A 72,089-nucleotide genomic window follows, 5' to 3' on the forward strand; every position below is an offset into this window, starting at 1 on the left:
TGCAATCTTCGCTCTCGACAAGCTTCCACGTGTCCTTGAATAACTGTCTGATCTTATCCATTTGTCTCGTTCAACTGCATGGAGTAACATCATGTATAAAAATTGGAATTTCACTAAGTCCAAAAACTTACTTATCCCTGACCTTTTAAAACTGATTACATGATAAATTCGATCAAGGTTAGTATAAATATTTCTACAATACAAGTTCGTTGAAATACAAGTTCTAATTCCATGGTCGTAGCTGACCACTTCGACCTAGATCATAAACTCAAATAAACAACATCAAAACTTATCAAAATCTACAATCAAGGCATGTGTCGAAGATTTGAGGTCAAAATGTGTTATTAAACGGTGGGTGGCCTATGGTCTGATCGCTAGACTCTGATATCATATTAAAGTTTGGCATAATTCATCCTTACAAAATCGACTTGTAAGATGTGAGATGTCACTCTATATAAACTATTTCAATGCTCTATCTCCCCGACTAATGTGAAATTTGAGATTTTCTTAATTACTTCTTATGTCTCATTCAAATTTTGAACATTTATTTAAATAATATTAATTGTGTTAATTTTATTGATAAAAAAATTCCATTCACCAGAATATCTATATTAAAAATAATTATTAAAATAGTAAGATGTGTGGAAATAAATAAAAACTACTCCCGAAATAAATTAAAAAATATTGTAAAAAGTTCAGTTATAGCATCCTATGTTTCTGTCTTATAGCTATCATCTTTGTCTAGTTTTATGTTTCGGGTAAGTTTCTTAATTTCCTAAAAGATTAATTAACAAAATCCACTCAGCATGCACATTATAAGTGATTTAAATACATAGAGCAAGTGCTATATATTAACATGGGTATCTAAATCTAAACGCACATGGTCACATATATACCTTACTTTCATGCTAGCAATTTTTGTTTTTAGCTGTTATTTAAGTCATTGCCAGAGAATTTTCTGGTGTGAAAAATTCCAAACACTGCTTCAAAAAATTTGCTTTATCCCATATGTCCTTTAGTTCTTGTAACATGTCTAGGAATCCTCCTCAAAAATCTCATGCACAACCAATATTATAATTAGGGTTCCTTAACTTTTGCTGTTCTCCTTTTGTGCTTCCCTCAGATTCTTCTCATTCTTCTCTTTCAGCTGAACAAATTCACACATATTTATGAATTTAATTTAATAATTGTGTTGTGAAAGATGATAAAGTTGAATAAACGAGGTGGGAAAAAGTTAGTCAGCTTTTTAATATAAGATTCCATTTTACTAGTACGACTGAAACAGAAAAAAATTAGTTAGCCAATGAAGAGATGTATGATAAAAAAAAACATGGTCGTTGGAGCTTTCTGCTTTTTCAGAGATTATGTATGACCAAAATTTTGGAAAGATAACTGAGTTCAATTTTAAACTGATAGATTCTAGCAGCCTATTGATATTTTTACTACTTTTTCTTCATAGGCCCTTAAGTTGAAAATAAATTCCCACTTTATCTCATTCTGAAAAAAAATTCCAATCTGCCTCCTTTTTCTTATTGGACTCGTCCATCCATTGGACGAGGGCATGAAGGTCCATTGCGCCTAGTGTGGGCTCGGCCAATCAATGGCCGAGGGTATGAAGAACTTTTTTTTTAATATTTTAAATACTTTATTAAATAGTTTTCTAATTATTATTAAATAGTTTTTTAATTAATTCTATATTTAATTAATATAATTGATTTTTTTAAAAATAATAATAATTTTTTATAAAAATATTTAAAATAAAATGTAAATAATAATAGTTTTTTATGATAATACATTTTTTTGATATTATTATTTTTAAAATATTAATAATAAAAATGATTATTTTTTAGAATATTAATAATAAAAATAATATTTTTTTTTAATTCGTAAAAAATATTCCAAATATAGGTTAAAATCTTTTATAATTTAATACGGATAAAATATTATTTATTAATTTTTTAAAATTATTTGGGACAAAAAAAATGACATTTATTAAAAATATTTAAAAATAATACTTTACATAAATGAGTATACAAGAGACAGAAAAGAAAAGACCATCGAATTCGAATAATAAAAATATCTGATATAAAATAATACGAATATTATTGTCATTATTATAAGTAATAATTTTTTTTAGATATAATAAATAATTAAAGTATTTGATATTTAATAATGATTAGATATATCATTTATTTAATAAATTTTTTTTAAAAAATTCTTATTTATAATAATGACAATTATTTGCTATTTCTAACATTATTTATAATAATTAATATGTTATGTTTTTAATAATTTGTCATCAATGTCCTAATAATTATTTTTATCACAATTCAATAAGTAATAATATGACATTAAAAATAACATTATAAGCAAATGAATTGTTCTTATATATAATATACTTTCTCTTTCCTTAATAATAATAACAATAAATCAACTTTAAAAAAAAATTAATATCATTAATTACGTATGTTTTAAAAAAAAAAGTTAATTACATATGAAATATTCTAAATATTCCAAATGTAAAAAAAAGTTAATATCATTAATTACGTAATTAATGATATTAACTTTTTTTTAAAGTTGATTTATTGTTATTATTATTAAGGAAAGAGAAGGTATATTATATAGAAGAACAATTCATTTGCTTTTAATGCTATTTTTAATGTCATATTATTACTTATTGAATTGTGATAAAAATAATTATTAGGACATTGATAACAAATTATTAAAAACATAACATATTAATTATTATAGATAATGTTAGAAATAGTAAATAATTGTCATTATTATAAATAAAAATTTTTTTAAAAAAAATTTATTGAATAAATGATATATCTAATCATTATTAAATATCAAATACTTTAATTATTTATTATATCTAAAAAAAATTATTACTTATAATAATGACAATAATATTCGTATTATTTCATATCAGATATTTTTATTATTCGAATTCGAATGGTCTTTTCTTTTCTATCTCTTGTATACTTATTTATGTAATGTATTATTTTTAAATATTTTTAATAAATAATATTTTTTTGTCCCAAATAATTTTAAAAAATTGATAAATAATATTTTATCCGTCTTAAATTATAAAAGATTTTAACCTATATTTGGAATATTTTTTACGAATTAAAAAAATTTGGGGCATATGGAAAAAAAAAGTCTATTTTTACCCTACAGCAAATTAAAGTATGATTAAAAAATAAAGTACTATATGAGGCATATATACAAACCATGTCAAAGCAGCCTTTTGATATGCCTCTCTGATGATAAGACAAATAGTCACTCTAATCGAAAACAGAAAAGGTTGATACTATTTTTGATTGAGGAGAGTCTGTTAGTTTGGATGATTTTAGATTAGCTAAGTGTTGTCATATAAATGATTTAAAGATAACATTTTCATCTAAAGACCTCTCAAAACGTTTTGAAGATGTTATATAAGGTTTGGAAGTTTGATTCTGAGATTGCATATGAATTTTGTTTTAGGGTGATATAAAAGGATGGTCTATTTTATTGGTGCACTGATGTGATGTTTGTAAATCCAAATGTCAAAAGGGGGACCGAGTGTACAGATCTTTGCCTATTTAATCTGGTCATTCTTAGTAAATGATATAGGAGGATGATCTCAAATAATATTGAATTATGACTTAATATTCTCTCTGTAAGATGCATACTTCAAATAATATCATCCATCATTGAGGAGACGTATGAAGGTTTTAGAGAGACTTCTTCTTGGTGGAAAAGTATCTCCATTCTAGGGTTGAATCCTGATGTTTCTATAAATAGGTTCATAAATGGTATTTTGCGAAAGGTGGATAATGACCTACTTACTTATTTTTTAAATGATATGAGACTATTCTCAATTTTGGCAGAGCAGAGTCATTCAGTGGGGGGTATGGTTTATTAGGAGAACAAAGCTTGGAATTTGGAGCTTACATAGAAGACGAGCATGGTAACTTTTCTCGATGTCAACATCCATTATGGTGGTGTAGCGGTGAGGGTGGAGCTTATTCCTCCTCTTTACAAGAGTTATAACCCTTCAAATGTGATTGTCATTTCTTGGTAATTACTTAATGATATGGTTCCCAATATGAGTCACCGTTTTAGACATCAGGTGATTGTGGATCCAACAAATTTATCATGTATTATGTGTCAATGTTCTATGGAGACTACATGCCATCTTTTTGAATTATGAGGGGGCAATGAGTATTTGGTATAAGATATTGAGGTGGTTAGGATGATTGTTTTTGTTTTTTTAGAAATTTAAGTTCATTTTTTTAGATTGTTAGGTCTATTGGAGCTAAGTCTAGGACTATAATTAGTTTAACTTTAGTTTGAACCTTTGTGACTTAGAACATTTGGAAATCTCGAAATGACTTCAATTTTTAACACCCCGATTTATTTGGTCGTTTTTTATGATCATCTTATCTTCTTGGAAGTGGTATATTGGGAAGAAGTCAGACTCCTCGTGTATTTTCTATGCGTACTTGGTGGAACCTACAATGTGCAAAATTTAACATCCCGATTTATTTGGTCGTTTTTATTTATTAATTAATTAATTTAATTAATTTAATTTAATAATTATTTTATGTGATTTATGACGTGTTTGACCGGTGTCGGAAATTGTGGTGAAATATACTTAATTAATTAGTTTTGGAGGGATTTAATTAATTAATTAATAGAAAATTGAGAGAATAGTAAAGCTTGGGGTAAAAGGTGAAAATAATGGAAATTAGATGGTTAGTGAAGAGACGCTTGTGTTTAGTTGGGCCAAAATTATAATTAATAGAAATTAAATTAGTTTATTTTAAATATTTAGAGGATTAGAAGAAATAGGGGTTTTAGAGCATTTGTCAGTAACATGAAAAAGAGAAGAAAAAAGAGCAAGAGGCATTGGAGAGCCAGGGTTTTGGGAGAGGAGACCTTAGAAGTGCTTTTGCTGATTTCTCAAGGCAAGGGGAATTGTTCATTTAAGGGTGCATTAATCACAAAAGGGTAGAAAGGTTTCTCTCAACCTCTAATAGGATTTCCTTTCCCTCTCTTTTGATTGGTTATTTGATAAGTTATATGAATGTGATTCTGTTTTTATGCAATGGATTGATTAAAATTTATGCTATGTAAATGTGATTATATTGTTCATGTTAAATTGTTCATAAGCATGATGTTTGGTATGAAATTGAGGGTTTTATAACATGAATAATAATTCTGAATTTTGGTGATTAACCAATGAAATAACATGTTAAATTAATGGGAAATAACATGCTAATGTGTGCTAATCATATATGTATCAGTTCTGGGTTTTTTGGGGATATTTGGATTTGAATTCGAGGTGTTTGAAAGTTCTGCAATGGTAGAACTCGCATTTTTTCTTTTGTTAACCGGGTGTCGGGCGTCACCTGTATGATGACCTGGTCGTCATGTGCTTTGAGATTTTGACGGGCGTCAACTATGTGATGGGGATACCGTCATGGTCTTTAACCAAGAGTAAAGCCTTGTCTGTCGTTACAAAGGTGATAGTTAAGGGAAAGGGGTGATACAGACGTCACCCTGGTGATGGGCTACCCGTCATCATATGAGTGGGTGCATTTTGGCCTGCTGAGTCAGATTTTTGGTTTGGTTTTGTCTTGTGGTCAATGTTTGGCTGTTGTTGGTGATTTTTAATGAATATTAGTTGGTTAATTGAAGTGTGTAATTGATCGATCATTATTAATTAATATTATGTATAAATTAGTATTATGTGTAATTGTGGATATATGCTCAATGTGTGAATATATGTGGTGAAAATGCAAGTATTAGATTGTATGATTTATAGTACATGCTTGTTGATGAATTGAGATAAGTAGTTCGGAGTGAGAACTACTGATGATCCATATAATGCATATTTGTTTACAGTAAGTGTGGGGCTATATTCATTACTATGTTGATGTTGTTGTATGGTTGTTTATAGTCAGAGTGGGGATGTACTCATTGTTGTGTTGTTGTCATTGCATTGTTATATGCTATGCATCATATGTTGATGTTAGAGTGGGGACTAGTGACTTTTCCCAAGCTTAGAGTGAGGCCTAGAGCTTAGAGTGGGGGCTCAGGGATGAGAGATGGGACCTGGTTCGTATGAAGAACTAAATGTTGAGTCGGTACCGATTGTATGAGTTGAGTCGATGTTACATTGCATTACATAAAGGTTATGCAAGTGAGATGTTTGAGCGTTGTTGAATACTCGTGTATGAATTTGTGTGAGTTGGATTGTGATGTGGGTGAAATGTGAATACATGATATTGTGGTGCATATTTGATATGTGTATCATTTTGTAGCGAGTGGATTTACCTTAATGATTTGTTCACCTTTATTTATTTGAACATATTCTCACTCCTTTTTGTTTGATGTTGCGTATGTGCTCCTCTATACTACATGCAAGCAGGTATCTCGGTAGGAGTTTGATGTTAAGGATGGTGTTATGCCTATTTAATTTCTTGTTGATCGAGTATTATAGTTGGAGTCACTCTGATATGTAACACGAGGGGAACCAGTTATTTTTTTATTGTTTTATGTTGCATATCTTTTCATTAATTGATGTGAACCGCTTTTCAAACTAATAATGTTGTTGAGGCTCTTTATGCCAAGTATCATATAAATTCCTCTACTTATCAAATGATCTAATTTTCAATTATGTGGCTCATGTATGTTGTTTGATGCATGAGTAGAATCCTGCTTGAAGGATTTTTGTGTTTTATTTAATTATTTGTCGAGTCGGGAAGTAGGGTATTACATAGTGGTATTAGAGCAGGTTGGTCCATCCAGCCAGATTGTGCTCATGTTGTTTATTCCCTAGTATGTGACATGTGTATGAACATTGTCGATGCATGTATCTTTTAATAGTTGTTTATTGGTGTGAAGAGTAATGGATGGAAGAAATGATCGCACAATTGTTAATGCTTTGGAGACAATGGCTCAGTCACTGTAGGGTCAACAGAATCAGGCTGGCAATGAATTCCGTTGATTGGGGAAGTTTCATAGAAACAATCCACCAACCTTCAAGGGCATATATGATTCAGAGGGTGCACAGGCATGACCCAGAGATATTGAGATGATTTTTTGAGTGATGGCTTGCTTTGAAGTTTAGAAGTTGTAGTTCGGTACTCATATGTTGTTAGAGGAGGCCAAAAACTGTTGAAATAATGAGCATTAGAGACTGGAGGTTGTATGTATTGAGATTACTTGGGCGGTGTTCAGAGCTCATTTCCTAGAGAAATAGTTTCCCGAGGACGTGCGCAGTAAGAAATAGTTCGAGTTCCTCGAGCTAGAGAAAGGGAATTTGTCAGTTGTTGAGTATGCTCTGAAGTTTGAAGAGCTAGAGAAGTTTTGTCACCGCTACAATAGTGAGGTTGCTGAGGAATCTAAGTGTATCAAGTTTGAGAGCGACTTGAGACCTGATATTTAGCAGGGTATTGGGTATCAAGAGATCCGTCGATTTTATGTGTTGGTGAATAAATGCATAATATATGATGAGGATAGTAGAGCCCGATCTGCTCACTATAAGAGTCTTAGTGAGAAGAAAGGGTAGAATCAGAATCGTGGGAAATTGTATAGTGTTCCAGCTGACAAAGCGAAACAGAAGGATGATCAAAAGGATGCAAGTCGGAAAAAGCGAAGTAGGGGAGGGGCTCATACTTCTGTAAGATGTTTCAAATGTAGTGAGTTTGGACATCACGTTTTTTAGTGCAAGAGCGCAACTATGAATTGCTTTAAGTGTAGGAAGACAGGTCACTGAGTTGTTGACTGTAGGAGTAGTAATATGACTTGATTTAGTCATAGAGAGCATGTTCATATTAGTACTCAGTTGAGAAACCTAAAAAGGCTCACTCTTGAGGGAAAGTTTTTGTGTTGTCTGGAGCAGAGACTACTGCATCTGATAACTTGATTCAAGGTACCTATTTTATTAATAGTATTCCCTTAGTTACTATTATTGATACGGGTGCGACGCATTCATTTATATCTGCTGAGTGTGTGTTAAGATTGAATTTTAAAGTGTCTGCTAATGATTCAGTCACTACTTTGTTGGTGTGTTTGAATTTTCCTTTGACAATTTATGGTAGGGATTTTGGGATCGACTTGGTTTGTTTGCCTCTAAGTCAACTCGATGTTATTCCGGGAATGAATTAGTTGGAGTTCAACCATGTGCATATCAACTGTTTTGATAAATCAGTGAAGTTTCTTGAATTCGAGGAAAGTACAGAGTCGAGTTTCATGACCACGAGGCAGGTAGGGATGTCCTTGAGAGAGTGTGCTCAAGTTTTCAGAATGTTCACATCCTCGAGAGGGGGAAGCGAGAGAATTATTACGGACCTACCTGTTGTGTGTGAGTTTCCTGAGGTGTTCCCAGATGACATTAGTGATATTCTGCCAAAGTGTGAGGTGGAGTATGCTATATTCTTAGTACTTGGTACTATGTGTCGATGGTTCCATATATGATGCCTGCTTCAGAGCTGAGTGAGTTAAAGAAACAATTATAGGATCTACTTGAAAAGAAGTTTCTTCGACCGAGTGTTTCACCGTGTGGAGCACCAGTGCTGTTAGTTAAGAAGAAAGATGGTAGCACGAGGTTGTGTGTTGACTATCGACAGCTGGACAAGGTTACTATCAAGAATAAGTACCCACTTCTGAGGATCGATGATTAGATGGGTCAGTTGATTGGTTCTTGTGTGTTTAGCAAGATTAATTTGCATTCGGGTTATCATCAGATACATGTGAAATCAGACGATATTTCAAAGACTACTTTCAGAACGAGATGTGGTCACTATGAGTACTATGTGATTCTGTTTTGTGTGTCTAATGTGCATGGAGTGTTAATGGAGTACATTAATAGAATATTCGATTTTTACTTAGATCATTTTGTGGTTGTGTTCATCGGTGATATTTCGATATATTCGAAGTATGACGAAAAGCATGTAAAGCATCTGAGGGTTATGTTTTGCAAACCTTGAAAGAGAAGAAGTTATATGTGAAGTTATCTAAGTGTGAGTTATGGTTGAAGGAAGTGATTTTCCTTGGTCATATGATATCTAGTGGTCGTATCACAATGGATCCTTCAAAGATAACTGTTGTGTTGCAATGGGAAACTCCGAAGTCTATTACTGAGATCAAAAGTTTTCTTCGTTTGGCTGGCTACTACAGAAGGTTTATCGAAAATAGTTAGCATTGTCTTTAACTCAGATGATTCAAAGGGGTCAAGCTTATGGGTGGACTGTTCAGTGTGAAGAGAGTTTTAAAGAAATCAAGAAGAAGCTGACGTCAACTCCAGTTTTGATTTTGCTGAGTCCAAGAGAATCCTTTGTTGTGTATTGTGATGCTTCGAAGATGGGTCTGGGTGGTGTGTTCATGCAGAATAGCCAGTTGGAAAAGTTCATTAGAGGAATTATCCTACGCATGATCTAGAGTTGGCAATTGTGGTGTTCATATTGAAAATCTGGAGGTATTATCTGTTTGGTTCCAGATTTGAAGTGTTCAGGGATCACAAGAGTTTAAAGTATCTATTCAGGCATAAAAGGGTTGAATATAAGGCAAATGAGGTGGCTCGAATTTATGAGTAATTATTATTTTGGCTTGAGTCACCATTCTAGTAAAGCCAATGCCGTAGCTGATGCCTTAAGTAGGAAGTCATTGCACATGTCGATGCTTATGGTTCGAGAATAGGAATTGATTGAGCTAATTAGAGATCTGAGTTTGTTGTGTGAAAGGACTCCTAATAGTGTGAAGTTGGGTATGTTGAAGCTGATTAGTGGTATCCTTGAAGAAATAAGAGAAAGTAAGAAAGTCGATGACATTTAGAGACAGAGTTTGTGTACCTGATGTGCAGGAGCTTAAGAAGAGTACTCTTGAGGAAGGTTATAGGAGTGGTCTGAGTGATCATCCCAAGGCTACTAAAATGTATCAAGACTTCAAGAAAAGGTTTTGGTGGTCAGGACTGAAGAAGAACATAGTCGAGTTCGTTTATGCGTGTTTGACTTGACAAAAGTCAAAGATTGAACATTTGAAGCCATCGGGTCTGATGCAACCGTTGATTATTCCTGGTTGGAAGTGGGATAGCATTTCTATCAATTTTGTAACGAGTTTGCTGAGGACGACAAATGGATATGATTCCATCTGGGTTATTGTTGATAGACTGACTAAGTTAGCTCATTTCATTCCGATTAAGATCATTTGCCCGTTGCAGAAGTTGATTGAGTTGTATATTGAGAAGATGGTGAGCTTGCATGGTATTCCTTCGAGTATTTTGTCGGATAGGGATCCGAGATTGATATCGTGGTTTTGGCAGAGTTTGCAGGAAGCCTTAGGTACTACACTGAAGTTGAGTTTTGCTTATAATCTACAGACAGACGGTCAGACAGAGAGGACTTCAATCTTTGGAGGATTTGAAAGCTTGTGTTTTGGGACAAGGAGGTATCTGGGACAGTTACTTACCGTTGGTTGAATTCACTTGCAAAAAGAAATTCCATTCTAGTATTCGAATGACACCGTTAGAAGCTTTGTATGGTAAGAGGTGTTGGTGTAAGCCCTAGAGGCCAATACTTTTGGTACTTGTATCGAATTATTTATTAATTAATAAAATTGCTTTTTCTTTATTATGGTTGATTAATAAAGTCCCTGGAATAGATAGTCCGTTTAATATATTAAGTGTGACTTAATCATGAGAGCACATTAAACATAAGGGCACTATTCTTAAAGTATCCGTAGTCGAGCTTTAGTGTGAAGTGGGATAACATTAAAGCATTAAGACTATTATGTTTGTAGACTTATGATCACATCTCATGGATCATGGATAAAGAGTTATCAAGTCTTAAACATAGGTATGAATATTAAGAGTAATATTTATACCGGATTGACCCGCTATGAGAATACTATATAGAAAGTTATGCAAAGTGTCATAAGTTATTCTCATGGTGATAATAGTGTATACCACTCTTCGACCTGAAACCACTATGGATCCTAGATGTAGAGTCGAGTGCTTTATTGCTGATCCAACGTTGTCCGTAACTGGATAACCATAAAGACAGTTGATGGGTACTCCACGAAGCATGCTGATGGACATGAGTGACCTAGATGGAATTTTCCCATCCCGCGTAACAGGATAAATGTCTATGGGCCCAATATTGAACTGGACAAGGATGATACGGTCTATACCTTGTGTTCAATATAGACATAGGGGCAAAGGGGTAATTATACACACAATTATTATCACAGGAGGTTTTGTTAGATCACATGACATTTTCGTGACTTGGGTAGCAGTGATGTGTTTCTAGATACCACTGCGTGATTTAATATAATTGCCAACGTCGCGAAAACCTACAGGGTCACACACAAAGGACGGGTTAATGAGAAATAGAGTAACTAAGGAACACCGTAAGGTACGGTGCACTTAAGTGGAATACGAAAAATGGTAAGGTACCAAATACTTAAGTGATTTTGGCATATTATGAGATATGGGCCAAAATACACTTAAGTGGGCTTTTTGGCTTGAAGCCCACACATGTGGTTCTATAAATAGAACCCTTGGGTAGAAGCATTGTCACTCAGACTAACACTCAAGTAAAGACTTGGAATTTCGTTTCCCTCTCTCTCTCACTCAAAGCCTTCATTCATAACAGCTAGCACTGCGATTGAAGGAATCTGTTCGTGTGGACTGAGTAGAGACGTTGTCATCGTTCAACGTTCGTGATCGCTCCGTGGATTTGTATCCAAGGTTTTGATCGTTACAAGAGATCTGCACCAAAGGTTTGAATCGCCACAAGAGGTAACGATTCTATCACTGATCATGCCCATTCGTAAGGATCACTAAATGGAGAAATTTTTAAATTCCGCTGCGCCTTGGATGGCAATTCTCCTACAAGAGGTGTAGGACACCTTTGTGTTGGTATAATTCTTGTGAGAGTGTTGTGCTTGGACCTGAGATAGTTCAGCAGACTACTGAGAAGATCAAGATGATTCAAGAGAAGATAAAAGCTTCACAGAGTCTCCAAAAGAGCTATCATGACAAGAGGAGGAAAACACTTGATTTCTAAGAGGGTGATCATGTGTTATTGAGAGTTACCCCAATAACTGGTGTTGGTCGTGCGTTGAAGTCTAAAAAGCTTACATCATGTTTCATTGGTCCATTTCAGATTCTTTAGAGGGTAGGAGAGGTGGCCTACCGAGTGGCATCACCATCGTATCCTTTGAATATCCATTAGTGTTTCATGTGTCTCTGTTGCGGAAGTATATTCATGATCTTTCTCATGTAGTCTAGTTGGATGATGTGCAAGTTAGAGAGAACTTGACTGTTGAGACCTTGCCGTTGAAGATTGAAGATCGTGAAGTGAAACACTTGCGAGGTATGTTTTGACGAATATTAGTTGGTTAATTGAATTATGTGATTAAACGATTCTTGTTAATTAATATTATGCATAAATGAGTATTATGTGTAATTGTGGATATATGTTCAATGTGTGAATATATGTGGTGAAAGTACAAGTATAATATTGTGTGAATTATTGTGCATGCTTGTTGATAAATTGAGATGAGTAGTTTGGAGTGAGAACTATTGGTGATGCGTCGAATGCATATTTGTTGACAGTTAGAGTGAGGCTACATTCATTACTATGTTGCTGTTGTCGTATGATTGTCTACAGTCGGAGTGGGGATGTATTCATTGTTGTATTGTTGTCATTGGATTGTTATATGCCATGCATCATACGTTGTTGTTGTTGTTAAAGAGGCGAGTCGTGAGTTTAGAATGGGGACTAGTGACTTGTCCCAAACTCATAATGGGGGATTGGATCTCAAATTCGGGGCTCGGGGTTCAGAGAGGGAACCCGGCTTGTATGAATAACCAAATATTGAATCGGTACTGCATGCATGAGTTGACTCAATGTTGGATTGCATTACATAAAGGTAGTGCAAATGAGATATTTGAGCATTGTTGAATACTCTTGTATGAATTTGTGTGAGTTGGATTGTGATATGGGTGAAATATGAATACATGATATTGTGGTGCATATTTCATATGTATATGATTTTGTAGCGTATGAATCTACGCTGATGATTTGTGCACTATTATTTATTTGAATGTATCCTCACCCCTTTCTCTTTGATGTTGTGTATGTGCTTCTGTAGAGTACAGACGATCAGGTACCTCAATAGGAGCTTGATGTTAAGGATGGTGTTATTCCTCTTTAATTTCTTGTCGATCAGGTCTTATAGTTAGAGGTTATCTGTAGTGTACCTCTGATAATCCAGGCTTATCACTTATATCCATATAATTATACTCTCTCTCTCTCTCTCTCTCTCTCTCTCTTTGAGAAGATTGGTCATGTACTCGCTATTTTATCATATTGTTCTTGCTCGTATAGATTTGTCAACACCATTTTGTGTGCATATTAATTTTACTTAAGACTGTTTATTTTGATTTCTATTGTTCTTTGTCTCACACATCAAAAAGTCATGATTTTATTGAACCTTTTGATCATAACAGAATAATATTTTACAATAAATGGCTCCCACTATGGGGAGTAGGGTAAAGTTTCAAAGTGAGAACCATGAATTTTAAATGAGATATCAAGATGTTTATAGAGATAATGGTTTTGAGTTATGGAATGTAAAGATGCAAGTAATACTAATTCAACAATAGTTTCTAGAAGTGTTAAAATGTAAGGCATTGATGCTTGCACTCCTAACACAAGAAGAGAAGGTTGAGATGTTGGATAAGATCATAAGTTTCTTTTTCTTGTACCTTGAACATAAATTTTTAAGTGAATTTGAGATGGAGAAGACTCTAACTTTGATGTGGGAAAAACTTGAATGATTGTGTATGATAAAGTCTTTGCCTCATAGATTGTGTCTCAAACAACAACTTTACTCATTCTGAATGACTGAGAAGAAATCTATAGCAGAACAGCTGAAAGAATTTCACAAGATCATTAATGAGTTGAAGAATTTCACAAGATCTTCTTAAGCAATAACCAAGTGTTTTTTAGCACTCCAGGGATTATCGTCTTTATAGCAAGGAATGTATTATTTTTATGGATTAAACTCGGAAAGTTGTAAGATCCATTGAGTTTTACTTGATGAAAGTTTTGAAGGTATTTGATAGTGGTGAAGGCTTAAGTGTCTGAATTCGAGAGAATGAGTGTGAGGGCCTTCTAAATCAAGAGGTTTTGATAAGTCAAGGTTAAAATGATTATGTCTAAAACTTGGCCACTTCAAGAAGGATTGTCCCAAGAAAGGGGAAAAGGAAATTCAGCTCAGATTGTAGTTGCCTCATATGAGAATGGTTATGAGGGTTCTAGTGTACTATTGGTGTCAAATTCGGATACTGAAAAGAGTTGAGTGATGGTCTAAAGATGCTCTTATCGTATGTGTTCTATAAAAATATGATTTGAGACTTTAGATTTAAAAATAAATGGAGTAGTTCGACTTAGAGATGATAAGGCTTGCAAGGTTCATGATATTTGTACAATCAAAGTTAAATTGTTCAATGATCATGACTTTCTTCAACGTAACGTGATATATGTTCCCGAGCTCTAAAAATATTTGTTGTCCATAAGCATGTTTGATGATCTTGACAATTGCACTAGAGTTGAACATAAGATGTCGAGTGATCATGGCTAAAGCTCTAATTATGTAGATTATATATTTTAAATGATTCCATTATTTTTGGTCGGACACCATTAGCTAGGGAAGACTTTCATGACAGTCACAAGCTATGAGGTTAGAGATCAAGGCATGCTAGTGAAGTAAGAGTAAACAAATTCCTATAAGTTGTTTAATAGCATTTAAATGAGTTTTGCGGGAAATAAAGGATAAAAATGAATGCATGTGCTTAGATTTCAAGATTTTTTTGGATATGATCAAATTTGGAGAGAGTAGCAATGTGGTTGTTGGTTAAATTGGCTTCTTAATCAATTTTAAAGTCAAGCCGAAGAAGTTTGGGGTTTGCCTTAAAAACCTCGATTTTTTATCACAAGAAAAGAGTACTTTTGGGAAGAACACAATGTGTTTGGGAGACATAGTGTGTTCACAAGAAACTCTGCACCTGTGCCTTTTGTCAAAATGCAACACGTTCCACCTAAAACCTTTAAAATTGCACTATTCAACTATGTGAGAGAAACTTAGAGAGACAAATTGAGTGATTCTTAGGATTGAAGGCAAAGAACTTAAAGATCATTGGAGGTATGGATTGTGAAATACTTTTAAATATCTTACGTTTGTGTATCTTACGTTTGTGTGATTCATATATTGAGAGTTGGAGAGATCAATAAATACTTGAGTAAAAAATAAAATATTCTTGAGAATTTGGAAAAATATATTCTTATAACTCCTTTATCATCTTTTGTAACAATTTTTGAAGTATAATGAACTAGAAAGTTGTTCTCTTTTAGAATAGATCGGTTTCATCAAACTGATTAAATAAATTTTATATGTATTCCTAACGTGATCTTATTCTTCTTATTCATGTGTATTTGCTAATAATACTCTTCCATATATATATTAATTTTATTTGAAATCATTTATTTTAAACGTTATTATTCTTTATCTCACGTAGATGAAAAAATTGATATAGATATAAATCTTTCAATTTTACAAGTATATACTTTTTGTTTAAAATCACATACTGTAGTTCCAAAATATCATACGCATACGCAATGGATTATGAGGGGAGAGGCGAGAATTATTAGAGAATGTTGAAATAAATTAATCTACTCTATGGGGAATTGTAGTCTTGCATTGGGTAACATGCTATTAAATACAAGGATAAGATCTTGTTTTTGATATTTCATATTAAAACATATAGAAAGAATACATATATTCATGAGAGAGTAGGGACCATTGAGATGTAGAAAGAAATACTTTTTGTGGATAAAAATAGTTAAGTAGGTTTTTGACGAGGGATTCTCATAGAATTTGTTTTATCTGTTTCATCATTTGAATCTCAATGTAACGATGGAGATTAAGTTAATCAAGGTTTCCTTTGTATTATTATACACTAATTTTCCGAGATGTGTTGAGAATTGTCTTATACTCGATTACGTCGAAAAGGCTGCGTTGATTTATATTTTATTTTATATGCTACTTAATCATGCAACTTATTGTTTTGAATAATTCATTCTTGTAGTATTGATTGGTTCATTTATAGTTGAATATGTACAAAACCATGGTTTATATTATCAGCTAGAGTCCAGGGTTTGGTGAAAAGTAGAGTTGCATTTGAATTAAAAAAAGACTATATGGTAGGCAACAACGTGGACAAAATGTGTCAATATCTTACGCCTTTCGGACTCAATCCTTACACGTCCAAGATACTAGTATTTCATTTATTTTAAACAATATTTTCTCCTCAACTTTAGCATGTTCTTATAAAAATATGACTAGTGTATTGTTGTCACACAAAAAGTAGGTAGTTATAATGTATATATGAGCTCTATGTGGCTTATGACATTGCTAGTTGTTGTGGAGTTAATAAAGGTAGTTTGCAATTGGTTGAATTCTATTATGGTTAATAACAAATGAGTAGTTAATAAAAATAAAATAAAATAGAAACGCGAATCATAAATTACAGACATGGTTGTTTTTATGTAATTTGGCAAAGTGTATTTACGTCTATAATTTCAAATTATTATTTGAATGAATTAGTGTTTTTAATGTTATATATATATATATATATATATATATATATATATATATATATATATATATATATATATATATATATATATATATTACAAACTCATAGTCTCTTCGGTATCTATGAATTATATTTAACTCAAAAAATATTAGCAATATTATTTCTAACACTTATGGAACACATGTGAGTCCTATTATTTTACATGGGATCCATTTCTAAAGTGAGGAACCTACATGTCTTTCATCTAATAAAAGAATGAGTGTCAGAGAGAGTGTTAAAAAGAGAGTGTTCATAACATTTTTCTATTCAACAATCTCTATAATGACAAATGTCAAATCCCTGTATAAAAATGTTTTGCACAACATTTAGATTCTGACAACTTTCGGGAGGCATAACACCGACCAACATTGATAAACTAATGACAAATCTAAGTGCTTGAATTTGTCACTAGTGATTGTATTAGCCAACATTTGAGTTTCACTCTTTGAAGTATGAATGCCACAATATTTTTAACTCTAGACAACCGTAGAAAATGCGGCTAAAATCACTAAATTATAGTTTAAAACTTTAGAGTGTGGTTTCCTCGAAGGGAAATACGCAGTTGTTTCCTATTCTTTTGTCTTGGACACTTAAACACAACAGGGATGAGGGGTGAATTATGTTGCTCTGAAAAATAATGTTCAATTAATTTTTTTTTGTAAAGACAATTTTCTAAAGAGTAAGCATAGGAATAAGTAAATAGAATAAAATCATAATAGAAAATAAATCTGAGCTCATTGGAAATAAGAAAACAACATAAATAAAAAGAAGATAAGGAATAAGAAGATTGCACCAGAGATTTATAGAGGTTCTACCTAACCACTTGACCTACTCCATTCCTAAAGAATTTTTTCTTGAGAGTTTCCACTATATGTGTGAGCTTTTCACAAGTTATGCCCATGAACCTTCTTACAATCAAACTTGGAGTTTTACACTAGCTATCATCCAAACCAAACATGATATTTTATATCAGACTAATCTCAAACCAAATGAGAGATTTTACACTAGACTAAACTCACAAAACAAACAGAGATTTTAACGGATAATCTCACAAACTAAATGAGAGCTTTTATATCAGACGAAGATCACAAACCAAACGAATATTTTAACAGACAATTTCACAAAACAAATAAGAGCTTTTATATCAGGCGACACTCATGAACAAAACATATATTTTAATAGTCAGTCTCCTAAACCAAATTAAAGCTTTTTACTAGCTAAACTCGCATAACAAAAAGTGACTTCTCAAAAAATATATTTCACGAGAGATAAAATATCTCTTGCACAAATTTAAGTATTACCCATGCACCAGAATCTTTAGTGAAATGAGAAGAAAATGAGTATTATGTGGATCCTTGTTTTATAGATGATATACTTTTAAAGAAGGACATCAACTTTTGACGATGACAGCTAAAATATTATGATAAGTCAAGTATTAAATATTAAACGGATAAAGATAAAAAATATCTTTAGAGTTTGATAAACTTAATGATCTGATGATGGAAAACAATGAATAATCAAAAGCCCCGTCTTAAATTCACTCAAGCATGTGTCAACACAAAGAGAAATATCCGATAAAGACTTGAAGCAATATTTGGAGTTCTCCTAACTTAAGTGGTATCCTAATTTAGTAATGAATAAATGCTTGTAAGACAAAGGACTTTATTGTAAAAGTATATGCCTAAAAGCGCGCGCACACAAAAAAAAACATTTTTCAAATTGTTTTATCAAACAAAATATTTTCAAAAATATCTTGAAGTTGTGGCAAATGACTTGAGAGATATTAATAGCTAGAGAATTAGCTTATCTAATCGATTAGGTCCTTTGTCTAATCGATTATATTTGTTCAAACTTACCCCTAGCAATTCAGATAGCATCTTAATGATGTACAATGGCTAGATATATTTTCCTTCCTTTTATTGAACTTACAAACGATTATTTTTATCTTCTAATCAATTAGACATAGGTGTTAATCGATTAAATTGTTACAAAATGCGTTAATTTTCCTTTTTGTGCCAACCTTAGGCCGATAAATAAAGGCTTCATTTCTCATTTCAAAGCATCCAGAATTGTGTTTTGACACTTTCATCACTCACACTCACTCTCTCTCTCTAAACGTTTCTTTAACTTTCTCTTACTATGTTTTTAGCCTAAGTTCTTTTGTAAGAAAAATCCTTTTGTGAGTGAGATTATTTTGTAATTCTCAAATGTGTAGAATTTTAAAATTTAGCAAGAGAATATTTTGTGTATACCTTGGTTGAATAATGTGCAATTAAGGATTTGTTTGGGTTAAAGTTAAACCCGTAAAAAGATTTTGTTTGGGGTTAGGTATGTCAGCTCTAGTTTAGGTTGAAGATTAGCTTGTGATAAAATCTCCTAGATTTTTTGTCATCTCGGTGTTAAACCCAAGATAGGTTGAAGCTCAACCCGATATATAAAAGCTTTACATGTTTGATATCATCCAGATGTTAAAATCTTACAAATTTTGGGTTAACCCGATTAAAACCAAGGTATTAAGCTCAAAGGTTAGGGAACTTGAAGACTAACTTCTCTGTGGTCCGTGTTTATGGAAAGAAGAGTAACCGCTTGAATCCATCATTTAGGAAGAAAAATTGGCCCCTTCACTCTCATGCTGATTATAAAGAAAAGACCCAAACGCACAGATTCCTCATCTTGTATATTGTAATTGAAGATCAATCACCATTTCCTTGTATAAGGTGGTTCATGAGTCTTTCCTGCTAAAATCTCTCAAAGTATTATTGAAAAATATCAAGATCAAATCTTTGGGAGATGAGTCAGTCCTTTTATTTTTGGTTGAACCTCTATAAATCTTAGTGTTCCTCTTTTCCCTCAACTTCTTTTATTTCGGCAATTTATTTTCTATATTTTATTTTTTGTTGCTTAGTTTTTAAATATTTTTAAATTGATTTTATTTCACAAAGGTTTTCAAAACCATGTTTTTCGAAATCACACAATACCCCCCCCCCCCCCCCCCCCCCCCCTCTCTCTCTCTCTGTGTGTGTGAAGTCTTAAGTCCAACAAGTGGCATCAGAGCCTAACTCTTGCTTAAGGACTAATTGTCTCAGGAGGAAGATGACTTTCGATAAGAGAATTTTTAAAACACCACCACTTTTTGCAAGCTAGGTTTATAATTTCTCTTCAAAATATAAAACTATGAGTTAAGGAAGACAAAATGTCTGTTTATCCCTACTCATCATGTGAATGGTAAAGTAGTAGATAAACCCAATTTTCCTTGGAGCAAAGAGGAAAAGAGAAAATTTGAATATTTTTCAAAACCAAAAATATTTATGTTTTTAAATAACACAATTTTTCAGTATGTTCATATTTTCAAAACCGCCAAGGAAATGTGGGATGCTATTAAACAAATATATGGGTATTCTCTAAGCATGAAACAAGAGAAGATGAACACACGAGGCAAAAAAGATAATCTTGGATGTTGTTTTAAATATACAAGTATTGAAAAGTTTTATGAAAATTGTATCACTAACAAACATCTTAGAATTAAGAATTGGAATTTCAATCCAATGCTTAAATCAATAGATGGGAGCCTTCATAAATTTCAGGAAAAATCATGAATGAAGAAAATTGTTGAGAAGATGAGCGAACAAGATCAACTACTCAAATAACATACTCAGCAGTTGAACAATCTTCGAAAGATTCAACATAAAACGAGGGATCCTATTTTCATAAAACAACGAAGATGATGAATAAATTTCTTAAATACTAAACTAAATAGTAGGAGGAGAAATATAAACCTCGGGGAGAAATCTTAAATAATCATCTTCCGACAGAGATGATAAAATATGCTTTAGGGAACCCTATGAGGAAGACATTGTTCCAGGTATCAAATCTTCCTATACACGTTTAATTAAAATAAGTTGAAGAATGTGAAGAGAGTTCACCCTAGGTCTTAAGGAACCCTTAAAAATAACTTAAGAAGACCATCATATCCTTAAAAAATAAATATAGCTAAGCATAGATAATGTAAGTGATATAATAAAAGAAGTAGTTGAACTTCAAGAAACCTTAGAAAAGTTCACCCAAGATAAAAAGATGTTTCACCTAATTTTTATCTAGTCAAATATTTTCTTTAAAAAGAATTAGTATAAATGTTAAGAAGAGAAGTTAGAAAGAAGCATCACACACACACACACAATATATATATATATATATATATATATATATATATATATATATATATATATATATATATATATATATATATATATATATATATATATATACAAGAATATATTATTTAGAATCGTTCTACTTTAACTGAAAGGATCTAACGGTAACCACCTTAAATCTTTTGTGACTAACGCACCTGGCCCCAAGAAATATGGGCACCAAAGGTGAAACCTTAGTGTTTTGCAGGTAGACTTTGTTGCTTGGAATTATTGAATATTATTATTGAAAGCATGTCAAAGTAATAGTAAACCTTCGAAGTATACATTTGATAAAGTCTTTGATCTTGTAGATGAAAGATGATTGCAAATGTCTTCAGTTGTGATCAAAGCATTTCCTTCAAGAGAAATCTCAAAGTATATGAACCGCACTGACCAATATGAATAAATATGTCTGTAATTGACCTATTTATTTTGTGGCTTTACTCACTCTCATATCCAGCGATGTGTAGAGAAGGATACACCATTTGGTGTTTCCGTCATGGGAATTGTTTATCAAGATTTCTTGATAAAAGATATAAAATTATTTTAAGGTTAAAATAATATGTAAAATATGATTAAATCCTTAAAATAAAATTTCTTATATTTTACTCATTAAATCTTAAATGCGTATAACCCATAAAGATGACTCCGCTTAAGTGTTTTTATAGATAAGGAGTGCAAGCAATAATAATGGATGGTACTAAAACAAGAAAAATTAACATAAGGCCAAAGTTGCACTAAGAAGGAAAAAGTATGCAAGCCCAACCGATTAGTACAAGTTGGTAATCAATTAGAAAAGCATAAAATAATTCAATTCAAATCATATGCACACTCAACATTTGCCTCAAGCAAACATAATCTCAACATTTATGAAAATCTAACACAATACCGGGATATTAGAAAATCTAATCAATTAGAACCATAATATAATCGAGTAGATCCATAATCTAATCTATTAGGAGAGTCAAAAAGGGAGGATTAAGATTTGATTTTTGAGCACCATAATTTGTACTTAATGCTTGCTTGTACTACATACTCAAAACCTCATAAAAGCACGCTATAAAACTTATCTTATACTCACTATTTTTTCATCCCATTATTATAATTACCTTCTTGTGTAACCTTCTCTATCATAGGTTTTATCATGTCATCTTAAAACCAGAGACCTAAAATACCTTAACAAAACAGAGATGCAATCCCAACCTCATTAAGAAACAAAAACGAGGGAGATAGAAAAATGATCTAGAAAAGAGAATCTTAGAACCATGGTTCATGGAAGAAACCTTCATGAGAGGATTCAAACCCTACTCTCACATCTGTCAAGCCTCATTAAGAGAATTTTTCACGAGAATACCCGATAGAATATACCCAGATCTAGTTAGAGAATTCTACAGAAATCAACTCATTCTAGGAAAAACCATGACATCATTATTGAAGAATGTAAAGATAAGAATCCACAAATAACGATTCGGAAAAATATTTGAAATACCCTTCCTAGGAACATCTTACATATTAGAGAAACCCACTAGACTCAAAAATTTCAAACAAAGTGTAGCCCTAAACACTCTGGTAACAAATCCCATGGAAGAGAAAATTTTCCTCTCAAAGAAACTCTCCTAAAACCAAAAGTTAGAATCCTTAATTACCTCTTAACAATAATCTTGGTCCCAAGAAAGACAAACAACAACTATGTTATAAAAGATGTCATTACTCCCCTTTGGCTTCTCACACAAAACATACCAACAAACTAGGTAGAAGGAATATTTCATCACATGTCTCTCTCAAAAGAAAAATCTTTAACAGATCTACCATATGAAGTAATGATCACTACAATCATAAAAGAATATAAAGTCGACATCCTATAAGAAAAATCAATCACATCCAATAAATTGATTAATTACACAAATCTCAGAGACATGAAGATCAATATTAGGTGTGAAAAACTCATACATGATTGGATAAATGAAGAAGAAGAAACATAGGAAATATAAGGCATAGGTATAAAGCAAGTTTGGGAAATATGCCAAAACATAGCTGAAGAGGTGAATGAAATAAAATTAGAAACCTTAAGAGAATGATGATACTTACAGAAAGGGATTAGCTCACTAATGTGTATGCACTTAAATTTCTTATGTACTTTGAATTCAATTTTTTTTCTGTATTTTAAAATTATTATTTCATTTATGTATTTTGGATTCAAAATTAATAATAGAAGTGTGATGTTTTCCACTTTCTAAAAATGTCTAGTTTGGCCTTGTTTGCATATTTACCTTTAGCAATGCATTTTTACCCGTCTTTTTTATTTTTAAAAAGAGGGAGAAGTATACTCTCATGGGGAATAAAGTATATTCTATATCTAACTCAGGGGGAGTTTAATCACTCCAAATATATCTATACTATTTATTTTACCATACCCCCTGAGATATATGATGTCATCATAAAAAAGGGGGTGAATGTGGAACCTTGTTTTGCATGTGATGTGCTTTTAAAAAAAGGAAATCAACTTTTGATGATGACAACTAAAGTATTACGATAAGTCAAGCATGAACGATCAAATAGATAAATATGAAAACTTATCTTTAGTGTTTGATAAACTTGACAATCTAATGATGGAAAATAAAGAAGAATCTAAAGCCTCGTATTAAAGCCACTCAAGCATGTGTCAACACAAAGATTTGAAGCAATATTTGGAGAACTCCTAACTTAATTGATTTCGTATTTTAGTAATGAGTGAATGAATGTAAGGATAAAGGACTTTATCGTAAAATTATATGGCTAAAAGCACACACACAAAAACAGTTTTCAAACTCTTTTATCAAAGAAAATGTTCTTTAAAAATGTCTTGCAGTTGTGCCAAATGATTTAGGAGCTGTTAAAATAGCTAGAGAAAAAAATTAGATTATCTAATCGATTAGGTCATTTGTCTAATCGATTATACGAGTTCAAACTTACGCCCCTAGCAATTCAGGAAATTCCTTAATGATGTACAATGACTAGATATATTTTCCTTCCTTTAATGGAACTTACAAACGATTATTTTTATCTTTGAATCGATTAGACATATGTGTTAATCAATTAGATTGTTACAAAATCCGTTAAATGAAATATCCTTTTGAGCCAACCTCCTATACATAGAGGTTTTATTTCTCATTTCAAAGCATCTAGAATTTTGTTTTGGCGTTTTCATCTCTCTCTCTCTCTCTCTCTCTCTCTCTCTCTCTCTCTAAACATTTCTTTAAATTTCTCCCACTGTGTCTTTAGCCTAAGTGATTTTGTGAGAAAAGTTCTTTTGTGGGTGAGATTAATTTGTAATTCTGGAATGGGCAGAATTATAAAATTCAGTAAGAGAACATTTTGTGTATACCTTGGTTGAATACTGTCTAATTAGGGACTTGTTGGGTTAAAGTTAAACCTGTAAAAAGCTTTTGTTTGAGAATGCATATGTCAGTTCTAGTTTAGGTTAGAGATTAACCTGTAATAAAATCTCCAAGGTTTTTGGTCAGCCCGGTATCTAAAGCTTCATAGGTTCAAGATCAGACAGATGTTAAAATCTCACAGATTTTTTGTTAGCCCAATTAAAACCAAGGTATTGAGCTCGAATATTATGGAACTTGAAGATTAACCGCTCCAAGGTCCGTGTTAGTGTAAAGAAGACTAACTGCTTCAATCCACCGTCTGGGAAGAAAAATTGGCCCCTTCACTCTTAAGATGATTATGAAGAAAAGACCCAAATGAACACATTTGTTGTCTTGTATATTGTAATTGAAGATCAATCACCATTTTCTTGTATAAGATGGTTCCTGAGTCTTTCCATCTAAAAGTTCTCAAAGTATTATTGGAAACTCTCAAGATAAATTCTTGGGGAAAGAAGTAGGTCGTTTTGTTTTTGGTCTAACCTCTATAATTCTTGGTACTCCCCTTTTCCCTTAACTCCTTTTATTTTGGATTTTTTTTTAATTTTAATTTTTGTTTCTTAGTTTTTCAATAGTTTTAAACTCTGATTTTATTTCAAAAAGTTTTTCAAAACCATATTTTTCAAACCACACAATTAACCCACCTCTAGTGTGTGAAGTCTCAAGTCCAACAAGTGGCATCAGAGTCTAATTCTTGTTTAAAGATTAATTGTCTTAGTAGAAAGATGACTTTCGACAAGAGATTTTTTAAAGCACCACCACTTTTTGAAAAATAGAAACATTTTTTTATATTTGCAAGTTAGGTTTAGAATTTCTCTTCAAAATATAAAACTATGAGTTAAGGGAGACAAAATGTCCGTTTATCCCAACTCATCAAGTGAATGGTAAAATAGTAGATATACCCAATTTTCCTTGGACCAAAGAGGAAAAGATAAAATTTAAAATATTTTTCAAAACCAAAAATATTTATTGTTTTAAATAATATAATTTTTCACTATGTTCATATTTACAAAACCTCCAAGGAAACGTGGGATGCTCTTAAACTGATATATGGATATTATCCAAATATCAAACAAGAGAAGTTGAACACACAAGGCAAAGAAATTAATATTGGATGATTTTTTAAATATAAATGTATTGGAAAGTTTTATGGAAATTGTATCACTAATAAATATCTTAGAGTTAAGAATTGGAAGTTAAATCCAATGCTTAAATCAATAGATGAGATTCTTCATAAATTTCAGGAAAAATCATGAATGAAGAAAACTGTTGAGAAGATGAGCGAACAAGTTTAACTACTCAAAGATAAAGGAATCCAAATTGTAGAATCATTATCCTTATCCTACTCCTATAATACAACTCCTTGTAATTCTTCGAAAGAACGCACTCAGCACTTGAACAATCTTTGGAAGATTCAACATAAAATGAAGGATCCTTTTGTTCATAAAATGATAAAGAAGATGAAGAAATTTCTTCAATACTAAAACATAGAGTAGAAAGAGAAACATAAACCTTGGGGAAAAATATAAAAGAATCGTCTTCCGACGAACACGATAAAATATGCTCCAGGGTTCCTTACGAGGAAGACACTATTCTAGGTATCAAATCTTCCTATGCACGGTTGTTTAAAATAAGTTGAAGAATGTGAAGAGAGCGCATCCTAGGTCTTAAGGAACCCTTAAAAATAACTTAATAAGACCATCAACTTCTTCTAAAATAAAGATAAATAAGCATAGATAATGAAGTGATATAATAAAAGAACTAGTGGACCTTCAAGAAACCTTAAAAAAGTTTAGCCAAGGTAAAAAGATGTATCACCTAATTTTTATCTAGTAAACAATTCTCTTTAAAAATAATTAGTATAAATTTTAAGATGAGAAGCTAAAAAGAAGCATCACACACACACACACATCACACACATACGCGCGCGCGCGCGCGCGCACACACACACACACACACACACACACACACACACACACACACACATATATATATATATATATATATATATATATATATATATATATATATATAATAAGAGAATATATTATTTAGAATCCTTTCGCTTTAATTGAAAGGATCTAAAGGTAACCACTTTAGATCTTTTGTGACTAACACACCTGGTCCCAAGAAGATGTGGACACCAAAAGTGAAACCTTAGTATTTTGCATATAGACTTTGCTGCTTGGAATTATTGACTATTATTATTGAAAGAATTTCAAAGCAAAAGTACACCTTTGAAGTATAAATTTGACAAAGTCTTTGATCTTGTAGGTGAACGATAATGGAAAATGCCAACGGTTGTGATCAAAGCATTTCCTTTGATAGAAATCTCAAAGTATATGAACCGAAGTGATCAATGTGAATAAATATGTTTGTAATTGACCTATTCATTTTGTGGCTTTACCAACTCTCGCATCCAACGATGTGTAAACAAGGATACACCATTTGGTGCTTTCCCTCATGGGAATTATTTATCAAGATTTTTTGATAAAAGATGTAAAATTAGTTTAAGGTTAAAAGAATCAGAGAAATCTAATTAAAACCTTATAATAAAATTTCTTATATTTTACTCATTAAATCTTAAATGTGTATAACCCATAAAGATGACTTACCTTAAGTGTTTTTATATATAAGGGGTGCAAACAATGATAATGGGTGGTACTAAAACAAGAAAAATCAACATAATCTCAATTAGCACAAGTTTGTAACCAATTATAAAAGCGCAAAACAATTAAATTCAGATCATATCCAAACTCAACATGTGCTTCAAGCAAACCTAATCTCAACATTTATGAAGATCTCACACAATCCTGAGATGTTGCAAAATCTAATCGATTAGAGCCATAATCTAATCGATTAGGAGAGTCAAAAAGGGAGATTTCAAATTTATTTTTTTAGGACCATAATCTGTACTTAATGCTTGCTTGTGCTACATGCTCAAAACCTCATAAAAGCACACTATAAAAAGGTATCTTATTCTCACTATTGTTTCATCTCATTCTTATAATACCTCCTTGTGTAAGCTTCTTTGTCGTAGGTTTTATAATATCATCTTCAAACTAGAGACCCAAAATATCTCAACAAAAGAGAAATGCAATCCCAACCTCATTAAGAAACAAAAACGAGGGAGATAGAAAAATGATCTAGAAAAGAGAATCTTAGAACCATGGTTCATGGAAGAAACCTTCATGAGAGGATTCAAACCCTACTCTCACATCTTTCAAGCCTCATTAAGAGAATTTTCCATGAGAATACCCAAAACTAGTAATAGAATTCTATGCAAATATACTCATTCTACGTAATTACACAAATATCAAAGAATGAAGATCAATATTAGATCTGAAAAATTCATAGATGATTGGATAAATGAAGAAGAAGAAAAAACCGAGGAAATATAAGGCATAAGTATAAAGCAAGTTTGGGAAATCTGCCAAAACATATCTAAAGAGGTGAAGAAAATAAAATTAAAAACCTTAAGAGAATGATGATACTTATGGAAAGAGATTAGCTCACTAATGTGCCTGCACTTAAATTTCATGCACTTTGAAGTTTTTTTTTTGTATTTTAAAATTAGTATTTCCTTTATTTATTTCGGATTCTCAATTAATAATATAAGTGTAATATTTTCCCCTTTCTAAAAATGTCTAGTTTGGCCGTGTTTGCATATTTACCTTTAGGAATTTATTTTTACGTCTTTTTTTATTTTTACAACGGGGGAGAAGTATACTCTTAGGGAGACTAGAGTATATTCTCTATCTAACTGATGGGAAGTTTAATCACTCAAAATATATTTATATTATTTCTTTTACCACATCCTCTGAGAGATGTATTTTCATCTTAAAAAAGGGGGAGAATATGGAACCTTGTTTTACATGTGATATGCTTTTAAACAAGGACTTCAATTTTTTATGATGACAACTAAAGTATTACGACAAGTCAAGCATGAACGATTAAACAAATAAGATAAAAACCTATATTTAGGATTTGATAAACTTGACAATCTGATGATGGTAAACAAAGAATAATCTAAAGCTTCATCTTAAAGTGACTCAAACATGTGTCAATAGAAAGAGAAATAACCGATAAAGACATTAATAATATTTGAAGACCTTCTAACTTAAGTGATATCCTATATTAATAATGAGTGAATGATTGTAAGGAAAAACAACTTTATCGTAAAAGTATATAGCTAAAAGAACACACACATTAAAACATTTTACAAACTCTTTTATCAAAGAAAATATCTTCAAAAATGTCTGGAAATCATGCAAAATGAATTGGGAGCTATTAAAATAGATAAAGGGATTTGTTTTCCTATCTAATCGATTAGGTCCTTCTTCTAATCGATTGTATTAATTCAAACTTACGCCTCTAGCAATTCAGACAGCGCATTAATGATGTACAACGACTATATATATTTCTCTTCCTTTTATGGAACTTACAAACAATTATATTTATCTTATAATCTATTAGACATAAGTGTTAATCGATTAGATTATTACAAAATTTGTTAAATGAAATTTTCTTTTTGAGCCAACCTCATGCCTATGCAGAGGTTTCATTTCTCATTTCAAAGCATCTAGAATTTTGTTTTGTGTCTTTCATCTCTCACTCTATCTCTAAACATTTCTTTAACTTTCTCTCACTATGTTTTTAGCCTAAGTGCTTTTGTGAAAACAATCTTTTTATGAGTGAGATCATTTTGTAATTCTGGGATGGATAAAATTGTACAATTCACCAAGGGAACCTTTTATGTATACCTTGGTTGAATACTCTCAAATTAGGGATTTATTTGGGTTAAAGCTAAACTCGTAAAAATATTTTTGTTTGGGATTTGGTATGTTAGTCCTAGTTTAGGTTAGAGATTAACATGTGATAGAATATCCTAGGTTACTGGTCATCCCGATGTTAAAACCAAGATAGTTTTAAGCTCAACCCGATATCTAAAAGCTTCAAAAGTTTGAGATCAGCCTGGTGTTAAAATCTCACAGGTCTTTGATTAGCATGGTTAAAACCAAGGTATTGAGCTCAAAGGTTATGGAACTTGAAGAATAACCGTTCCAAGGTCCGTGTTTGTGGAAATAGGACGAACCGTTTCAATCCACCCTTTAGGAAGGAAGACTGGGCCCTTCACTCTCAAGATGATTATGAAGAAAATACGCAAACGCATGGATCCATCGTCTTATATATTGTGATTGAAGATCAATCACCTTATCCTTCTGTAAGGGGGTTCATAAGTCTTTGTTGCTAAAAGCTCTCAAAGTATTATTAGAAACTCTTAAGATCAATTATTAAGAAGAAGAGTAGGTCCTTTTTTTTTTGTTGAACCATTACAATTCTTGGTGTCCCTCTTTTCCCTTAACTCCTTTTATTTCCATAATTTACTTTTTGCATGTTATTTTTCCATGTTTAGTTTATATAGTTTTAAACTCTAATTTTATTTCACAGATTTTTTCAAAACCACATTTTTCCAAACCACTCGATTCAGCCCCCCTCTTGTGTGTGAAGTCTCAAATCCAACACATTAAACCACGTTTTTTGGTATGTTTTTATAGTGAGGAAAACCCTTTATTTATAGGAGAGAAATCTTGCTCAAAAATGAAATTAATCCATGGGATTTTTATTGTTCATAATCGATTATGCATGTCACCTAGTCGGTTATGTGCTTTAAAAAAACGACAACCCTAATTCCCAAAAAGGAAACCTACAAAGACTACTGTCCTACTCGATTGTGAGTGTTCTTAATAAATTAGGAAACATTAAACCTTGCTCTAATCAACTGGCTTAGGGCCTTAATCGATTATGTAATATATATAAGCCTTTTAAATATTTAGGAACACCCTTTATCATTTCCACAAGTACCTTGAGGGTTCTTCTAAGGGTTTTTAAGGAGTTTTTATCAAATAGAGAGGTTAAAAACACTTTTAGGTAAGTGTGTGTATTTACATAGTAGTTTAAGAACTACTCTAATAACTTTTAGAAGACTTTGACCATCTATACCATGACTAGTAAAACTCTCATACTTCCTCTCTTTCACAATCTCTAAAGCTCCAATGATTCAACACCTCAGATAGGACTTGAACTCTTCCATTTTATGATTCTTTATAGACATAATCATTAGAGAGATTGTGTGACTGAAGATCATCAGGAACTCCACTAAGCGCCGCTTTACATTAGGTGTTTTCCTTTAAGAGATTAGATTTGACATCTTGATCTCCAAAGTATAAAAACTTTATTACTTCTGATGAAGTCATTACCTCATAGTGTTGTCATCATTGTTACGCCGCAAAAAATGTTCGAGACATGCTTAAAATCAATGAAGTCGTCGCCAAAGTTTATTTGAAAAGGGAAAGCATTGATAAAACTCTTAAAGAACAAAAAGTTGGTCTTTACAACCAAATTTAGATTCAGGAGTCAATAATGCATAGGGAAAGTATTAGCTCCCTACGACATTTGTTTAAGACAACAATTACCTCTAGTTAATTTTGAAAAATAATGCTGTTAACCTTATTATATTGATTTTCTCCTAATCATTAAACAAAAAATAAATCATATTTACAAACAAAGGGAAAATATGTTTTTTTTATTAACGTGCTTTACAAGATTTGACTCTTGCTCTTACCTATCTCCCAACGTGATGCAGAATTCAAAGCCACATAATTATTTATAGAAATGTCTTGTGTGTTGCTTGTTGGTCACATTAGTGTTGATAAAATTGTTGTTTGTAGATCGTGTTAGAGCGAATAAAATATTGTTCGTTGATTGATTAGATTATTTTTTAGGAGGAAGACAAGTGTTAGACAAGTAAGATATAACACCTGTGTTCGAACAGTTGAGGATAAAAGGGCTATACACCCAATTAATAATTTTTTAACCAATTATGTTTATAAAGGAAAATATTCAATTCGAATCGAGTCACAATCTCTTAAAGGAGGAGAAAAATCAGAACAATCAAGTTATATGACTTGTGTCTGAATGCTCGGGGATAAAATGGATATACATCCAATTTGTCATTTTTAATTCGATAAAAGAATGAACTCAAAACGATCAAGTTAATAATTATGTTTTTTTGAAAGGAAGACAAGCGTTCTAACAAATAAGTGATACGACTTGTGTCTGAACACTCGAGAATAAAAGATATATACATCCGGTTAATTGTTTTTTAATCCAGTTTTTGTTTATAAAAAATGAGATTAAAACAATTGAGTTGTTATGTTACATGATTTGATCATATCTTGAATTTCATAACTTCGATTGAGGTGAGACCTACGACAAATAAAAGATGACAAAAAAAGGAAGCTAATAATAAATAATATATAAATAAAAAATCAAATTTATGTTATCTATTACCACTAACAACATACATACAAGATATATTCAACAATAACACAACTACATCATGATAAAAATTTGGTAATTTGATCATATCTTGAGTTTTTTTAAAACTGATTTAGGTGGGACATGCGGTAAATGAAAGCTAGAAAATTTATCTAGCTAAAACTGATATAAAAATGAAATAACAAAGGTATGAAATTGATTTCCACATAGTGAGTTTTAAAAGTTATGATCATTCCATTCCATTAGTTATCATCCTAAATATATAAACAATAAGCAATATATGTATAATATTATGAGCACCAAATATATCCTACACAATATATGCATAATGTTATGAGCTCTAAACATAACCTGACCATCTATTTCTATTTTAACACAATGTTGTAACTATCAAAATATTATGAGCTCTAAATATAACCTAAACAATATATGTATAATGTACATTGTGAATTTACATATTAGTAACTTACATAATATAAATCATGGTAGTTTAAATGAAATACATGAGCTCTAAATATATGAACATGCATAGTAATAACATAGACATTTGAGATATAAAAATGAGAAAATAAAAACCTGTGAAAGATAGTTGAAAACGAAGCAAAACAACGCTCATATTCACGAAAATGAAGTAATAAGATGAAGATATGACATGTTACCACTATTCGTCCCCTTCTCGCCACATATATGTGTCATTATGAAAAGATATATATATATATATATATATATATATATATATATATATATATATATATATATATATATATATATATATATATATATATATATATATATATGTTGGACTTTCCGTCTTAATTGCGGTCAACCCTTAGTCGCCTTAACTGTGGAACTTTGGCTTACCTCATTGCAACATATAACACCTTCATTGGGTTAGCTTTGAAGGGGTGAATTTAGTCCCACATTGCTTAGAGATATGACACGTGTTGTATTTATAAATTGGGGAAATCCTCACCTTACAAGCCATTTTTGTAGGCATGAGTTAGGCCCAACCAAAATTCTAAGATTGTTTCAGTGCCTTTGGTTCGAATAAAGGGACCGACTTACTTGTATCAAAATTCTCAAGAATAGGTGTCCCATTGAAATCGAAATGTGCAGGAAGAGGTGTATCGAAATGCCCAGGAAGAGGTGTCAACAGAGGTGCAAGTGTATATGGACAAAAGGAGTTTCCATTTGAGGGGGAGCATTAAGGACTCCCACTTGAGGGGGAGTGTTAAGAATAATAAGTCAAGTGTGAGTTGAAGTCCCACATTGGTTATAAATATAAAGACTTGAGAATTTATAAGTGAGAGAACTCACACACCTATAACCTTAAAATTTTGGGTGAATATGTGGTTTCTCTTTCTTGTGTGATGCTCTTAGCCCAATGTTGATTCTCCTCCTCATGACCCAACAAACAAAAACATTCATCAATTGTTTAAGGTTTTCAAATTGACATTGTTTTTTTTATTTAGTACTATGATGAATAAACAAAATATGTAGTTTTGAATGTTAGTGTTTTTTTTCTCGTTGGAGTCATTAAAATGGGTTTGACTTACGATCTTTTTTGGGTTTTTAATATTCTTGATCCGTTCTTGGAATCAATCCTGTTCTTAGTTGACATCGTTAGATAGGCAGTTGTTCTACCATTAAGATAATTTTCATCCATTGTTGGCTTTGTCTTTGAGTTGGTTTTATAGTCTATTTCACCAATCATCATCATTATGGATTTTGTACCATATTTAAATAGAGAATTTGAGAATGGGAGTCTTCCTCAAACACCTAATAACCAACCAAATGCTATGGATATTTCTCTCTCGAGATCAACTTCTAAGAGAATGGAGGATCAATATGCTTCGATTCCTATGTTTACCAGAGCTTTAAATCAGGTTAAACGATCCCAATCGAAGGATAATATGATTGAATCTGATTCCATCCATCTACAGATGGTTGGGAATAAAGGGTCGACTTGTGAGATGTCTAGGTGTGACAGAAAGTTCATGAATGATGAGTGATGTTTGGAGATACTTCCTTTTTACTGTGATTTCAAGATTTATAGGGATTATTATAAGGATACTTTAAGAGGTGAACTAATTTCTCTAGGATGTAAGGTTGCTTATGTGGAGCATGGGATGCCAGAGGCTGCTTCCGCGGTCAATCAAAAGTCATTGCCTTACGCAACTGGTGCCACTGAGGTGTCGAAGATGGATGAGAGGTTGTCAAGGATGAAGTCGAGTTTGACAAGTAGCATGACTAATGAATTTTATCATGATCAATGGTTGTTAGAGACTAAAGGGACCTATGGATATGGAAATGATATGTGGCCTGAAGATTCTGAGAATGATGCTAGTTCTAGGTCTGGTTCTGATTCAATGAGGTGGCTCTAATGTTTTCAAAGAAAAGGAATGGAGGCCTTTGACGCGAAAATTGTATATTTCTACTACAATTCTGGGTCCTTATCAGTTCATAATATTCTCATGGATGATGATTCTAGTTATGTTCCTAAAATGGAGGGTAGAAAACCTGAACAAAGATGTAATCTAGTTGTGGGGGAAGTCTTTAGTATGTGAAATCTGGTTTGCATTCTCTTGGCTTCTTGACCAGTTCCCTAAGATCTTTCCGTTAAACCAGGTTGCTGATCTCGAAGTTTTAAAAGAGAAGTTCGAAACTCCTAGTCTAAACAATCCAACCGAAAAATATGATCTTCCAGGAATGGATATATTTGTGTCAAAGACGGATCCCGAAAAAAAACTGCCCGCTGGTTACTGCAAATATTATTCTTTCTATTCTAGTTGTAGATTAATTTGTTGAGAAGCTTTCAAGTTATGTCTCTGGAGAAGGGGGTTCACTTCTTACTTTTGAGGCCATGGCAAAGGCAATAAGTTTTTCCAATATGTGGGTTCTTTTTTGTCGGAAGCACGACATTGAACCAAGGAACCCGAAATCTTATTTTAGTATGAAGAGAGATCTCTACAAGAACAAAATATATTCTGACTTTATAAGGGACCATAGGAGGGTGAATCGCGAGTATGATGAATTCAAGGTTCTTATCAATGGCCTTCCGGAATCAATCTGGAGGTGCTCTGATGCTTATAATGTTGTAGAGGATATGAAAGCAGTGAAGTTGTGGAAAGAGGTTGCAAATGATGAACTGATGGACAATTTAAAATTTTCTAGAACTACATGTACGGGAGATGGTACTCACTGGCTGGGGACATGGATAATTCATGCACCGAATCATTCTTGGGGTAATCATTCTAGTATCATACATGTAATGTTGAAACCTCCAAGTAATGAGCCACTAATTGGCACAACATCAGATTCAAAAATAATGGATTTGACCAAAGTTTATATTTGCCTTCCTGTGCTTGTCTATGCTTTTCGTGAAAAATGATCGGGTTATGATCATAACAAGAAAGTCACGGAAATTAATGCTCTTGTTCGAGCTTCAACTGTTATCTCTAATGGCGCTTTCATACTTAATCTTGGTTGTGACCATTACATATATAACTCTTAGGCATTGAGGGAAGGCCTCTAAGACTTGAGTATTTATAAGTGGGAGAACTCACACACCTATAACCTTAAGGTTTTGGGTGAATATGTGGTGTCTCTCTCACTTGTGTGTTGCTCTTAGTCCAATGTTGATGCTCCTTCTCATGACCCTAAAAATGGTATCAAAGCCTATCCTAGATCCATTGTTGGTCTTCCCGTATGGTCCACGCTTCGGGCTCATTGAAGCCCAAGCGTGAGGGTGTGTGTTGGACTTTCCGCCTTAATTATGGTGCACCCCTAGTCGCCTTAATTAGGGCACTTTAGCTTGCCTTATTGCAACCCCTAACTCCTTCATTGTGTTAGCTTTGAATGAGTGTATTTAGTCCCACATTTCTTAGAGTATGGCATATGTTGTGTTTATAAATGGGGGAAGTCCTCACCTTACAATCCGATTTTGTAGGGATGAGTTAGACCAAACCCAAATTATGAGAATATATATATATATATATATATATATATATATATATATATATATATATATATATATATATATATATATATATATATATATATATATATATATATATATAACAAAAGGGGAGAAGGAAGGCAAAACAACCAAAGTACAAGGGACCCCAAGAGGAAGGCACAAGGATTACTAAAACCTAGAATAAAACCGACAAAAACAACGATAAAAAAGAATTAAAAAACCAACATAAGACACCAAAGAAAATGGAAATAAAGAAAAACTATAGAAATATAAGTACACAAAAAACCAACAATTGTCCAAGATAGAGCTCTCCAACCTGAGGACACCTATAAGAGCACCAAAAACTAAAAAAAAACACAACAATAACACGTCAAATGGAGGTCGAAACCACTCACACCCCTATTTGTTAATGAACATGATAGGGTTCACAAGCCCGTCCGAGAAGCCACAAGAATTTTCCACAGACCTACCAAAATACCATTTTCATACCAAAAAAATACCCATATCTTCCATGTCTTTTGATGTCCCCGAAGATACAGAAAAAACTATATCATTCATAAATTTCCAAAATCGACCAAACCACGGTATGCTAAACCATCCTCATTCCTCCTCCAGTCCTAAACACCATACAGGGAGGAGAACATCTGAAAAAGGGTCAAAGTATCACTAGGCAAAACAATACACCATCCAAACCACCTAAAGACCCTATACAAAACAGAGGATGTGTAACACCCCGATTTTTAGATTAATATTTTATTTAATTATTGGAGGGTTTATGCGTGTTATTTATGCTATTTTGGTGTTTTATGAGTTTTATGGGTATTTTAAAAATTTATAATTACTGGGATTATAGAGTTTAAGAGCTGAGGAATAAAATATGATTTATTTAAATTATTAAAGATACTTAGATAATTTAAATTAATTATTAATAGTTGAAGAAAATAGTATTATTAGGAAAATTTCACATTTTTGGAGGATTTTTATTAAATATTCATTTAATTGAAATTTTTATTTAAATAAATAAAGTATTATATTTTATTTTAAAAAGATACTTTTTGGAATAAAATATAAGCGTCAAATTCTTTGAGGGGTGTGAGTGTGATGGTGTAACCCCGATTGGGATAAATTAGGTTATTTTATATTCCAAAGTGGAAGGTAGTCTAGGTTAACGTGAAAGTCAATTAGAAAAGTTGAGAAACGACGGATCATGGGAATTAGGAATACACAAGGCTTTGGAAACTGATCGTAGGATAAGTAAAAGCTTCAATTTTGAGGTAAGGAGGGGGGAGAATTTCTTTAACGATGAGTGATCATTGGTAGTCAGGATGGTGAGGGGTCCTTACCCCCCGTCAACTTCAGGGTTTATACTCTATTTTTCCTTCTGTAATATGTTTGGCCAAATAGGATTTGAGCAAAATCCTATTGGAAGTAATCGATAAATAATTTTATTTCTTTGTGTTACTGTGGTGACCAAATGGGATTATGGATAAACCCTTTTGATCATCGTAAATGGTTTATTGTTGATGAAAAAACATATTTGCTATGATATGAGAATATATGTTTGGTTTATATCTTTTTGTGGGTTATACCCTTTTGGAGTTTTGTGATTAATCGTAAAAATCTGTGATATTGAGATGAATGAAGAATTGTATTACTGTGATGTATGTGTTTTTTTAGCAATACAATTCTTCATTCATCTCAATATCACAGATTTTTGCGAAAAATTGTCAATAGATCACTTTTGAACATCTCATTTGGTAGAAACTTAAATTTTCGAAAATTGGATTTTTCAAGGCAGGGGCCGTGCAGCAGGCGACATCGATAACAATGCGGGGTCGCTAGGGAGGTCGTATGACAGAGCCGCGATGACCGACAATCAGAGATTGTGAAGTTCAGACTGTAGCGGTCGGGCATCACCGCAATGATGACGAGTAGAGTCACGGGTCGGCGGCGGAGGTTGCAGCGAACCGTGTCGGAAGGGGGTCGCGCCACGAGCTAGCGGCAACAGTTCGAGCCTGGCGAGGGGTCTGGGCAGTTTGGGCAGTTTTTTTTGCAGTTTCGATTTCAGAGAGTTTTTCACATATATTTTAGCAAATGTTGACATTAATGACATTTTTTTGATAACCTTATGGTCAATTTGAAGTAATTAGAGTTAAACTGTCAGTCCTTAAAGTTAGTAGAGTTATCACTTGTGAAAAGTTGTCAATAGAGCACTTTTGAACACATTATAGTACTTTTGGATACTCTAGAGTCATTTTGAGAATTGAGAGTTATTGTTAAGTTGTTTTTGAGTTTTTTGAGGACTCTATTGAATTATAAAGAATATAATAAAATTTTGAGACTTGTTGAGTAATTTGATTTACTTTAGAGTTATTGAGCAACAACATATCTTTACTAAATTTGAAGTGTAATATAATTATTTTAAATTATATTTTGAGATTAGTAATCCGGTGGGATTATAGTGAGGCATGTTGTTGATTTTTTTTTCAAGAATGGAACCTATTTTGATGATGACTTTGAGATGATTTTGATGATGATTTTGAGTTGATTTTGATGATTGCTTAAGTTACAAGTCTGTTTTACATACATGATCATACATGCATATATATTAGAGTTAGGTATGACTTCGGTCCAGTGAGGTCAGGTTCAAAGAGGAACCATGACGGTTTCATGTCCAGAGAGAGACACAGTTCAAGAGAAACCAAATACATGGGCAATCAGTAACAAACCTCTGACCCCAAAAATCCGTTACCACATGCATATTGATTAAGGAGTTGATGCATTAGCATTTGCATTATAAATTGTATCGTGATTGTGTTTTTGTGAGAATATCATACCTGTTGTTGTCTTGTTTACCATCCTGTTGTTAATTTTCACCATAAAGATTTGTAAGGTGTATTCTCACCCCTTTCTTTTTTTGTTTGTGTGACTTTAGTGAATTATTATATAGATACTCAGCAAGAGTATTTGCTTGCGAGTTGGAAGATGACCTTGGAATTTCTCTTCGTTTACTTTATGTTTTTCGCTACTTAGTTAGTCTATATGCTCTGATCTATAACATCGAGAACGAGGCATATCATTTGTTTTGAGTTAATGTTGGAGTTTATTTTCCTTGAGTATTTTCCATTAAATAATTATTTGATGTTATGAGATAATTTGAGTTCTGCTGCGAGATTTTGAAAAATATTTATAAAGCATGTGTGTTGTGTTTTGAGTAGCATCCTAAAATGTGAATTTCTCTTTTATATTAAGAGTCAGAGTTTAGGGTATTATAAGATACAACTCCACGAGTTACAAAAAGATGAGAATAGTCTCAGAGTTCAAAAGGACACCTCATTTAAGTAAGTTAACTCTGGTAAGGATACGATCGTGAAGAAGCTGCCAAGAGAAAATAATAATTTTAGAAGGAGTCAAACTATCTAAAATAGCCACGAAAACTATCTTTACGATAGACACCAGACTACCAGAAGAAACACCCGGACTAGAAAACAAGAGAAGGCAAAAGACAAATAATAGTATTTTGTGTGTTTTGACATTTTGAATGCGTCATTAAAATTAAGGATGAGTTGAAAATATTTAAAACACAAAATAGCGTTTTTAGTAAAAATCATTGTTGAATTTCACAGGTTTTTTTAATCACATAAAAGTACAAAAAAGAAACATCGATTTTTATATTAAGCGATATTGATTTTAAGAGTGTTTTTCTAAAATATGATTGTTGATATGTGAGCTTATTTTAGTCATTTTTTAACCAAATTTAAAACGTTTTTCCTGTACACACGTCGGTGACTTTAAGAGCGTTTCTTATAAAAGGTGTTGTTGATATGATATTTTTTTTTTAAATTCTTAAACATGTTTACAATGTTTTCTTTATAAAGCATTGTAAGTCCCTTTAAAAATATATATTTATTTAAGTATCAAAGTAGTTTTTCAAAATACATTGTTATTTTTTCTTTGTATTTTTTGACATCGTTTTTCTATAAACAGCTTTTGAAGGAGAATTCTTAACACCTAAATATAATTGAGGAAACTATGGAATCTCACACTTCAAGAAATGATTATACTAAAATAGTGGAATTTACATGAATTTCACCCGATACAACAGTGGATGTTAGAAAGAGTATTCTTAGTCAAGAAATTAATAATTTTTTTAATAATAAGTGATCAAATTAATAGTGCATAAGTCTTTTGAGTCGGGAAAGAACAAGATAGAGACAGAAAGAGAATAAAAAATAATTGTATTGAAAAATTGTTAAAATTGAATTATACTAATGTGTTTATATACAAGTAACTTACTTGCATCTCAAGTAACTTACATGCTAATTAACTAACTAACTTATAACTTAGGTAATATATCACAATATATCCTTTTATAACCCAAGTTATCAAACACAATATAATCATAATCAATCTAAACTATTTCTAGTTTTTTCTTAAAGTCAGAAATCTGTCGATCTTCAATCTTTTGGTGAAAATGTCGGTCAACTGTGCTTCACTCGAGCAATGTATCACTTCGAACTCACCTTGATTTACTTTCTCCCTTAGAAAGTGAAATCTAGCCTCAATGTGCTTACTCCTTCAATGCATAACCGGGCTCTCTACAAGATTGATGGCTGACTTATTGTTGATCTGCAAAACACCAGAGGTTTCTTTACTTTAACCTTTATCTCATCCAACATATATCTGATCCATGTTGCTTGACAAACAACATAAGATCCTGCTATATACTCAGTCTCACATGATGATAGTGCCATCACATGTTACTTTCTCGAGCACCATGAGATTGGGGCACCCAATACTTGAAAGAAATAATCAGTTGTGCTTATTTAATCTTCCTTACCTCCACACAAATCAACATATGAATAACAAGTAATCACATCTTCTTTGCTTTCAGAATCTCATGGAAACAAGATTCCATAATTTGTTGATCCTTTTAGGTATCTCAGGATTCTTCTTGCAGCCTTCATATGTAACACCTTTAGTTCATCCATGGGTCTTCTTACCAATCCTACTGAGAAACCTATATCAGGTCTTCTATTGCACACATACCTCAGAGATCCTAAAATTTGTTTGAACAAAGTGACACCGTCCTTGTCCTCCTCTACATGCTTCTCTAGTTTCAAATTAGGTTTGATAGGTGAGGATGAAAGATTCAGATCATTCATCCTAAATCTCTTGAGTATTTCCTTGACATACTTCCTTTGATGCAACACCATACCTTGCTTAGTAATTAGAAATTCCATGCCTAGGAAATATGACAAGTTTCTAAGATCCAAAATTTCAAGTTCCCTCTTCATCAACTCTTTAAACTTCGACAAATTCTCCATGCTATTTTTAGTTACTAGCAAGTCATCGACATATAAGCAGATGGTGGTTATATCTTGTGTCATGACTTGTACATAGACACCATACTCAAATATGCATTTGATGAATCTCCAATTCGACAAAGTATGAGTCAGTTTTCTTGTTCCATCCCACAGGGCCCGGTTTTAGACCATAAAGGGATTTGTGAAACTTATACATTTTCCTCGCTTCCTCTTGTATTATAAACCTAGGAGGTTGTATGACATACACGAATTCATCTAGGGGACCATTAAAAAATGTTGATTTTATATCTAAGTGAAATGTCGACCAACCTTGCTTGCATGCCAAGGCTACCACCAATCTAACAGACTACAATCTTGCTACTAGTGCATATAATTCAGAGTAGTTGAGTCCTACACTCTGAAGAAATCTTTGAGTTATTAGTCTTTCCTTATGTCTTGCAATCAATCCATCAGGATTATGCTTCAGCTTGAACACACACTTCACTTTGATAGATTTTGGGTGTGTTGGCAATTCGACTATCTCCCATGTATTTTTTCTTTTGATCACTTGTAACTCTTTGACCATAGTCGCCTTCAAGTGTTTATTATTTAAATACTCATTATAGTTGATTGGTTAAACACTTGCAAGTAAAGCAAAATGAACCAAATCTCCATCTGGTGTGACTTCACCATCACCAACCACTTCACAGTTTTGAAGCCTTGCTGGAAAAACTTTGGTTCTTTGAGGTCTTTGGCTTGTGCTAGCCACACCCTCTCTATTATCTTCTTTGAATTCGACTATGACCAGAGTTTCAACAACTGGGATTTCTTCGTGCTCACTACTTTCTTCATCAATGACATAATTCATCAATGGCTTGTTAGTTGCATTACCTGAATTCTAATCACATGAAGAGTTTTCATCAATGACAGTGTATTGACTCATCTCGATCCTACCATTCATTGGATTGAATAGATTGTATGCTCCAGTGTTATGATATCCTACAAGAATCATAGGTTCATTTTTATCATCAAGCTCCTTCTCCTAGCATCAGGAACATGCTTGTAGCAAATAGAGCCAAATACCTCTAGATGACTCACAGATGGTTGTTTCCACTTCATACTTCTTCAGGAACATTGTTCTTCAGTTTATTGGTAGGGTATCGATTCAAAATATAAACAACAATGGTAACTGCTTCACCCCATAAGGATTTTGGCAAAAATTCTTTTATTTCAATATGCATCTTACCATATCCAATATGATTCAATTTCTTCTTTATGATATTCCATTATGTTGAGGCATATAACGAGTAGTTACCTCATGATTAATCTTATGTTCTATACAAAAGTCTTCAGATATCTTGGATGTGTATTCACCATCTTCATATATTCGCAGAACCTTGATCTTCTTTTCACTCTAGTTTTCGACAAGCATTTTGAATCTCTTAAAGATTGAAATACTTTATCTTTATGCTTGATCACATAAATCCAAAGCTTTCGATTGTAATCATCGAAAAATGAGACAAAATACATGTTTCCACCAATGGCATGATCCTCAAACAAGCCACATACATCTGAGTGTACTACTTCTAGTATGCAGGAGGATCTCATTGGCATAGTCAAAACGAAAGACTTTCTGGATTGCTTCCCTACTAAGAAAACTTCGGAGTTTGTTAGAAATCATAAGAATTGGTATACTAGTTACCATATCTTGAGTAACCAGTTGATTGAGTGGCCTATAATTCAAATTGCCAAACCTAATATGCCACAACTAGTTATGCTTATGGTCGACAACTGTTTTTCGACATTGTACCTGAATCAAACTGATCATGGTCTAAAATGTCATATTTTTCGACAAAGAATATTTTAAGACCAAGTTATTTTGGATGTCGAATAGTTTAAAGGCTTCACCTTTCATAACGACTGAGAAACCTTTTTCGACCAGTTGTCCAACACTTAGCATATTTCACTTTATACTAGGTACATAGAGTACATCTTTGATCATAGATTCTGCTCCATTACTTCTTTTAATGACTATGTTTCTAGTTCCTTATGCTATCATTGGTCTATTATCTTCAAGTCTCACCTTGATCTTCTTCGACTCGTCGAAATTTGCTAACCACACTCTTCAACCAGTCATGTAATTCGAGCATCCTGTGTCGAGGAACCGGGTCTTAGAGATAACATGCTCATCTACAACTGCAACCATAAACCCCATATCATCATAATAATCTGAATCTTGACGTGCAAGGTTTTCTCCTTCATCATCCTTTCCTTTTGTCCCTCCCTTGACTTTCATGTACCAATAATTCTTGGCCAAGTGACCTCACTTTTTACAGTTATAACATTGCACACTTTTCCTCTCTTATTTGTCTTTTTTATGAGGTTCCTTCTCCTATTTTCAAGGATTCAGAAGCCCTATCACCAGCCTTATGCTTTTGAGGATTCACCCAAGACTTCTTGCTCTGAGTCTTGTCTCTTTTTCCTTTGAACTTGTTAGAACCACCATGTTTCTTCCATGTTTGGTCCCGCAGTGCTTGTATCGAATCTTGAACCCCCTTCCTCTCGACAATCCTTAAATCACGTGCCTCTAACAAACCAACCAAATCTTCCAATTTCAAGGTTTTAAGATTGTTGGATTCTTGAATGACTACGATAATGTGATCAAAGTGAGAGGTCAATGTACGCATTACCTTCTCAACTATCATCTTATCAGTTAGGACTTCACCACAATCTTTCATGAGATGAACACGATTTTGCACCTTTGAGCATAGCCTAAAATCTTTTCATCTTCTCCCATCTGTGGTAACTCATATTGCCCTCGCAGTGTCTGCAGTTTGACAAATTTAACCTTCTAACCACCTTCGTAATACTTGGCAAGAATATCCCATGCATCATTTTTTGATTCAGCATGAGAAATCTGATCAAAATTCACCGCATCCACTGTAGATTGAATACAAATCGCAGCGTTGTAATCTTTCTTCTTCACATCCTTGTAAGTATGTCTCTGAGCATCGTTTGCGTTTTGAGCAAGTTCAAAGACACCGTTAGTAACCATTTCTAGGTTTTTTAAAAACCAAACAATGATTGCATATGTTTTCTCAATCATATCCAATTTTTTCCATCAAGAATTGAAAGAGAATTTAGAATACTATTGCTACCACTCATCCTTCTAGAAAACATGATTCATGATTCCCGAAAACACGACCACTAACGTGCAGTTCTTGAATTTACAATAAAGAAGACGAATCAGAAGTCCTAGATGCCAATTTGTTAATGGATAAACATTTTGGGTGGGGAAAGAATGAGAGAGAGAATGAAAAGTAATTGTATTGAAAAGTTGTTAAAGCAAAATTACACTAATGTGTTTATATACAAGTAAATTATTTGCACCTGAAGTAACTTACATGATAAGTAACTAACTAATAACTCGGATTAGTATATCACAATAATTCACACAGATTAAGAAGAATAAATAGATGAAAGAGAGAGAATGATACTTTTACTAAAGTATCACTTATCAAGTATTAAGAATGACGAAAATAATATTAATTAGAGGGTATAATTAAAAAAAAGTGCATTAGAATTTAAAATGATTCATTCGTTTTATGAAACTTTTTATTCTAAATGATTCCGTTATTGTGGGAGGGGAGTAAAATTAAATTAGAGCTTTTGTCCCTCAATTTTATTAATATAAGATTAACTAGTTTTGATTATAGGTTAGGTCAACCCACAAAATCTAGTAAAATCCATCTAAAAATATTCATAAAAGTTGGTTGGGTCGAGTAATTGGGTGGATATGGGTTTAGAAATTAAAAAGCCCATTAAAAAAATTGAGTTTCGGATAAAACCGGATCAAATCCAAAAAATTCACTAACCCACTAATCAAGTATTTATTATTACAATTTTAATAATTTTGATAAATATTAACTTAGTTGTTGCAATTTTAGTCTCTTTAATATTTATTATTTTAGTGAAAGATGACTTTAACTAACTATGGATATTTCACTTTTTGATTATTTTGATGCTAATATAATTTTATGTCATAGTATTTTATGATAATAATTATTAGTTAATGTATCATTTACTATTTTATGATGTTAAAGAATACTAAAAATATATTATCTAAATCTTTTTAAAAAGATAAAAACGTTGAATAATTTTTATAAAAAATATGATGACTCATTATTTAGTTATCTAATATTAATAAAACAAAAAAATCTATTTGGACAACCCACTATCTATCTTAACTCAACCAAAAAATTAGTGAATTTATCCAATGTGATTAATTAGTACATCAAGTGATTATTTCACCTCACTCAAATGAGAGTGTCTTATATAAATTGAATATTGAATTTGTCAAACTCAATCCAGATGAGCCTATGTATACCCTTAATATATATTTCTTGATCAAATTCGTTAACTAGAAAATGACAATTAAATTATAAAAAAAATACATTTTTATAATGAAATTTAATTTTTAAAGAGATCTCTCATAATTTTACGTTGTTAATTTTTCAAGAGATCTCTCATTTTTATATGTAAATGAATTTTCCATCTTAAACAGCCTAAATCCTGACCGTTAAATCTCTAACACTGCAGCTCAATAAACAAGTATTTATGATACGAATTTGCACTTGACCAATGTTAAACAATAAACATCACCAATAAAAAACCATATCCGAGGTTTCTTTCTTGCCGTATCAACCTTTGCAACCTACACTTAGGTTACCTATACATTCAGCCATATTCTCAGCATAAGAAAGGTGAATAAAATAGCTGCGATAACATTGTCGTATGCATTGGGCTCCTCATGAGGAGGCGCCAATGCTAGTGGCGCCTGCCTTGGGCCTCATGAGGAGGCACAAATGCTAGTGGCGCCTAGGTGCATTTGGTTGTGTGGGCGCCCATTCATCTGGCGCCTGCATGTGATGATCATGTGGGCGCCAATCCCTCAAGCGGCCACATGTTTTGTACATTGATGTTCTGTCTCTATAAATACCACGCTTGGATGCAATATTTTTCACTCAAACTCATCTCCTAATACACTTCAACCACCATCAATTTCAATTTTCTCTGTTTCAACAATGTCTGCATACATTCAGAAACGAAATGCTGATGTAATATTTTCTGTCGTTGCGACTCCGATACAGGTTCGACTTTGGAACACAGGTACGTTTGAACGTCTTAATCGGTCGTTGTACAGTTGGTTAGAGGGAGAAACTGGAGAGGGTGAACGGATTAGAAAAATACAATGGCTTGTGTCCACGTTCAACCAACACAGAGAATTACGCGAATGTGTGGATATTAAGACTGACCAAGACGCTCGTAGGATGATCCATTACATGTTCAAAATTGTTTCGATGGTTGTAATTGCATAGTTCTTGTATTTGTTATAATTATCTGTGTTACAGTTTATGTAATGGTACTTTCGTGACAAACGTCTAATATGAAATAAATTTAGTTTTTCATATATTACAATAGAGGTACATGTAAATTTGTCTGGTTGTGCTCGTTCCAACACTAGGATAGTTATTACGATTGTGACCTGGTTAACGGCATGAACTACATAGTCTAACCATTTTGTTCACCGTATCCATTTCTGTTCGAATCCGAGTGCTGTTTGGGCGATCCTTTTTCTTCCTTCGCATAACTTCGTTGTGCCAGACGATGTCCCATTGATGTTCTGGCCAATAATCCTCTTTTGCCACTACGAAAAAACTAATTTTATAAACATTTGAAAGGCTGTCGACATTGTAAACTTCAGATAGCAAGTATGATGGATCCTTTCGAGCCTTTGAGCATGCCGCAATGACATGGGAGCAGGGGGTACGAAAGGCTTAGAAATTTCCGCAGTAGCACCAACCTCTAACTAGTTCGACTCTGTACTGTCCCATCAGCATGCCCTCATTGTGATCCATGGACTCGGCAACACTAAACCAGCCTTGAAAGAAGGTTCTGATAATTCGTAATCTGCATTGACAACCTTCTTCCACAACGTCTTATCTTTGATTTCACGTATGAAATTCTGAGCAATATGTCTAATACAGAACACATACGTCGAATGAGGATTTTGCCAGCCGTTGTCAATGTTATTATATGCACTGATGATTGAAAGGTGTCTGTCTGAGATCAAACATAAGTTAGGCTGAGGTGCAAGTAATCAGAGATTTCTTAGGAAAAAACTTCATCCCTCAGCAGTCTCCCCTTCAACTAGGGCAAAGGCGATTGGAAAAATATTGTTGTTCCCATCTTGTGTCACTACCATAAGTAACGTTCCTTTGTATTTTCCGTACAACCATCTACCATCAATTTGTATAATTGATTTACATAAAGAAAAACCTATGATACATGGTTGATACGCCCATAATAGACGGTGAAATATTCTATTTCCAACAGCACACGTACCATCTGGTGTATAGGTTGGCAATGTTTCCAGCTTGACAATTTTCCCGGGAGCATATTGTTTTAGAGCCAACGGGTATTTTGGAAGTTGTTTGTAAGACTCCTCCCAATTGTCAAACACTTTTTCAACAGGTTTTGTCCTAGCTATCCATGTCTTCCTATATGATGGAGTGTACTCGTACTCTGTTCTAATATGCGAGATTATTGTACTCACCTTTAATGACGGATTGTCGTCAATGACATACAATATTTCATCGCATATTAGCTGAGAGCTTAATTTACGATGATTCTGCATTGGGTTTGTCAGCATGCGCCAATGCTATTGGCGCCTCCTCTTCATGCATTGGGGGTGTGCCAATTCATGTGGCGCATTCTCTACCAAACTTGGTTATTTTGAATTTTTTTTTCAAAATATTGAGTTTCGGATAAAACCGGACCAAAATCCAAAAAATTCACTAACCCACTAATCAAGTATTTATTATTACAATTTTAATAATTTTGATGAATATTAACTTAGTTGTTGCAATTTTAGTCTCTTTAATATTTATTATTTTAGTGAAAGATGACTTTAACTAACTTTGGATATTTCACTTTTTGATGATAATATAATTTTATGTCATGCAACTTTAATTTGTTGTTAGTATTTTATGATAAGTTTTATTAGTTAATGTATCATTTATTATTTTATGATGCTAAAGAATAGTAAAAATATATTATCTAAATCTTTTTAAAATGATAAAAACGTTGAATGATTTTTATACTCATTATTAGTCATCTAATATTAATAAAATAAAAAAAATCTATTTGGACAATCCACTGTCTAACTTAACTCTACCAAAAAATTAATGGATTCATCCAAACTGACTAATTAGTACATGAAGTGGTTATTTCACTTCACTCAAATCACAGTGTCTTATATGAATTGGATGTTGAATTTGTCAAACTCAACCCAGATCAGTCCATGTATACCCTTAATATATATTTCTTGATCAAATTCCTTAACTAGAAAATGACGATGTTAGCTATATCAAATGATGCTACATAAAACCCATTGTGCTTAAGTAATTAAATATTATCAATTAAATTATAAAAATAAATACATTTTTATAATGAAATTTAATTTTTAAAGAGATCTCTCATAATTTTAAGTGTGTTAATTTTTAAAGAGATCTCTCATTTTTATATGTAAATGAATTTTCCATCTTAAACAGCCTAAATCCTGACCGTTAAATCTCTAACACTGCAGCTCAATAAACAAGTATTTATGATACGAATTTGTACTTGACCAATGTTAAACAATAAACATCACCAATAAAAAACCATATCCGAGGTTTCTTTCTTGCCGTATCAACCTTTGCAACCTACACTTAGGTTACCTATACATTCAGCCATATTCTCAGCATAAGAAAGGTGAACAAAATAGCTGCATAGCATAGAAAGAAAAAGAACTTCAAACCAGAAAAAAAAGTGTCCAAAAATGATTTGTTCTTTCTGCAATAGCCCGTGAGAGAGTTTCCCAATTACACGACAAATTTTCCTTCTCCCAAATACAAACAATCTGGTGGCCGGCTACTTCACATGCCACCAAAATCTTTCAAATTCACAGCTTCTCTCTCTCTTGGTCTTATATCATCAGACACATCTCTCTCACTCTTTCTCTCTCCTAACCAAGCAATACTCAGAAAAAAAAAAGAGGTACCACTCTCTCAAGAGCTAGATCACAACCATTTGTAGTCATGATTTCTTTCCATAAACTCCTTTTCTGGTTTTTTACAGTATATATCTGTTAAAGCCTGATCACTTTTTCAAGAACCGTCTCTTTTGCCCAATTTGACTTCAACTATGTTTTTTCGGGATATGAGTTTATTCATGATCAGTCTCTTTTATAGCATCAAACCATAATATTATTATCCCCACTCACAAACTTGTAACGTCCTTTTTCCTTCTTTCCTTTGATTCTTGTGCACAACTTCTCCCATAAACCCTACTCCAACAACTGGATCCTTTCCCAACAACAAACATATTCATTCATTTTCTATGCTTTTAATTTCTCTACCGCGATATAAACGGCTTTGAATTCTCTGAGCGTAATCAGAAGTCTCCAGAAGCTTCTACCCTCTATGACGCAATTCACAACTTCACTAACTTATCTGCAACAAACTACAACACTTCCATTTTCAAGCTCTTCTTCTTCCATGAACAAAAACAATCAAATACCAACTAAACCATGGTTCCCAACTTCCAAAGCCTTATCCACCTTTGGTGACACAAATTGCATGGAACAGTTACTTGTTCATTGTGCAAACGCGATTGAAACCAATGATGTAACACTCGCTCAACAAATCCTTTGGGTTCTCAACAACATAGCACCGCAAGACGGCGATTCAAATCAACGGTTAGCTTATAGTTTCCTTAGAGCCCTTACGAACCGCGCTGCGAAAACTGGTACCTGCAAAATGCTAGTAGAACAAGTTTATTCAAGTGCTCATAATAGTCTTACAGTAGATACACACAGATTCTCGGTTATTGAGCTAGCTAACTTCGTTGATTTAACGCCTTGGCATCGATTCGGTTTCGCAGCAGCTAATGCAGCCATTCTTGAAGCAACAGAAGGTTTCTCGGTTATTCATATTGTTGATTTGAGTTCAACTCATTGCATGCAGATTCCTACATTAATCGATGCTATCGCTAATCGTCACGAAGTTGCTCCTTTGATCAAACTCACTGTTTCTGACCATGCTAATAGCAGTGATCATGAACTTCCACCTAAACTCGATCTTTCTTATGAAGAATTAGGATCTAAGTTGGTGAATTTCGCTAGATCAAGAAATGTAACATTGGAGTTCAGAGTAGTTTCTTCAAGTTACACAAATGGTTTTGCTTCTTTGATTGAACATTTGAGAGTTCAACGTTTAGTTTATTCAGGTGAAGCTTTGGTTATTAACTGTCACATGATGCTTCATTATATTCCAGATGAAACCCTATCAAATTCAAACTCTTATGTTTATGATTCTATATCGTCTTCTTCTTCTTCTTCTGCTGCTACTACTACTACTACTTCGCTAAGATCGTTGTTTCTTAAGGCGATTCGAGGTTTAGATCCAACACTTGTTGTTTTAGTAGACGAAGATGTTGATTTAACTTCAAGTAACTTGGTTAGTAGATTAAGGTCAGCATTTAACTATCTATGGATACCTTATGATACTGTGGAGACTTTTCTGCCGCGCGGAAGTAAACAAAGGCAATGGCATGAAGCTGATATTTGTTGGAAGATTGAGAATGTGATAGCTCATGAAGGTGTTCAAAGAGTTGAAAGAGTTGAGCCGATAGGAAAATGGGAACAAAGAATGAGAAATGCCAATTTTCAAGGGGTTGGATTTGGTGAGGAATGTGTTGTTGAAGTGAAAGCTATGCTTGATGAACATGCTGCTGGATGGGGATTGAAGAAAGAAGATGAATGTATTGTGCTTACATGGAAAGGTCATAATGTTGTTTTTGCTTCTGCTTGGTTGAATGCTTAATTAGTTCAACATTTTTGCTCCTTTGTATTATTCTTTGCATAATAATGTTCTTGTTTTTCTGTTTAGTGTTTGGTCTTGAATAACTTTTTGAAATGTATTCTTAAGAGTAAATAAGTAGATGAGATGATATGTTTGTGTTTTTATTGTGCTGTTATATTTTTATTGTGTTAATTAGATCTTCTGTTATGGTGTTGTTCTTGTACTAGAACAAGCAATGGTAAGATTGAGAAATAAAATCAAGAGAAATTAAAAATAGAGAATATGAAGAAGAGACAAGATTCAAGTGAAGGAAACAGAAGTAGTAATGAACAGTTATCTTGGATTCATATTCTTTTCTCCGAACTGACTTCACACAAAATCCATGATGCATCTACCCAAGAATTACTCGTATTCAATGCATCTCGTATTAAAGTTCCACTTGACTTAAATCATATTTACAGAATAAATTTGTAAGATACCTTAGACTCTTGATATTATATTAAAGTTTCATTTAATTTATTTTTATAAAATCGAATTGTAAGGTGATAATACTATTACAAATAATATATTTTATGATGACGATTTCACCCTACGTATTGAAAAATCGAGGTATAATTTCTGGAAGCATCATTTTTTTTAATAAAAAATATACAATATATTTCGTCGGTTATTTTGAAAGTCGATTGGCAAATCTATTCAGTGTACATACTTTGAATTCCATTAAAAGTTTAGGGTGAAGTCTCAGATTATGTTTTTATCTCATTAAAAATGACGTCTTTTTGAATATTTTATTTTTAATATAAAAGTACGCTATTTTTCACCTTGGTTTTCTTTCCAATCGATGTGAATATGTTTCTCTAATATATATAGCTTTAGCTTGTAACATCCAATTTCATTTGTCTAAACAACACAAACAGAACTCTAACGAAGAATCCTAAACAATGAGAGTCATAAACACATATCATCTTCAATACGAAGATGTTATGTGTTTAGTGCTCTCGTTTCTTCTTCAGAGATCCAAATTATTTTATTTTACTTCTTCAGAGATCTGATATGTTAAATATCACTACTAATAATATTGTCATATTGTTGTTGTTGTTGTTGTTGTTTATTGAAGTTGTTGTTCTTGATATTATTGTTGGTGCTGTTGTTGTTTTCTTGTTCTTTTTGTTGTTGATATTGATATTGAAATTATATTTTTTGTGATTCTTTGTGCAACTTTCATCTTGTTCTGCCGAGTTGAGTTTATTATATGTAATGTCTATTGTTTGTTTCACTTGCCCCTCTTTGAATATATAACCTAGTAAATTGATTTTGGAAATAAATGCAAAATTATGTTGCATCTGAAACTTATCGTATACTGATTAATTATTTTCTAGAATTCTACAACTCATCATTCATCTCATGTTGTTTTATAGCTAAAATCTCTCCAATACTTCTAGTTTTCGTTCAACTTTCTTCCATATTTGTTCATTTTTCAAAGCATCAAATTTTATGCTTTCAAGAATAAATTAGTAGAAAATGAAGTGTTGAATAAAGAACTTGAAACATTGAAGATATTTTAACTGTAAAACAATGTGAAATGAATGATGAGTTGTAAGATGCTTCAAAATCACTAATCAATGTAAGTTGTTCTTCAAATATAATACAATTGTTCATATAATTATTTTCCTAACCAAAATGTTTTACCCTTCGGTTTTATTAGATAACCGAGGTGAAAATGTGTTATATCTGTCGGTGAAATTACAAAACCGAGGGGACATATGTTTTCGCCAATTTAGAAATCCAAAAAGGTCCCTCTAGAGATCGAACCCATGACATTTTCACATACCCGTCGGTTACTTTAAAACCGAGAGGTAAAGTGTTCAATTTTCATGACTCCCTCGTCACCTCGCCTTTCTAGCCAAGGTTAAATGTGTTTTTTCTAGTAGTGTAATTATTCCTACTTAAAATACATGTTCATGTCATATATTCCCTAATGTAAAATTTTAATATGTAACATAGTGTCTAACACTTGTATGACACTTGGAAATCTCAAATTAATGTCATAAAAATTGTTTTTTTCCTTTATTTCAATATTATTTGAATCTATGTCCAAGTTTCAACTCAAAGTGTAGCATTTAATATAGTTGAAATGTTATAATTTGGAAATTTCATTAGTGAGATGGATCTAGTGGATATCCATTTGTTTCGTTGGAAATTCACCCAGATAAAGGCAGATGAGAGTGTTACTAGCAGGTTGGATAAATTCCTTCTCTCAGATACTTTGGCTGATATTTGAATATTCAGGTGTCATACCCCAAAATTTCCATATTCCTGATTTCAATCCCATATGGATTATGACTCTATTCACCTGCATGTATCCACTATAATCACTCATTTTTAGCCTAGATCATTCATCCATCTACATACAACTATTCATGTTCATCAGGCATTTTCATCATTGGTTCAAACGGTTCTCAATTCTTGGATAAGGATAGGTTGATCAAAGGATTTATTGGTTCTTATTTGTTACTTATGACACGAGATGTTCTAGAGACATCTATGAACTAGGGTTTCCTTTTGTGTTGCTTGGGTCCATTAGCCATCTTTTGGGATTTACTTGGATAGGAAGATATTATGTGCAGTTGACTTTTGGTCAAAGTCAATTTTTGGAGAATGACTTTTGACTTGGATCATTTGGGGACTTCCTTATTCAAGTTATTTAGGAGGTAATTTTGTAAGAGAAGAAATTGAGGACACTCCTATAAGAGTTGACTTTTGGTCAACAAAGTCAACCAAGGAAGGTTGAATTTTTTTTGGCCATGTCATACTTGATGTGTTCACTATTTCTCTTATTGGATTATGCTAAGATCTCTATGTTAAAGCATGCAAAAGGAATTCAAATTCAAACAAGGAGTTCAAAATTCAAACTTTTAAATTATGGAATATGGAAGGAAAGTACATTTCTTGGAAATTAAGTCACAAGTTACATACAATGGTCAATCTTACATTCAAAACATCAAAAAATACATTGCAAAGTTGAGAAATAAAACTACAAAAAAAACCTAAATTTGACCTAAGGTTGACTTTTGGTCAAATAGTTGACCAAAGTCAACTTAACCCTAGACATATTCCCTTCTTCATCTTCAAGGCTCCCACTTTGATCTCGAAGTTTTCTTCCTTTCCATTCCATGCTTCTGTCACCAATATTCATTATGGTGCATCATGCCAAGTTTTGCTCATGTTCAAGTCTCATACCAAAAGAAATTTCATGCCATCATCTTCATGCTAAGCCCAAGACAGGCCTGCAATATCAACATCCACTACACCATATTATTTCAAACACAACACAATGCATACATTGAGATACACTCAGTTAAAGTAATTTCCATGACAATATAATGCATATACCCACCAATGCATAGCCTAAACATACCAAAATTATACATCCATTATTTCAAAGCAAGCCATAACCTAAAACAGTCTAGCATACATGTCAATCTCAACTGTCATACACACCACAATGATCATTCAAGACAATCCACACAATCATTTCATGAGCCAAAATAAACCACACCTACCACCATGATTCAAGCCTAACTATCATAGTTGATCACACTGAATTACACCGTGTTTTTGACTCGGATTTCACATGTTTATTAGGAATTTATTATCATTTTCTTTGTATTATGCTCTCTTTTCTCTTGTTTTCAGATATTTAGCACTTTCAGACTCTTTTGGAAGAAACTAAGCAAAAAGACCTAAAATTAGGGTTTTTCGGCGAAATTACAGACATGGTGTTGCATATGGCGGCCGCTATAGGAGAAGCCATGACTCACCAGCCCTCAACCAGGAGGTAACCAGCACATCCCCATGATCCACCCCATTTACACACATGGAGGGCGCCATGAAGGGATGGCGGGCACCACCTTTGGAAATCACGTTCCCACTAAGGAGAAGTTGGAGGGCACCATGGTCTTTGCAAGCTGTTGAAATCCTCTATAAATAGTTCGTTCCATTTCATTTTCTAATCATCCAACTTAGTTTTACAACACTAAGCATATATTTATCATTTGTAATAGCGGTAATCCGTCACATCGGGGGGTTATCGAACCTTAGTGAGATTGAGTTGGGTCACTTCGAGTTGCTGTCGTGTTTAGCTTCAGGAGTCGGAGGTTTATTTTTGTACCAGATTTAAAGCCCTCCATTTGGAGCAGGTTCTTATTTATCGCTTTTTTTATTTATTTCCCGCATCCCTTTTATTTTATTTATTTTTCGCACTCGCTTTACTTTATTTATTTTCCGCACTCACTTTACTTTATTTATTTTCCGCACTCGCTTTACTTTATTTATTTACTGCACTCGCTTTACTTTATTTATTTTCTGCACTCGCTTTACTTTATTTATTTTCCGCACTCGCTTTACTTTATTTACTTTACGCACTTTACTCGTTCTCCACACCTCACATTCTAAAACAAACTTTTCATCATGATTAACACCGTTGTGTTTGTTTGTGTTACCATGTCTGGCTAAATCTTTTAAAGGTTAGAATGTAAGGATCGCGGTTAAAGTAATGTTTCACATATTGAATCTGTAGAAATACTTTAAAGGCTGTTTTGATTTTTAACTTGAGTTTTCTAAAACAAACTTGGTTAGTTTTAATTATTCGAGGAGTGCGAAAGCACCCTGGCTTAGTAACTAGGAATTTTTATCACTTAAGGAAAAACTATTTTTGAAACTGTTTTCGGACGCGTTGATAGATTTAAAATCAGGAAACTCCTTGGATAAACGTTCCAAATCAAAATCACTTTTCAACTAATTTTACGAGTCTCATTTCTTAAAAATAAGTTTACTACTTTAGCGTTCTGCGCACCTTTTATAAGTGACAATAAGAGGCCTTAATTTAAGGGTAAAGTCGGTTCTGGATACGCGAAAGAGACAGTTCTTGTTAAATGGATTATTTTCAAGAGTATAAAATATTGCCTCATAAGTAGTTCTATTTAGACAATCGAAACATCACGTAACTGACGTGAAATACATTCAACCTGTCTTTACCTGCATTTATTATTTACCGTTGTTTTGCAAATCCAATATCTCTTTTATACCGTCTTAGATAAACACTGTAACGATAGTAATCGATAGATTGACGATTGGTCTCTGTGGGATCGATATTCTTTTATATTACTTTGACATAATTCGTGCACTTGCGAATCAATACGATCAAGTTTTTGGCGCCGTTGTCGGGGACCAACTTCGTCAAATTTCGTACCCTGTTGTTACACCGTATAGACTAAGGCATTATTAGCCGGTAAATGCGAAGAACCCGTAGTACCAGAAATTTAGTAGATCCTTTAGCGGAACCCGAACGCTATACTCGTACACGCCTCTTACTCATCCGAATTAAGAAAGCTACGACCGAGAATCGCGATAGGAGATCTCTTAAGGAATTCGCCCAACCCTCTGATGAGGAACCTAGTTCGAGTATAGTAAACCCCCTTATTCCTGCTAACAATTTCGAACTAAAACCGTCTTTGTTGCAATTAGTGCTACAGAACCAATACGCGGGTCTCGCAACTGAGAACCCGAATCAACATTTAAAAGTTTTTATCCAACTAGCCGACACCTTTAAATCTAACGGCGCTTCACCCGATGCGATCCGTTTAAGATTATTTCCTTTCTCCCTCAGGGATAGAGCACGTTCATGGTTAGATTCACTTCCAACTAATTCAATAACTACCTGGGAAGACCTTAGGAGAGTATTCCTTGCTAGATATTTCCCCCCTAGTAAGACTGTTGTTCTTCGAAGCCAAATAACTAGATTTGCTCAAAACCAAGGAGAATCGTTTTTCGAAGCTTGGGAAAGATATAAAGAGCTATTAAGAGTCTGCCCACACCATGGCCTAGAACAATGGATGATCGTTCATACCTTCTACAATGGACTCCATTATAATACCAAGATGAGCATCGACATTGCCGCAGGTGGCACGCTGATGAACAAACCTTATCCCGAAGCTTGTGACCTAATTGAGGACATGGCCCAAAACCATTACGAATGGGGAACTGAACGAGCATCAATAGAGAAAAAGGAGACCCAAGGTGGAATACATGAGGTAGGCTCTCTAGACATGATGCAGGCGAAAATGGATGCTTTAGCCCTTAGGAACGAACATATGTCTACCAACACTAACACCGTAGCAGCAGTCCACACAGAGTGCAAACTCTGTGGATCTAAAGGACATGAATCGGCAAAGTGTAATCTTTTGAACGAACTGAATACCGACCAAGTGAATTACGCCCAAGGAAACCCATTTTCAAACACTTACAACCCTGGATGGAAGAATCATCCAAATTTCTCCTATAAAAACCAGAACCCTATCCAAAATCATGCACCTCAGAGACCGCAAGGTTATCAAGCCCAAAAACCAAACCAACCTTTTCAAGTTGTGCCCCAGAAGTCTAACCTTGAGAAAATCATGGAGAGCTTTATATCGGGCCAGACTCAGCAAAATAAAGAATTCCTAAACCAGAACATTAATGTAAATGAACCTATAACACAATTAGGAACCAAGGTTGATCAGATAATCACTCAGAACAAGATGCTTGAAACCCAGATCTCACAGGTAGCACAAAACCAAGCCCCACAAACCACACCTGGAGGCCAATTCCCTAGACAACCTCAACCAAACCCTCGAGGGCAAGCTAACGCTATCTCGTTACGAAGTGGGACCGCTTACGAAGGGCCTCAGAACCCAACGATGAACGAGACCAAAACTTCTAAAGAAAATGTACCTACCAACCAAGAAGAGGAACTGGAGGAACCTGAGAAACAAACCAACCAAGAAGGTGCAACCAAGGATAAAACTTACAAACCACCACCCCCGTACAAACCACCAATCCCATATCCGCAAAGACTTAAACAAACCAAAATAAAAAACTAATACCAAAAATTTATAAAAGTGATAGAAAAGCTTCATGTAGAGATTCCTTTCACCGAAGCTATCACCCAAATTCCGTCTTACGCCAAATTTCTCAAAGACATCTTAACCAACAAGCGTAGGCTCGACGACCCAAAACCCTTGGAATGCAACTTTATTTCTAAGGATAAACTTGCTAAGAAGGAGAAAGACCCTAGTAGTTTTTCTATACCTTGCATTTTAGGGAGTCATGTGATCGACAAAGCTTTCCTAGACTTAGGCGCTAGTGTGAGTGTAATTCCCTTAGCTGTATGTAAAAGGTTAAACCTAAGAGAATTGCAACCAACTAAGATGTCCCTCCAATTAGCCGATAGGTCTGTTAAGTATCCTGTAGGCATTTTAGAAGACATCCCAGTTAGGATCGGTCAACTTTATATCCCAACAGACTTTATGGTCATGGATATCAAAGAAGACGAAGATATCCATATCCTTTTAGGTAAACCATTCTTATCAACAATCGGAGCTATAATAGACGTCAAAAGAGGGAAGTTAACCTTCGAAGTAGGGGATGAAAAGATCGAGTTCATTCTTTCAAAATTCCTGATGGCACCAATTCTAGGAGATGTATGTTATGCGATCGATATCATAGATGAGTGCATAAGAGAATTCGATCAAGGGGAACCTAAGATCGAACCATTTTCAAACCCGAATGAAAAGGATGACGAGCTAGAGGAAACAAAACCTAACGAATGTCTGGATCTTACTCCAGACCCTTCACCTAACTCTCAAAAACCAGCCCCAAAACTTAAGGAACTACCCAAGAACCTAAGATATGAGTTTTTGGATGAAGAAATGAGCCGCCCAGTAATAGTTAGTGCCATCTTAAACCAAGACGAGACAAATCGAGTCTTGAACGTTTTAAGAAGATACCCCTCTGCCTTAGGGTACAACATCTCTGATCTAAAAGGTATTAGCCCATCCGCGTGTATGCACAGAATCTCACTAGAGGAGGATTCAAATCCTTCCAGATAACATCAGAGAAGAATCAACCGTGTAATGAGCGAGGTAGTAAAGAAGGAAGTCCTTAAACTACTGGAAGCTGGTATAATCTATCAGATTTCTGATAGTAAGTGGGTAAGTCCTGTACATATGGTACCTAAGAAGGGAGGCATCACAGCCGTGCAGAACGAAAAGGGAAAGCATGTCGCTAAACGCATAGAAGGCGGATGGCGTATGTGCATAGATTATAGGAAGCTCAATAAGGCAACTAGGAAAGATCATTTCCCCCTTCCATTCATAGATCAAATGCTGGAGCGTCTTGCGAGACACTCTTACTTTTGTTATCTTGATGGATATTCTAGATTTTTCCAAATACCCATTCACCCCGAGGATCAAGAGAAAATAACCTTTACCTGTCCCTACGGAACGTTTGCTTACAGACGTATGCTGTTTGGACTATGTAATGCGCCAACTACTTTCCAACGTTGTATTATGTCAATCTTTACGGATTATCTCAACAGAATCGTGGAAGTGTTCATGGACGACTTCTCGGTGTGTGGATTAGACTTTAAAGACTGCCTTATTAACCTTGAGAAAATCCTAGAGAGATGCGTAGAAGTTAACCTTGTGTTAAATTGGGAGAAGTGCCACTTTATGGTTAAAGAAGGCATAGTGTTAGGACATATACTATCTGAAAGAGGCATTGAGGCCGATAAAGCAAAAATAGAAGTTATAGAAAACCTTAACCCTCCTAAGACAGTTAGAGAAGTCCGTAGTTTCTTTGGACACGCCGGTTTCTACTGACGTTTCATAAAAGACTTCTCTAAAAAAAAAAAAAAAACCCTGACCGACCTTCTGATGAAAGACATTGAATTCATTTTCGATGAAAAATGCATCGAAGCCTTTAACCGTTTAAAACAAGCATTAATTTCAGCACCCATTCTACAAACTCCAGATTGGACTAAACCCTTCGAAATAATGTGTGATGCTAGCAATTTTGCTATAGGAGCTGTTTTAGGGCAAAGAAAAGATAAGAAACTACATGTAGAACCCTAGATGCCCCTCAATTAAATTATACAACAACAGAGCAGGAACTCCTAGCTGTAGTTTTCGCAATCGATAAATTTAGGTCTTATCTTGTAGGATCTAAGATTATAGTCTATACAGACCATTCAACTATCTGTTACCTTCTGAGCAAAAAGGATGCAAAACCTAGATTACTCACGTGGATCCTTTTGCTACAAGAATTCGACTTAGACATTAGAGACAAAAAGGGAACAGAAAACGTAGTTGCTGACCATCTTTCCATATTAGAGCATTTAAAGCTGAATCATTTACCTATAAATGATGACTTCACCTATGACATATTGATAGCTAAGATAGATACCGCTCCCTTTGCACCTGATAGAGACAACCTTGGGACCGTTTCAGAAATTAGCAGAGTACCACGGTACACTGATTTTGTGAACTATCTAGCCGCTGATATCATACCACCTGACGTCAAATATCAACAGAAGAAGAAGTTCTTTAAAGATATAAGACACTTCTATTGGGACGAGCCACTCCTTTTCAAAAGAGGAACTGATAACATATTTCAACGTTGCGTCTCGGAAGAAGAAGTCAGAAACATCATAGAGCATTTTCATTCTTCACCATATGGTGGACATTCAAGCACATCCAAGACATACGCTAAGATCCTTCAAGCTGGTCTTTATTGACCGACATCATGGCGTGATGTCCATGCTTATATTGTCCGATGTGACCGGTGCCAGCACGCTGGAAACATCTCAAGACGCGACGAAATGCCTTTGAAGAACATCCAAGAAGTAGAACTATTTGACGTTTGGGGTATCGATTTCATGGGACCTTTTCCATCTTCATTGGGAAACAAGTACATCTTGGTAGCAGTTGACTATGTGTCCAAGTGGATAGAAGCTATCGCCGCACCCACCAACGACACAAGAGTAGTCATCAAGATGTTCAAGAATAATATCTTTCCCAGATTTGGAGTACCACGACTTGTCATAAGTGATGGTGGATCACATTTTATATCTAGGATATTTAATAAACTCTTGAGGAAATATGGAGTAAAACACATAGTAGCAACACCATATCACCCCCAGACTAATGGTCAAGTGGAAGTATCCAACAAAGAGATTAAGCAGATCTTGGAGAAAACTGTATAAATATCTAGAAAAGATTGGTCTGAAAAGCTAACAGAAGCATTGTGGGCCTACATAACTGCTTATAAAACCCCTATTGGAACTACACCGTACAAGTTGGTCTACGGGAAGTCATGCCACTTACCTTTTGAACTCAAGCACAAGGCATATTGGGCCATCAAGACCCTAAATTTGGATTACCTGGCGTCTGGCGAGAAGCGAATCCTTGATATTCACAAATTGGAGGAACTCCGCCAGAACGCTTACGAGAATGCCGTTATATACAAAGAGAGAACCAAAGCTTGGCACGAAAAAAGGATCGTGAAAAAGGAATTTAATATAGGAGACTCTGTTCTCCTCTTCAATTCGAGATTACGTCTTTTTCCAGGTAAGCTGCGTTCGAGATGGACATGCCCCTTTGAGGTGTCCAAAATCCTAAAATCTGGAGCAGTTGAAATCCGAAACAACTCCTGTAATCCATTCGTGGTAAATGGACAAAGACTGAAGCAATACCAAGGAGGTGATATACCCACAGAATGTCATGACCAAACTCTGACCGACCCTCCAGTTCCTACCTCTAACATATAAAGTTCGAATCGTCAAGCTAACGACGTTAAACAAGCGCTGCATGGGAGGCAACCCTTGATCTCTTTACCTTTACTTTTACTATTTTTCAATTTATATTTTTATTTGTTTTATATATATGTATATCTATATGGAGTCTAACAGTTATAATATTTGTGATTTCAGGTGTCCTCTGTTTCTAATCTAACTTTTCAGGAATGGAGAATATCGACACTATGCCAGTAATCTTTCGTGACCCAGTTCAAGAGCAGCGCTACGCCATGCTTTCACAGCGCCCAATGCTGCCCACCAGATATCCCGACTCGAGCTGCATTGAGGCATTAGGCATTGAGACTAGTGGCAGGCATTTGTGCAATCAGTTGCAGTGAGATGAATACACTGATACTATGCACGTGACTTTCAGGAACCTGACTTTGAAGTTCCTGAGCTCGCTTATCTACGAGCCTTATGTTGGTCACGCCAGTGATGGAGGATACATAAACTTCAGGTTGTTTGGGGCATAATACACCTTTAACCACAAGCATTTCAGCGACTTGCTTGGTTTTCAGTCTGCCTATGATGCTTTATCTGAGCTCCCCATGAGCTACTTTCTGAGCCGAGACGTCGAGAAGTTTTGGAGTGATATTACGTGTGGAGGTAGTCCTGACCCTTCCACCCAAATCTCCAACAAGATTCACAACCCTCCTTTCCGATACTTCCAGATGATCATTGCCCACACCTTCCTGGGAAAGAGTGACCCTGATACGCATGTGAGTGCTGAAGAGATCTTCTTCATGTACTGTACCACTCAGTCACGCCAGGTAGATTGTGGAGCTTTCTTGATCGAGAGTCTATATCTTAATGTTCGCTCTGCTGCGAGCCCTATACCTGTTGGAAGCACGGCGACTCATATAGCCTCAGCCCTAGGACTCGATAGAAGACTATCTCACTTGACATCTTATTGCAGCTACACCTTGATGGATATTGATTTCTGTTTGGATCGTGGCCTCATGAGGAGATCCTCTTTCCATCTGGACCAATATAGGCTGTTAATTGAGGGTGAAACCATTCACTACTTCACTTTACCTGACCCTCAGGTGACTTGTGTGATTGATCATGCCAATTAGGCCTACGCCATAGAAGGGCAGGGAGAGACGGTAGATGCGTCAAAGATTGCACCGATCAGAATCAAAGTCCGTACCAACAATCCGAATCTCCAGACTCCGAGCATGCAGTCCAAATTGGTTAAGCTTGGCATGGAGATAGCTCAGCTTCGCCAGGAGCTTGCTGATGTTGCTTTGCAGGTTGAAGTATCAATTGCCTCACACGACACCGAGACTGATATGCTGCATGATGAGATCGCTGATCTCCGACGCCATATCGTAGAGCTTCGAGGATACGAAGACGAAGAGACTCCACCGTACCCTGAGCATTGATGCCATCATCAACCGAGAAATACTGTTTGAATTTCCCTATTTTTCCCGTTACTTATTATTCATGCCTATTTTTATTGTTTCCTCTGACATTATGCTTGCTTTATTTTTCCTAAGATCTTTGGACTCGTTTGAATTTCCCTATAATTATTATGTTTTTATGTCCATTTTTTTTGTTTTATTTTACTTTACTATTTTATTTTGTTTTACTTTATTTTGTTTTATTTTATTTTGTTTTATTTTTTTTTATCAAGCTTAAATCAAAAACAAAAAAACAACATTCATGGATACCTATATGCACCCACCCTCCCTTTACAAAAAAATGAAGACAAAAGGACAAAAGCCCAATTAGCAATGAGCAAAGCCGACCCAACCAAATCCGAAGACATGGCGGGCGCCATGACGTAACGGTCAGATTTCCCTTTTTCACCATTTATACCTTCTTCAACCTCTCCAAACCCATTTTCTTCTTCTCCCAACTCCACCAAAGTTTATAAAAAATTCCCAACCTTCTCATTTTCACTACAAGCCATTACAATTTCCCAACTTCACTTCTCCACTTCTCCACCAAAAATCCGCTAAACTCCATTTTTTTCATTTCTTTTCTATAAATTCTCATTTTTCTCTACAATCACCATTAATGGTCGGAATGGAGTTTAACAACATCATTCTTCGTGGAGGAAAGTCCGGTGAGCGATAAAATAAGATTTTTCAAAGATTGCAAACTCGGGAGATCCTCACTACCAGGTGTATCGACGAAGACTGTTTGTACACTCTAGGCACATACCATAGTGTTTTCCACATGTTTGATAATCTAGGATTACAAGATATTTTTGCTAGTAAAGCACCCACCTACGATAGGCTCACTAGGGAATTTTTGAGTTCCCTAATTTACACTACTTACCCTGGCACTGCTAGCACGGTAGGTACCGTCTGTTTTAGAATGTTTAATGTAGAATACGAGTACACTACCGATGCTTTAGCGGGTTTGCTCGGAATGCCTTATGGTGATGGTGCTATCTGTGAGACGCCCTTAGATACTGAATGGGCACTCGAGGCATTTACTTTTTGGAACAAATTATCTAATGTGAATGTCACTTCCTTTGAAGGAATTTTGGCTTCTAATATCCATAACCCGGCCATACGTATTTTTCGATACCTCTTGGCATGTACTATATTTGGCCGGGAAAATTCTAACAAAGTAAATTCCCGAGAGTTGTTGTTTTTATAGGGTTGCCTCACTAATCACAGGATCAATCCTGTTCCTTTCATGTTGGCCAATATGTCTGCGATCCTTAAAAAAGGAGGAACCATCTCTTTCGGTGGTTCGATTACCTCCATTGCTAGAGCGTTGAATTTACACGCTGAGTTAGCCACTTTGGAACCACTCCCTCACTGCACCATTAACTTGAAGTTTTTGAAAGATATAAAATTGTGCAAGGTGCGGCGAGAAGGTGGTTTCTACCTCATGATACATGGTGCAGCTGTACCCAGTGTTGTCCTACCTTGCTCTCAGCGTACGGATGTGCGACATGTGAGGAACTGGACATACGATCTTGATGCTCCACCCTTTACCGATCCTTTTCCACTTAATGTTCCTATGGACAATGGGCAAGGGACCGATGATGAGTATGACCGGCGTGACTAGTCACCTGCTCATGATATTCCTGCTGCATCACCTGCACACACCGCACCTTCTTCCTCTAACCCTTTTGCAGGTACCACTCCCGCTTTCTACATCACTGAGGAGATGTGGCGCGAGCACCTGGTTCGTGAGGAAAGGCGTGACACCCTCCTGAACACCATAAACCAACAACTGTCAGATAATATGAGTTTTATGGTAGCTTCCCAACAACATAGTGAGCAAGCACATCAGACTGTCACTGAGTCCTTGCTTGCGATCACTAATGAGCAGCAACGCCAACGACAAGATAATGAGCGTCACTTCGCTCTCATCGAGGCCACCAAAGGATCTCTCCTAGGTCGCTCTCAGCAGCTGCAGGAAGGACTTAGTACTTGAACCAGACGTCGTCGACCCAGACATCCTGACCAGGGCGGTGACGATGACGGTACCGGTGCTCAGCCCTAGCTCTCTCTCTCTCTCTCTCTCTCTCTCTCTCTCTCTATCTCTTCAGGTTACTCCTACCCTATCTCATATCGAAACATTGAGGATAATGTTTGTTTAAGTGTGGGAGGAGATTTTATCGCTTTTCATCTTTCCTTTATTTTTATTGCTTTTTATCGCTTTCCTTTACTTTTATTGCTTTTTACCGTTTTCCTTTAATTTTAGTATGTTTTATGTTTTAGTTGCTTTTTTTTCCCTTTCAATAAAATAACATGTGTCTGACGAGTCATCTGTGTAGTGTATCCTTATTTCCCCCATTTCTTTAACCTTACCAAAAAATTTTAGCCAAGAAAACAGTACATCTTGAACATTCAGGCTATAAGACAGGTTTATAACAGGATGTAAAAGACTTGGGAAAACTTTTTCTAAAAATCGGTATTGTCATAACACCTTAGGCTTCATGATTATTAGAGTCGATCCCGACACCCCACATGTTGTAGCCCCAGTTTTTGTTTCAAATAAGTCCTTAAGTAGTTTATCCTAGCAATCAGCTCCGACTTAAGCATGCTCTACATAGGGTACTGATGAAAATAAGTGAATGATCACAAAAATTCCTACTTTGTTCTCAAATCGCATGAAAATTCAGGCTAGGTGACTCTTACACGGTCATTTAACCCAGAAAAATAAAAACATATGCGGAACATGCAGAAGAAAAATAAAAAATAATAATAATAAGCCTATTTGTTTGTTGGTTCAGAGGTATCTGGTGCTGAACTTGGTAGGGTGGATTTCGATCCAAACCCCCACAACTGCAAATTGGGTTAAATAAAGGGGTTACACCAACTTATGTACCGGAGCCCCATGCTTAGAAAAATAAAAAAATAAGCCTATTTGCTTGTTGGTTCAGAGGTATCTGGTGCTGAACTTGGTAGGGTGGATTACGATCCAATCCCCCACAACTGCAAATTGGGTTGAATAAAAGGGTTACACCAACTTATGTACCAGAGCCCCATGCTTAAGATCATAATCACTAACCGATCACTTTACTATGAGTATGTACGGATAACGGGCTTAATGTGATTGCACCTGAATGAAAAGGACTTTATGAAAACAAAAAGAAGGCTTAGGTATGGTGAGGTAATGTGGATTGATTTGTATAGGAACGAAGCCTACGACCGCAATTGCGGGAAGTGTCACTACAATACCCTTAGTTCGATTCGTTAGTACCTATAGATACATTCCTTGAATGAACTCGTAAGTCATTTTGCCTCGAATTAACTCTATTTGTTACTGATTTTCTTGCATAAACTATAAAGAGTTTTGCTTGAGGACAAGCAAAGGTTTAAGTGTGGGAGAATTTGATCACACTGAATTACACCGTGTTTTTGACTCGGATTTCACATGTTTATTAGGACTTTATTATCATTTTGTTTGTATTATGCTCTCTTTTCTCTTATTTTCAGATATTTAGCACTTTCAGACTCTTTTGGAAGAAACGAAGCAAAAAGACCTAAAATTAGGGTTTTTCGGCGAAATTACACACATGGCGTTGCATATGGCGGCCACTATGGGAGAAGCCATGACTCACCAGCCCTCAACTAGGAGGTAACCGCCACATCCCCATGATCCACCCCATTTACACACATGGCGGGCGCCATGAAGGGATGGTGGGCGCCACCTTTGGAAATCACGTTCCCACTAAGGAGAAGTTGGAGGGCACCATGGTCTTTGCAAGCTGCTGAAATCCTCTATAAATAGTTTGTTCCATTTCATTTTCTAATCATCCAACTTAGTTTTACAACACTAAGCATATATTTATCATTTGTAATAGCGGTAATCCGTCACATCGGGGGGTTATCGCACCTTAGTGAGATTGAGTTAGGTCACTTCGAGTTGATGTCGTCTTTAGCTTCAGGAGTTGGAGGTTTATTTTTGTACCAGATTTAAAGCCCTCTATGAGTAACTAAGCTCCTTTAGGTTAGTCTGTGTGATGATGAACCTTATTCAATCTTGTTGGTATTATATGTTGGTTTGACTTTTTATGAATCCTTTGAATTATAATTTTATTCAGTTGTTTCTTAATCTTAATGATTTTTATTTGAGATACTCTATTAATATGATATTGGACACATATGGATTACTGACCCTTAGCCTATGTGTTGGACCTATGGCAATTGTTCTATTTACGTTGTTTGAATAGGGATAAGAGACCCCGAATAGTGGCATATGGAATTAAAGTTTTGTATATCATCTAATCCTGCTTACGCCGGTGGACTAGGACTAGGAAGCTCCGAGTAGTAATTAGTAAGTTATTTCGTGAGGGATCGATTATAACAGTTTTGTTAATTCACCGTGAGATTATAAGGATAAGATCATGCATACAAGGCATGATACATCAATGAGAGAGGATAAGGGGATTCGATACATAATCTAACCGTCTTAATATTTATGTTTAAAACTCTTATTTTGTTTTTCATTTTGACCCCCCCCCCCTCCCAATTTACCATTTTCCTTTACATTGCACAATCGTTGGCTTGTTTGAACACATTCCCTATGGATTCAATCTTTTATTACTGCGACACTATCGATACATTTGCCGAGAAGTCATCAACAAATATGGAGTAAAATTCTCACTATACTATAGTCATCTCGATGACATTGTTGTTCTAGTTATCAACCATATCACATATACTCTGACTTTATCTTGCTACTTACATTATTTTTACTACTCTAGACGCATTCTTGATTTTCTACTCATAAAATACCAACCCTAAAATAAATAAATTAAATTAAATCTAAAATATAAAATGAATGCATAATAAGATTCATACATTATAATCAACCTCAAAAACTAAGCTTAAGAAAAAGTGGTGGATAATATCGGCTATTAGTTAGTCTAATGGTCATTGACGCTGGATTTGGTAGGGAGAACCACCATTCAACCTCTACCAACCGCGATAGGGAGAATACTGGAACCACTTGATGCTAGAACTGAACCCTGAACATATAGTCGGCCCAGCTGACCGGATACTATGGAAAAAAACAAAAAAAAGTTGGCCTAGAATTAGCATGTGTCTACAATCTTATTAGAATTTTATATATCTTTTAGGATGTTGAATAAAAAACTTGAGAAATAATGTTGAAACATGAATAAGAACGAAGTTGTTTAACACAAAAATGGATGATAAAGTGAAGAAAGTGACCACATAGCACCGGTCTCCCTCTTTTGTCGACAATGTGACTGGTCATGTGTTTTTTTGCCTTTCTGAATATGTGAATTTAAGATCACTATTTATAAAAAAAAGTTGTTGATATGAATGCTTTTTGTCATTATTTAAACATGTTTACAACAATTTTTAATAAAACGGTGGTAATTCTTTAAAATATTTTTAAAAAAATTATATTTTATTAAATATTAACGAAACACTTTCTTTAAAAAGAGGTGTCATTTTTGCTCTGTTTTTTTAATAATATTTGCCATTAAAGTGTTTAAAGGGATATTGTTAAAGCCTAAATCAGGCATAGTGCTATCCAAGATATGTTTTGACTATTAATATACACACATTTTGGTTATGAAATATGTTCTGCATTAGATGACGAGTCTGCGTAAAAACTTTTTCTTTTATTGGCACCCAACTATTCGATTGGGGCTTTTCAATGTTTCATTCAGACGTATGTCTATAGCATGAGGAGATCTGATGGGGGACCAATTCAGTCCAACAACAAGGCACGACGGGTCTTTGAGCTTATTGGAAAAGATAAATTAAATAGTAAAGAAGACCTACTTGACATCTTGCAAGTTATTGTAGAAAACCCCAATAACAACTCCATTTTTGTGTGAGGATGATTTGATCTTTGTCGACGGGGGGAGGAACACATGGGATGGAAAAAGGCCTCGATCTTCTAGTTTAGAAACTCAAGGGAGGGACAATGTCACTGGGTCAGAAAAGCGAGAACTAAAAATTCCCCCATTGTATGATTTGAACCTATGACCAATTTAACAACCGACATAAGTTTATGATGTGCGACTCAAATGGTCGAATATCAATGACTTGTAATTAGGTGGTTCAACGAATATTATATAGACTTTAATATCATATTAAGTTTTGGTCACTTCTAACTCAACTCAACAAATAAAGCTTGCAAGGTGAGAACAACCCATATGTAAACTTATATTCATAACTTAAGACTCGAATATCATATTATAATTTGGGTTGGGATTAACTAAAACCCTCTGACTTGTAATAGGCCATATGGTTGATGATTATTGGCCTTGTTAGCTTGGAATAAGTCAAATTTCTTAATGAAAGCTTTGATATCCTTGGACATTTATGGCTAGTTGAATGAAGCAGTAAAACTCTTGTAGCACTGCACAACTGAGTTTCCTAATGTATGAATAATCTTCCTTTATAAAATAATATGTCTTGCTGCATTATGAATGATAATATTTTTTTATCTTCTAATGTTTTCATAGAGGAGAGCTTCTTGGTGAGTAACCGGCCAATTGTGTGGGACTTATAAAATTTATATAATTGAGAGATCAGACCTGGTTGACAAGTGGAGAAAGTGAGATAAGAAGATTTATCATCAGAATTAATGCGTGAAAGTGCATCGACAATAACATTCTCCTTAGTTCTCAAGCTCAAATCCTAAAAGTTTGGTAAGCCACTTTTACTGATATGGTGTTTGTATGGTTTGGGATATTAAGTTCTTTAAGCTTTTGTGATCAGTGTAGATACCGAAATGGCGTCCCAACAAATAACGTCATCACTTCTTAACAACTTATGTAATTGCAAACATCTCCCTATCATATGTAGATGCATCTTTCATCTGGGAACATAGTTTCTTGCTAAGGAGAGCGAGAGGGTGAGAACCCCGTAAAAGAACTGCACCTACTGTAGATCCAGACACATTAGTAGTGTAAGACCCTAATTTTGACCCTAAGATCCCTCATGGCATCATGTTATTGCACAAGTGCATTGCCTCAAGGATCATAGCATGTTTGGCTCCTTAACCCTTGGGTTGGGACTTGTTTGAGTGTTTTGAGACCACCAAGCATGCTTGCATTGTATATTATTGTTTTTCTTATTTTATTACTAACCAAAAGCACAAAAATATGTCACAAACTCTTTTTGTTTTGAAGCTCAAGTGATCATATGCTCCTAGGAGGCTCCTAAACCCAATGCAATGGCTAGATGAAGATGAGAAAAAGCATGACAATGATCCAAAAAGTTCCTAATAATCATATATGTCTCCCAAGTATCTCAATGTGCCAATTTGATCAAGATAACCCAGAGGGCTTGAAGATTGTTTCCCAAGGAAACCCTAATTTCGCTGTGCTTTGACTATGCCTTGCCCATGAAGCAATCTCAACCTCTGATCAAATTTAATCAAGGGAAGTTCTTTCACTCATCATTTTATGCATATGTGAGCCTATTTGAGGCCCCTCAATCATTTATTCATCAAGATTGGAAGTTTGGCCTTGAAAAGTTGACCAATCAAGTCATCTGACTAAACTGAAGATCAATGAGATATACATTTTGATGTATTTGTCAAATGAAGATGACCCTAAGAAAAAATATGTTCCTAAGAACCATATGAACAACTTTCATGTTCATTAAAAATCCATTTTCAACATGGAAGGTCATCATTCATTTCAAAACATTGTAGGTCATTTTGACTGAAACCCTAATTTTGGGTCAACTTACCAAGGGCATGACTTCTTTAATTTTTATGATTTTGAGGTGAGACAAAATGAATTGGAAAGCATAAGATGTCTACCTCAAATTTTATGTTGGACAAAATTTCATAATCCTAAAATAAATACATGTGATAATGCAAAACATTATAGGTCATCTTGGACCTAATTCATTGAATTTGAAAAAGTACCCAACTTCAAATGCCCATAACTTTTTCATAGAAAATCCAAATGATGCAAACTTTGAGCCTAGATTAACCATATTGGAAAGATATACAACTTTGATGTTGAAGCGTTTTTCATTTTAAGATTGCATCATGAAAACAGAGGGGTTTGATTAAGCTTACGTTTGGTGAAAAAATTTCAAAGTGATTTAAATATGTTTTATACTTGGATTTTCCCAGCCAGTTTTCATCAATTTGCATATGCCAAATGATTTTTTTCCCAACATGACTTTTGTTCCTTATTTCAAAAGATTTCCAACCACTACTCACAATACTCATTTGGGTCTACCATTTGTGAGTTTCGAATTTATTTCCATTAAGGTGCATTTTGGATATTGTATGCTAAAACTTGAATTGTAAGCACATTCCATCTGATGTACACGTCCAATTGCTTTTCACTTGATCTCAGCATGTTGTTCCAGCCATCATTGGGCCTTCCACATGCCTACAAAGGCCCATGCAATTCAAATTCCATTTGCCATGCACATGAGCAAAGCATGATTAGATGATGCATTCAATTATAAATAGAGGTTTCCTCTCATTCATTTGCTAACCTTTTGGAGATCCCAAGTACTGCAGAAGTGAAACCATAGCCATTACTAAAGGAATTAATCACTTTTCTTCAATTTTTCGAGCTTGAAATTCAGCATCATTAGCTGAGTTTTAAAGCCAAATTCCTTAGCCTATCACTTCCATTAAATTCACAGATCAAAGAGGAGCAAGGATCTTGGAGAATTCATGGCCAGAAGTTCATCAATTTGAAGGTATCCATTCAAACTTTTTGGATCTGAATCTCTCAATTCAATGTAGCATTCTTGTGTTTCTGTGGTTTTCTGAAGTCCTCATACTTGAGGCAAGCCATTGGTGCTTTCAAGTCTTCATTTCATGAGCAATCAGTATGAACACCATGATTTTCTCCTTCACATTTCTCTCAATATAGGAAGAGTGAGGGAGATCCATTGGTACAATGATGATCTCCATCACACGAGCTTTATTTCCATGGCCTTGTTTTTAATTTTCATTAAGATTCATTTCTCTGCAACTGGTGGCCGGATTTTGTTGTTCCGCCGGAGAAGACGGTGGTTTCCACCACCACCACCACCACCACGTGTCTTGCTCCTTGGCCATTGGATCTCCATTTCAGGATCTAATCGTGTGCATCCGTTTTGATTACTTCATTTAATTCATGATGTAGCGCGTTTGACTTGTGTGCACCGTATTTCC

General features: G+C 34.3%; 2 protein-coding genes, 1 non-coding gene and 1 pseudogene across 3 annotated transcripts; 2 read left to right on the forward strand and 2 right to left on the reverse strand.

Moving 5' to 3' along the window:
- The first annotated feature begins 33,358 nt into the window (after nt 1-33,358).
- On the forward strand, nt 33,359-35,172 carry LOC127136562 (cellulose synthase-like protein D2; annotated as a pseudogene).
- A 703-nt stretch (nt 35,173-35,875) lies between these two features.
- On the reverse strand, nt 35,876-41,006 carry LOC127136563 (uncharacterized mitochondrial protein AtMg00810-like). The gene is made up of 2 exons (XM_051063108.1): nt 40,666-41,006; nt 35,876-35,942 (listed from the first exon to the last, which is right to left on the reverse strand). Exons 1-2 carry the CDS (start codon nt 41,004-41,006, stop codon nt 35,876-35,878), a joined length of 408 nt encoding a protein of 135 aa, XP_050919065.1.
- A 7,768-nt stretch (nt 41,007-48,774) lies between these two features.
- On the forward strand, nt 48,775-51,026 carry LOC127074373 (scarecrow-like protein 32). The gene has a single exon (XM_051015682.1). It carries the CDS (start codon nt 49,445-49,447, stop codon nt 50,843-50,845), a length of 1,401 nt encoding a protein of 466 aa, XP_050871639.1. The 5' UTR covers nt 48,775-49,444; the 3' UTR covers nt 50,846-51,026.
- A 5,575-nt stretch (nt 51,027-56,601) lies between these two features.
- Nucleotides 56,602-56,708, reverse strand: LOC127077032 (small nucleolar RNA R71). The gene has a single exon (XR_007787020.1). It is a non-coding gene; the product is annotated as a small nucleolar RNA R71 (small nucleolar RNA).
- Nucleotides 56,709-72,089: the final 15,381 nt, after the last annotated feature.

Source organism: Lathyrus oleraceus, chromosome 4 (assembly GCF_024323335.1).
Source record: "Lathyrus oleraceus cultivar Zhongwan6 chromosome 4, CAAS_Psat_ZW6_1.0, whole genome shotgun sequence".
NCBI classification, from domain to species: Eukaryota; Viridiplantae; Streptophyta; class Magnoliopsida; order Fabales; family Fabaceae; genus Lathyrus; species Lathyrus oleraceus.

What these genes read in the sequence shown, in the direction of transcription:
- LOC127136563 (XM_051063108.1), bottom strand. Translation starts at nt 41,006, where the DNA reads ATGACACAAGATATAACCACCATCTGCTTATATGTCGATGACTTGCTA. An exon ending in CAAATTTTAGGATCTCTGAG is followed by an intron (nt 35,943 to 40,665) that starts GTATGTGTGCAA and finishes GTGCTCTTATAG; the next exon opens with GTGTCCTCAGGTTGGAGAGC.
- LOC127074373 (XM_051015682.1), top strand. Translation starts at nt 49,445, where the DNA reads ATGACGCAATTCACAACTTCACTAACTTATCTGCAACAAACTACAACA.